General features: G+C 45.5%; 2 pseudogenes; one reads left to right on the plus strand and one right to left on the minus strand.

Annotated features, from left to right (window-relative positions):
* Nucleotides 1-23424: 23424 nt before the first annotated feature.
* LOC103215571 (heat shock cognate 71 kDa protein-like) lies at nt 23425-28281 on the plus strand (annotated as a pseudogene).
* A 5947-nt stretch (nt 28282-34228) lies between these two features.
* LOC103215572 (transgelin-2 pseudogene) lies at nt 34229-35252 on the minus strand (annotated as a pseudogene).
* Between the last annotated feature and the right edge of the window lie 36837 nt (nt 35253-72089).

Here is a 72089-nt window from a genome sequence, read left to right on the forward strand (position 1 = left end):
CTCAGAATTTTGTTTCCTTTCTAGGTATCACCTCAACCCATCCTTTCCTTTCCTCCTGCCCCTTCTTAGTCTTCAGGAATAACTTAGGGCCATGAAGCACTGTAGAGAGAAGAGGCCTGTTTCGGAGGGAGGAGCAGGGATAGGGACACAACAATCGGTGGCATCATCCGGCTTCCTGGGGCTCTGGTGCCTGCGCTGTCAGATCTCGCCAATTCCTGTAACCCCATCCCTGTTGGTTATCCAGACGCTGCCTCCAGGGCCCCCACTGTCTGCCTACTGATGCCATATCCCTGGCCCTAGTTTCACTCAGATCATTGCGAGCTTCTGGTGTCAGCTGTGCTCACTCAGCACTTGGCCTCTTGGTTCACTGCGAGTGTCCGTGATGTCATCCCGGCCTACACTACAGCTTAGGTGTGGACCTCAAAGACTCCGAGCTGCAATCAGGAATCCCACTCTGTTCTCTTCACCATCCCCTCCCCTCTGTGCTCTATCTCATCCTGGAAGCTGCTCTGCAGGTCTGAAGCTCCCCCATTCCTTCCATCTGGCTGCTTGTCCCTGTCTTCCATGTGTCAACTCAACCCCCACTTCTCCAGAAAGCCCTTCCTGATGACTCCAGCCATTGCCGCTTCCCCTGCCTCAGCCCCTCGACAAGTGCCATCTTCATCACGCATGGGGACACTTGACTTAGAATTTTTTTATAATTACATCTTCTTCTATTCTCTAATGGTTTAATATTTGCCTCCATTGTATTTCTTTAAAGATCAAGGGCTACACCACAGCATGATTACATAACCTTGCACAGAAGTTTTATGTCTAGCACAGAACTTACACTCATAGGAAGTGCTCAACAATGAATCCTCATAAAGTTAGTAAATCAAAAATTGACTAGATGCACATGTGACAGTACATCTAGACACACCAGATCTACAGAAGGATAGCTAAGTCTATTATTCAGGAAAAAGCTTTTTTAATTTTTTTATTTGATATGGAGTCTTGCTTTGTTACCAGGCTGGAGTGCAGAGGCACGATCTCAGCTCACTGCAACCTCTGCCTCCCGGGTTCAAGCAATTCTCCTGCCTCAGCCTCCCAAGTAGCTGGGACTACAGGTGCATGCCACCACGCCCAGCTAGTTTTTGTATTTTTAGTAGAGACAGGTTTTCACCATGTTGGCCAGGGTGTTCTCAATCTCTTGACCTTGTGATCCACCTGCCTTGAACTCCCAAATTGCTGGGATTACAGGCGTGAGCCACCGTGCCCAGCAATTTTTTTTAAAATAGGGTCTCGCTCTGTCACTCAGGCTAGAGAGCAGTGGTGTTGTCTTGGCTCACTGCAGCTTTGACTCCCCAGGCTCAAGTGATCCTCCTGCTTCAGCCTCCCTTGTAGCTGGGACTACAGGAACGTGCCAGGACACCTGGCTAATTTTGTTTATTTTTTATAGAAATTGGATCTTGCAATGTTGTCCAGGCTGGTCTCAAACTCCTGGGCTCAAGCAATCCTCCCACTTCAGCCTCCCAAAGTGCTGAGATTAAGCAGGAGCCACCGTATCTGGCCAAAAAAGCATTTTTTATGTGAGTGCCTTCTGTTTTCTAATAACTGAGCTTCCCTGAAGGAGAAAGGCATACAAGATGAGAATAAGCTACAGCCTCTGCTCTCTGAGGTTTATAGTCTACCGGGGGAGCAGAACCGTAAATTAATGATTGTAGTGCAATGTGACAAATGCAATAATTAAAGTAGCTGTGACATACCATAGTGGGGGCAGAAGTCAGAGCTGCTATGATGGCTCATAGAGCAGACTTCACAGAACACTTGATTTGGGTCTTGAAGGATGTGTAGAAGTTTGCCAGTTATAATTAAAAGGCCGAGCGTGGTGGCTCACGCCTGTAATCCCAGCACTTTGGGAGGCTGACGCAGGAAGATCGCTTAAGCCCAGGATTTCAAGACCAGCCTGGGCAACATAGTGAACCCCATCTCTATTATTAAAAAATTTAAATTTAAAAAAAATTTAAAAATAAATTAAAGGGGGGGAAAAAAAGGTTGTTTAGGCTGGGCACGGTGGCTCACACCTGTAATCCCAGCACTTTGGGAGGCTCAGGCAGGCGGATCACCTGAGGTCAGGAGTTTGAAACCAACCTGGCCAACATGGCAAAACCCCACATCTACTAAAATACAAAACTTAGCCAGGCGTGGCAGTGCACGCCTCTTATCCCAGCGACTCGGGAGACTGAGGCAGGAGAATCACTTGAACCTGAGAGGTGGAAATTGCAGTGAGCCGAGATCAAGCCACTGCACTCCAGCCTGGGCAACAGAGAAAGACTCTATCCAAAAAAAAAAAGTTTGTTTACTCTGGAAGTTATCATCATTTACCCCATCTATGGATGCCAGCCCATCTGCCCAGTCATTTTCATGCTGGACCAAGAGCTGGGAGACACCTTGTGCAAGGCTCCCCTAATTCTAGTAGAATGTCCTTGTAGGACCAGTTCCCTGGGATTTGCGTGTGACCTACAATCTTAGTTTCAATGTAACATCATCCAAAGTAATTAAAAATACTTTACCCAAAGATTGACATTAAATTCCCTTCTCTGTACCCAATTAAAAAAAAGAAGAGCCTTATTAGATCTAAAATAAGCCCTGATTAGAAACAGCCTGTTTGAAAATCAATAAACTCTTCTTAATCCCTCCAGTGGAAAAAGAGAGAGGCTCCTCTGTGTCTTCCCTAAAAAGTCAGTATTTATACAAAGCCTCAGGTTGCTGGATTTGGAGACACAGAGGTGGCCTGTCCCTCCCCGAAGCCGCCTGCACCCTCTGAGTTCTGCCTGACTTATTTGGCTGTAACTAATCTCTGCTCTAGGCTTGCTTACATTTTTGGGTTACCCTTTCGCCTGGAATGCATCTCAATGTTCTCATTAGGGCTGTCTTCCCAGCCCTGGCCCTCGCTCTCCTTTTGTTGCTGTTACTTTCTGTCCTGCCATAAGTAATCTTGACTGCTCCCAGCATGCAGCCAAGTCCTGGTGTGTTCCCCATCACTCTGACACTTTCTGCTCCTACGCAGGCCAGGCTGAGGCCCCGGGATGCTTCCCTCTCTCCCTCCCGTCTCCACAGCCAGGCAGCTTGAGTATTTACGGTAGGATTTTTTAAATTAATTTTTTAAATTATAAAATATATTGTATGCTTTTTATAGAAAACTGTAAAGGAAAATATTTAGAAAATCCTTGTAATCCACCACCCAGAGTCAAACAGTTTTTTGGCATAATCCTATTTAAGAATACGTTTTGCTGGGCACAGTGGCTCGTGCCTGTAATCCCAGCACTTTGGGAGGCTGAGGTGGGAGAATCACTTGAGCCCAGGAGTTCAAGACCAGCCTGAGCAACATAGCGAGACCCTGTCTCTAGAAAAAGACAAAACAAAACCAAAAAAAAAAAAAAAAAACGAACAAAAAGAAATGACATTTCATTGTACATTTCATTACAAATGGAATATATCCTTTTCATTGTATATTTCATCGTATGTTTCATTATAAAACTTATATATTCAATTGTGAATGCTGGCCTTGTTTAATATTTCATCATATGTTTCATTACAAAAGTAATGTATCCTTGGATATGATGTAATGTGAATGGCACTTAACTTCTGTGGTCTTTCTCCTCCAAATTCATAACCCAAGTCTAATTATGAGAAAAACAGCAGACAAATCCAAATTGAGGGAAATTCTACAAAATACCTGACCAGTATTCCTCAAAACTGTCAAGGTCATCAAAAACAAGGAAAGTCTGAGAAAATGCCACAGTCACAAGGGGACATGATGACCACTAAACATAATGTGGTATCCTGGATGGGATTCTGGAACAGAGAAAGGACATTAGAAAAACACTTGAGAAACCCCATTTAAGTATGGACATTAGTTAATAATAATGTATCAATGTTGGTTCATTACTTGTGACAAATATAAAATGTTAACAATTGAGGAAACTGGATTACCATATGGGAACTCTATTATCTTTGTAACTTTTCTGTAAATCTAAAACTATTCTTAAGTACAAAGCTTATTTTTAAAAAGTACTATGGCTAGGTGTGGTGACTCATACATGTAACCCCAGCACTCTGGGGGGCTGAGGTGGGAGGACTGCTTGAGGACAGGAGTTTGAGATTAGTCTGGGCAATATAGCGAGACCCTGTCTCTACAAAAAACAACAACATTAGCCAGGTGTGGTGGCTGGTGCCTGTATTCCCCACTACTTGCCAGGCTGAGGTGGGAGGATGGCTTAAGCCCAGGAGGTGGAGGTTGCAGCGAACCATGATCACACCACTGCACTTCAGCCTGGGTGAAAGAACAAGACCCTCTCTCTTAAAAAAAAAAAAAAAAAAAAAAATTAATAAAGCAAAAATCAAAAAGTACTACATTATTACTGGGGGCAAAATTCAAACAATACAAAAGCATATAAAATAAAAGGCAACAGTGCTCTGCTTCTATCTCCTCATGTCTCAGTTGGCACCAGACTTATTTTCTGGGAATGTTTCCCCTTTACGCATAGTTAAGCTCATGTTGCAAAGACAATTTTGAATGCTGGCTTTTTGTTGTTGTTGTTTAATATTACAGCATAAGCATTTTCCCATGTACTTAAGAACTCTTCTTAAAGACAATTTTATAGGTTGCATAATATTCATTGCACTATTTTCTTGTCTAAATTAGCTGTGATCCAGGCCTTATGTTTCCATGAGATTTGCTTTCATTATCCATGTCTAAAAGGGTTTCCCCCTGCAAGGAACTGCTCCTCTGTTTTCTCCAGGGCAACAGGGAAGTCAGCAAAATCTTCATCCGTGCTCTCCTGGGGCCTCCACAAAACTTTAGTCAAGTGTATTTCAGCAGAGTTCAAGTTTAAAGACTTTCTTTTTTTGTTTTACTTCTTCCCTTGTCTTTATTGCTCACAATAAAGGGACTTATCCATTAGGGATACCCAGGTGCTGTCATCGCTGATGGCTAAAAAGTATAATGTTTGAACGTTGATGTACTAGATAGAATAGTGCCCCCAACAACCCCACCTCAAAGCTGTATTCATCCAGAACCTCAGAATGCAACCTTATTTCAAATTAGGGCCTCTGCATGTGTAACTCGGTAAAATGAAGCCACACTAGATTAGGGTGGGCCCTACATTCAGTGACTGGTGTCCTTATAAGAAGGCCATGTGAAGACAGAGACATACACACAAATGGAGATGGAGACGATGGAGACAGAGATCGGAGTGATGCATTTGTCTACAAGCCAAGGAGAGCCAAGGATGGTGGCCACTGCCAGAAACCGGAAGAGAGGCATGGAACAGATTCTACCTTAGAGCTCTGATATGATTTGGCTGTGTCCCCACCCAAATCTCACCTTGAATTATAATAATCCCCATGTGTCAAGGGCAGGGCCAGGTGGAGATAATTGAATAATGGGGGCAGTTTCCCCCATACTCTTCTCTTGGTAGTAAATAAGTCTCATGAAATCTGATGGTTTTATAAAGGGAGGTTCCCCTGCACACGGTCTTTTGTCTACCACCATGTAAGATGTGACTTTGCTCCTCATTCACCTTCCTCCATGATTGTGAGGTCTCCTCAGCCATGCGGAACTGTGAGTCCATTAAACCTCTTTCCTTTATAGATGATTCAGTCTCAGGCATGTCTTTATTAGCAGTGTGAGAACAGAAAAATACAGGCCCCTAAGAAGGAACCAACCCTGCTGACACCTTGACTTTCAACTTCTAGACTCCAGAATTGCAAGAGAATAAATTTCTATTGTTTTAAGCCACTTTCTTTGTGATTTTATTTTTATTTGAAACAGGGTCTCAGCTGGGTGCATTGGCTCACTCCTGTAATCCCAGCACTTTGGGAGGCTGAGGAGGGCGGATCACCTGAGGTTGGGAGTTCAAGACCAGCCTGACCAACAAGGAGAAACCCCCGTCTCTACTAAAAATACAAAATTAGCCGGGCATGGTGGTGCATGCCTGTAATCCCAGCTACTCGGGAGGCTGAGGCGGGAAAATCGCTTGAATCTGGGAGGAGGAGGTTGCGGTGAGCCGAGATTGTGCCATTGCACTCCAGCCTGGACAACAAGAGCGAAACTCTGTCTCAAAAAGAAAAAAAAGAAAGAAACAGGGTCTCACTCTGTCACCCAGGCTGGAATGCAATGGTGTAATTATAGCTCACTGCACCCTCCTGGACTCAAGGGATCCTCCCATCTCTCAGCCTTCCGAGTAGCTGGAACTACAGTAGGCGCTACCATGCCCAACTCTTTGTAAAATTTTTTGTAGAGATGGGATCTCGCTATATCATCCAGGCTGGTCTCAAACTCCTGGCCTCAAGTGATCCTCTCGCCTCTGCCTTCCAAACTACTAGGATTATAGTGGTGAGCCACCACACCCAGCCCCTTTGTGGTATTTCATTACGGCAACCCTTGCAAACTAAATACAATGGGCTGTGGCCTCAGAGGGACCTGGGTCTGAGCACAGCTCTGGCACTTGTGTGGAATAGAAGGGCCGTGGATCTGGCTGCCAGGGTCAGCAGACATCTGAGGGGATTCACAGAGACCACGTGCGAAGCCGCGAGCAAAGGGCCAAGCAGTGTGCAGGTGTAGGGGGTCACGGCCTTCTTGATCTCCCCACCTGCTGGCCATTCCTTTCTGGTCAGACAGAGAAAGGACCACAAAGATCCACTTCCCCCCACTTTTAACTGTATCCATATTCTTTCTAAGAGATTTAAGTTGTTTGCCAGAATATACCTTTAATACAAAAAGCCTCCAGGTTGAAAATATGTTGGCTTTAAAGCTTTGGCTGTGACAAAGCAAATTACTTCAGAGCTTCATTTAGTCCTAAATTATTTATAGTGGATTTGCTTTGGGAATACACGTGTGCGCACACACACGCACACAGCCTTAACAGTGATCGCTATATTTTCCAATTAATGGAAATGCGAAAATGAGCATGTATTACCTTCATAATAAAAACATGTTTAGGCTGGGTGCAGTCGTTCATGCCTGTAATGCCAACATTTTGGGAGGCTAAGACAGGAGAATCGCTTGAGGCCAGGGGTTCGAGAGCAACCTGGGTAATGTAGTGAGACCCTGTCTCTACAAAAAAAATTAAAAATTAGCTGGGTGTAGTGGCAGGGACCTGTAGTCCTTGCTTCTCAGGAGGCTGAGGCAGGAGAATGGCTTCAGCCCAGGAGTTCAAGTCCACAGTGAGCTGTGGTTGTGCCACTGCACTCTAGCCTGGGTGACAGAGTGAAACCCTGTTTCTTAAAAAAAAGAAAAAAATATACTTTATTTTATAGGAAGATGCTGTCTGCCACAAAAACTGATTGTGGATGGAGAGATTCCCTGTAGATGAGAGGCTCCAGTTGGGGAGGAAAATGTAAGTGGGATGTTGGCAATAACTTTTAATGTGTGACACCTGGGAACTTCTCAGGTCCAAGAAGTAATTGTCTTTAAGGTGCTGTGGGGTACCATGAGGTTCTGAGGCAAATGTGTAGAGAGGGTTGAATTCCCCTCGCGAGGTTGGGGTGGGGGTGGTGTGAGACAGCAGAGTCTTGAAAGAGTTTGGTGACTCAGTATGACAATGGGCCAGAACGGCAAAGGAAAATACTTCTCAGTCTTTTCTTAGGCTGCTGTGAATGAGAACCAGGAGGGAAGAGGAGGTCTGTGGGCAGAGGAGAAAGCCTCTGGGGTTCACCACAAGAAGGCGGACCACACCTGCCCATAGCCTCCTTCGGCGTCCTCTGGAGGTCCCAATGTCCCTTTCTGTAATAGTTATCTCTGGTGGCTTAACCTCAAAACTTACTGGCTTAACACAGAAAGACACATTTATTATCTCAGGGTTTCTGCAGGTACGGAATTTGGGATTGAATTAGCAGGATAATTCCAACTTGAGGTCTCTCAGGAGGTTTTGGTCAAGATGTCAGCGAGGGTTGCAATCATGTGAAAAATTGACTGGGACTGGAGGAGCCGTTTCCAAGGTGGATTGCTCACACAGCTGGCAGATGTGCTGGCTGTTGGCAGGAGGCCTCAGTTCCTTGCTAGGTGGATGCCTCCATAGGGTTGGCTTTTCCCAGAGCAAGTATCCCAGACGGAGCAAGGCGGACACTGCAATGTCTTTTATGACCTAGTTTCAGAGTCACACACACACACACAGAGTATCACTTACGCAGTATCTTATTGGTTACGCAGGTTGACTCTATCCAGTGGGAGAGGGGGCTACACACACACACACACACACACACAACACAGACAAAACCAAAAGGTGAGAGGGTGTCCTTGGAGGGTGCCATCTTGGAGGCCGGCTGCCACTCTCCACAGGGCGCCATCTTGGAGGCTGGCTGCCGCATTCTCCATAGAACTAAGCCATGGGTGTACCTTCATCATTGGATCCATGGCTGGGACTGAATGCAGGGAAACCAACTCTGGGGCTGGGAACTTCCAAAACCTGAGCAACAATATATTCTTTCTGAGTCCTCAAAGTGAAGCATTCAAAACATGCCCAGACAAATGCTGAATTAGGGGGAATTCAACATTTCCCCCTAATTCTTTTGTTTGTTTGTTAGAGTCCTGCTCTCACCCAGTCTGGAGTGCAGTGGCGCAATCTTGGCTCATTGCAACCTCCACCTCTCGGGTTCAAGCGATTCTTCTGCCTCAGCCTCCTGAGTAGCTGGGACTAGATGCACCTGCCACCACACCCAGCTAAAGTGTTTTTGTGTTTTGAGATGGAGTTTCACTCTCGTTGCCCAGGCTGGAGTACAATGGTGCAATCTCAGCTCACTGCAACCTCCGCCTCCTGGGTTCAAGTGATTCTCCTGCCTCAGCCTCCCGTTTTCACCATGTTGGCCAGGCTGGTCTGGAACTCCTGACCTCAGGTGATCTGCCCGCCTTGGCCTCCCAAAGTGATGGGATTACAGGTGTGAGCCACTGCACCCGGATGCCCCCAACTCTTTTAAATCATTTTTCCCTTTTGATATAAATTTTACATACCATGAAATGCTCAAATCTTAGGTATACATCTGCCCAGTTTTGAATAATGCTTTACACACCATGACTTAAATCCCTTTAGAAATATGGAAAGTTTCCTCATGCTCCTTCCCTGTCAACTCCCCAGCCCTTGCACCACACACTCACACACTGAGGCAACAGCTGTTCTAGTATCTTCCACTGTAGAGTTTTACATGCTCTAGAATTTCAAATTAATTGATTTTTTGTCTGATTTCTTTTCTTTTTTTTTTTTGAGATGGAATCTCACTCTGTCGCCCAGGCTAGAGTGCAGTGGCATGATCTCGGCTCACTGCAACCTCCGCCTCCCAGGTTCAAGCCATTCTACTGCCTCAGCCTCCCAAGTAGCTGGGATTATAGGCACCTGCCACCATGCCCGGCTAATTTTTGTATGTTTAGTAGAGACAGGGTTTCACCATGTTGGCCAGGCTGGTCTCAAACTCCTGACCTCGTGATCCACCCACCTCAGCCTCCCAAAGTGCTGGGATTACAAGCGTTACAGGCATGAGCCACTGCGCCTGGCTGTCTGATTTCTTTTTTAATTAGCATGTTGATTAATCCATGTTGTCATGCACCAGTAATTTGTTTCCCCTAACTTTTTTTTTTTTTTTGAAATTTTGAGCCTAGAGAAGAACTTAAATATAGTACCGTGAAGCCCCCTGGACCCTTGACCTAGACCTCTACATCGTTAACATTCTGCCATACTGGCTTTCATTCTTTCTGTCTCTCTTCTTTTCTTTTTACTGACCTACTTGAAAGTTGCACATACCAAGACACTTCATCCCTAAACATTTCAGTCCGTGCTCTAAACAACAAAGACACTCCCACATGACCACAATACCAGTATTATGCCTAAGATGTTTGATATTGGTACAATATTATTGTCCAACATAGAATCTGTGTTCAATTTCTCTCCTAATGTCTTGTGTTTTCTTTTGAGATGGAGTCTCGCTTCGTCGCGCAGGCTGGAGTGCAGTGGTGCGATTGGCTCACTGCAACCTCTGTCTCCTAGGTTTACGCAATCCACATACCTCAGCCTCTCTAGTAGCTGGGATTACAGGCACCCACCACTATGCCTGGCTAACTTTTGTATTTTTAGTAGAGATGGGGTTTCAGCATGTTGGCCAGGCTGGTCTTGAACTCCTGACCTCAAGTGATCTGCCTGCCTCGGCCTCCCAAAGTGCTGGGATTACTCTCCTGATGTTCTTTAGAGAAGGGCAGGCACCCGTGGTAGGTAGTGTGGTGGAATCTGGGAATACAGGGTCAACTGCTCTGACCTTGACCTTCCTCTTTTGTCTTTCCCTTATTTCCCCCCCTGCTCCCCACCTCCTTCTTCTCCCTGGGCATCCAGTGTGCACAGTGCCCTAGCTTGGGTAGCCACCCAGCTCTCCTGAACCTGCTCACGCCTCCTGAGCAGCTGATTTCAGCTCTATTTCTAGGAACTTTCCTTCCTTTTTTATCAGTGCCCGACCCCTCTGTGGTGCACCCTGTGCCCTCTCATGCACCCGCCCCTGGGATCATTTGAATGAACTTTGGTAATGAGCAGGAAAGATCTTGTCCAGTCCTGGGGTACCACAGACACTGGAAAATAGTCCTCCTGCCTCATTTTGTGTGTGTGTGTGTGGCTAGGTCTAACTGCTTAAATAACCTCTCTCCTCAGTCTTCTCCCTCAACAATAAAGTACTGGGAAGTTTTTCTGGGCTTAAACACCACTTTCTGCCACACAGACACAGACACACGCACACACCCACAAATGCACTCACATACACACTCACACTCACGCACTACACCAGCAGCCTCACACTCAGATCAATTCTCTCCCATCATAGGGTGAAACAGGCGCTACTGAAACCCACCCAGGTAAATACTATGTTCAGAGGCAGAGCCACAACCCTCTGAGCTCTGTAGTCTCACTGCACCTTGCCCCTGGTAGACCTCCTGGCTAGCCCCAAGCTCCTACTGTCCCATCCAACCTCCCTGATCACTTGGTGGTAGGACAGAAACACACACTTGGCTCCAGAGAGCAAGGACCTCCTATTTGCCACTCTAAATATTTATACTCGGTTCTGCCACACTTCCCTGCATTGGGGTGTTGAGGACATGCAGTAATGACCTTCTCGCTGCGGTTGGGAGGGAGAGGAAGGACGGGTTCAGGTATGGAGTTAACAGAGCCAGTGATGGGCTGAAGGCCTGGCCCATCTGAGGGTTCTAGAGCCCAGGGAGCAGCATCGGACCCCAGCAACTGTAGACTACCTGCCTGCCTAGAAAACAGACGGGGACTGTGCAAAGGAGCTGGGCCTTTTTGTTTTTTGTTTTTTGTTTACGAAATCTTGCTCTGTCGCCCAGGCTGGAGTGCAGTGGCATGATCTCAGCTCACTGCAACCTCCACCTCCTGTGCAAGTGATTCTCCTGCCTCAGCCTCCCGAGCATCTGGGATTCTCCTGCCTCAGCCTCCCGAGTATCTGGGATTACTAAATCAGCTACCGCGCCTGGCTAATTTTTGCATTTTTTTTTTTTTTAGTAGAGACAGGGTCTCACCATGTTGGCCAGGCTGGCCTCGAACTCCTGGCCTCAGGTGATCTGCCTGCCTTGGCCTCCCAAAGTGCTGGGATTACAGGTGTGAGCCACCACGCCCAGTCAGGAGCTGGACATTGAGTCTGAAGACTTCGTTCCAGCCTCTGTTGCTGCCTGGATCTGAAAGCCCGGCCTTGTCCAGCAGCTGGAACCAAGGACCCAGAAAGCTCCAGGTCCCTCTTCAATGCACAGACATGCGTAGTTATGAAAACATCTCAACATGTGGGCGGAAGCCTTTGGCCCCTTCTAGGGGCAGCTGCCTGCTCTTTGTAACTTCATTCACTGTAGGAATTGTGTGCCCCAAAAAATCTCTGTACAAACCATGACCGAAGGGTACCCCTCTTACTTTCAGCAGGGCTGAGTGTATTTATTTTAGACATTGGTTCAACTGGGCTTCTGGATGGCATGACAGCCACAGTGGAAATGCTGGTGTCCTGTTTCATCAACTCAGAGGTGGAGAGGCGGCCAGTTACCAGGGAAGTTACACAGGTTGGCCCTTCTCAGTGGGGGAGGGAGCTACACACAAACAGACAAAACCAGGAAGTGAGAGTGTCTCTTTGGAGGGTGCCAACCCAGAGGCAGGCTACCAGCTCCAGGGTGCCATCTTGGAGGATGGCTGCCACATTCCCCATAGGACTAAGCCATGGATCTATAGCTGGGAGATTTTGTTTTTGAGACAGGGTCTTGCTCTGTCTGCCAAGCTGGAGTGCAGTGGTGCAATCATAGCTCACTCCAGCCTCAAACTCCTGGGCTCAAGTGATCCTCTCACCTCAGCCTCCCAAGTAGCTGGGATTACAGGTGTGAGCCACCATGCCTGGCTAATTTCTTCATTGTTTGTAGAGACAGGGTCTTGCTATGTTGCCCAGGCTATCACCAGGTATTTTAAAAATGAACTCAAGGGACAGGCCTTTGTCATTTAAAGAAGCCAGGAGAAGTGTTATCAGAAAAGGGTGCCAGGGTTGATGGGAGTGAGCCCACCTTGCATTGTTTGCCATCGGTGTCACCCTTCAATGCTTAATCAAGCCCCGCTTCCCCAGGTATGGGCCCTTTCCTAACCTCCATCCCTCATTCAGATCTGTCTTCCCCTCACTTCTTTCTTTCTTTTTTATTTTTTTTTTTTTGAGATGGAGTTTCACTCTTGTTGCCCAGGCTGGAGTGCATGGCACGATCTTGGCTCACTGCACCCTCTGCCTCCTGGTGATATCGGGGATCCTTGCTCCCAGAGCTCCCAAGATGGTGGCCGGACACTTCCAAAATGGCGGCAGCCCACTTCCAAGATGGCGGCAACCCACTTCCAAGATGGTGGCAAGCCTCATGTTCTCTGACTTGGGGTTCTTGGCCTCATGGATTACAAGGAATGGAATCTTGAGCCATGCGGTGTTACAGCTCTATTAGAAGCCGTGGGGTCACAGAAGAGAACCGTGGAACCCAGTGACTAGTGTTCAGCTTGATTAGGAGGAACCCAGGCACTTAGCCGTGCAGGAACAATGGCAAGCCTTTAGCCCGATAGGGAGCAGCAATGGGCGCCTCGCTGGATCAGGAGCACAGGGACGTCCTGCCGGATCCAGAGGGATGGAAGTCAGTGGGGGGTCTGTGATGGTGGCAAACAGCAGTGGTGGATGGAGAGCAAAAGCTCAGCTTGAGCAGTAACAAACACGGACCAGAAGAGAGTGCAGTTGCAAGATGTAATAGAGTGAAAACAAAGCTCCCCTACGAAGGGAGGAGACCCAAAGAGGGAAGCCCTTGCTGGTTCCAATGCCTGGGTTTATATCCCAATCATTGCCCCTCCCACTGTGCTCTCAGGCAGTAGATGATTGGCTATTTCTTTACCTCCTGTTTTTCCTAGTTAGCATTTTAGTGAACTCTCTTTACTACCTGATTGGTCGGGTGTGAGCTAAGTTGCAAGCCCGGTGTTTAAAGGTGGATGCGGTCACCTTCCCCGCTAGGCTTAGGGATTCTTAGTCAGCCTAGGAAATCCAGCTAGTCCTGTCTCTCACTGGGTTCAAGGGATTCTCCTGCCTTGGCCTCCCGAGTAGCTGGGATTACAGGCGCCCACCACCACGCAGGCTAATTTTTGTATTTTTAGTAGAGACGAGGTTTTACCATGTTGGTCAGGCTGGTCTTGAACTCTGGATCTCAGGTGATCCACCTGCCTGGGCCTCCCAAAGTGCTAGGATTACAGGCGTGAGCCACCGCGCCTGGCTTCTTCCCCTCACTTCAACGACTCCCCAGCCCCACCACCAAGGCACTACTTGGGCCGCTTGTTCTAGTGTTTGGTCCTAATGTATTCGGGATTTCAGATGGCTTACAAAAATACTAAATGGATTGGGCAAAATGAGAGAAGAAAAAAATTTAAAGCCAGGTTATGTCTTTGGCACTGAGCAAAACACAGTTTTTTGTTGTTTTTTTTTTTTTTGAGGCAGTCTCGCTCTGTCTCCAGGCTGGAGTGCAGTGGCATGATCTTGGCTCACTGCAACCTCTCCTTCCCGGGTTCAAGCGATTCTCCTGCCTCAGCATCCGGAGTAGCTGAGATTACAGACACGCATCACCACACTCTGCTAATTTTTTGTATTTTAGTAGAGACGGGGTTTTGCCATGTTGCCCAGGCTGGGAAAAGCACAGTCTTCTACAGTTGCTGGAAGAGGACTGGGATTCTCTCCAAGTTTTCGGGAGGCCAAAGCAAAAGGGCAAATGATCATTGCAGCAGCTGCACAGGCCTTAGGAGTGATCACACTGGTGTTTAGGAATAGCACATCTTGTTGTCTTTCAAAAATGAGAACAGAGAGAAATCTCCCCCAGTGGGCCCAGCCAAGGAGCACTGATGCACTATCTCACCTGGGAAGACTGCTCAGCTTTCTTTTTCTTTCTTTTCTTTTTAAAATAGAGATGGGGTCTCATTATGTTGCCCAGGCTGGTGTCAAACTCCTGGGCTCAAGTGATCCTCTCACCTCAGCCTCCCAAAGTGCTGGGATTACAGGCATAAGCCACTGCACCCAGCCCAACTGCTCTGTTTTCATAAGTGTTGCGGGGGCGGAGGGGGGCGTTGTTGGTTGGTTTCTGGGTGGTAGTTCCTTTTGTTGTTTTTAATCAAATTCACAAGTTGACTCAAATAACATGGTCATGGTTATTAACCCCTTTGGCAGAAATGAGAAAAATCAAAAGCTATGCAAATAGATAACGAAGAATCAATTCCAGGAAGAGGAAAAGGTGGGAGAGGTATTTTACAGCTTATCAAGATCAAAGGACAGAGACCATCTCTAAACAAAACCAAACCCTGAAACTCACCATCACAGAACTACGTCAAAAGGTTTCTGCATCCCCACTATGGCACCCATGACCATGACTAGCCCAGAGTATTTCCAAACTATTGCTATTCACCATTATTTTCCTCAGCACCTCCTATTTGTAACTTAACAGTATTTAACAACGGCTTCCTCGATCTCTGGCGGAGACGGATTGAGGCTGCAGTATTTCAATTTGCCAGCAGGTGTCACCCCAGCCAACACGATTCAGAGAAGCCTAAAAAGGTGACGTTCTTTTTCCCTACACCTTTGATGGCACCAAAATGTGTGTGGGCAAGAGCAACGTCCAAATTCCTAACTGGTACATCCCAGGCCCTTCATATTTGGCCCAACTCATGTTTTACTGCCTTAGTTCTTGCCAGTTCAGGCACACATTCAATCAGCAGAGGTTTATTGAACATTCGTTATTTGTAAGGGGCTATCCGGGGGCTGGAAATGAAAAGATGACAGAGATTTCACCTCTGTTCCAGAGAATTGCATGGCTTGCTCTGCCTAGGAAAGGGCTAAGCTGCTATGTTAAAACGTTGGCAGCCAGGCGCGATGGTTCACGCCTGTAATCCTAGCACTGTGGGAGGCTGAGGCAGGCAGATCATGAGGTCAGGAGTTCGAGACCAGCCTGGCCAAGAAACCAGACTGGCCAATATGGTGAAACCCCACCCCAACTAAAAATACAAAAATTAGCTGGGTGTGGTGGCGGACAGCTGTAATACCAGCTACTTGGGAGGCTGAGGCAGGATAATTGCTTGAACCCAGGAGGCAGAGGTTGCAGTGAGCTGAAGATCATGCCATTGCACTCCAGCCTGGGCAATAGAGCTAGAGTCCGACTCAAAAAAAAAAAAAATTGACTAAGCTGCTACAACAAATATGTGTGCATACGTATACACATATATGCTATTAGACATTATGTAGTATATACGTATAGATATACACATTATACATGTGTATATATGTATGTATATTTGTCATAGCAGCTTAGCCAATGCTATGGGTATGGATAATTATATACTTATATTTCATATATATAATTATATATGATATTTTATATTAATTGCATATAATTATATATAAATGATATATATAATTCATATTTATAGCATTGGCTAAGCTGCTATGGCTAAGCTGCTAAATTTTTTTTTTTTTTTTTTTGGAGACTGAATCTCACTCTGTCACCCACACTGGAGTGCAGTGGTGCGATCACAGCTCACTGAAGCCTCGACCTCCCGGGCTCAAATGATCCTTCCACCTCAGCCTCCTGAGTAGCTGGAATTACAGGTGCGGGCCACCACACCCAGCTAATTTTTGTATTTTTCATAGAGATGGCGTCTCACCATGTTGTCCAGGCTAGTCTTGAACTCCTGGGCTCAAGCCATCCACCCTCCTCAACCTCCCAAAGTGCTGGGATTACAGTTGTGAGCCATCGAGGCCAGACTACTAATCTTAATTAGCAGCTATATATTAAATATATATGAAACACATATATTTCATGGCCAATGCTATGGATATGGATAATTATATATATAAAGTATATATTTATATTATATATAATTATATATGAGCTATAATTTGATATCTATATTATGTATAAACAAATGTATACATAATATAGATATAAAATTATGTTTATCTTATGTATAAATTTGTGTATAAATAATTTATAAATTTATACATAATATAGATATAAATTTATTTATACATATATAGATATAAAATTATTAACATTTATATATATAAAATTATCCATATCCATAGCATTGGCTAAGCTGCTAAGCTGCTAATCTTAATTATAAGATATAATTATACATATGAGAGGTACATAAGATACTGGATAAGCTACTCAAGATACAATTAATTTATTTCTTCAGCAAAAGACCAGGGGTGGGTGGTCCAGACTGGTCGGAATACTCAGCTCCATCGGGTCAGTCAGGGCCATGGCTTCCTCCCATCCCCTTGCCTCACAGTTCCTAGGATGTTGTCTTTGGCCGCATGGTCAAAGCCGAGTCATAACCTCATCCATGCTTCACCCTGGAGAAGTGGAAGAGAAAAAGTGGAGGGCGTGCAATTTTGCTTTTAAGCAAGAAACACAGAAGTCACACCTAGCACTTCTATTCACATTCTAGGGCATGGACCTACTCCTATGGCCACAAATAGCTGCAAGGAAGGCTGGGAAATGTAGCCTTTTGCTAGGCAGTGATGAGTCTAGTTAGAAATGTCAGGCAGCCTGGGCAACATCGCAAGACTCCGTCTCTACAAAAATAAAGAAATGGACAAATTAGCTGGACATGTGGTATACGCCTGTAGTCCCAGCTACTCAGGAGGCTGAGGCAAGAGGATTGTTTGAGCCCAAGAGTTTAAAGCTGCAGTGAGCTATGATGGCACTACTACACCCAAGCCTGGGTGACAGAGCAAGACCCTCTCAAATAAAACATAAAATAAAATAAAAACGGGGCAACTAGCAGTCTGGTCAGAAAGCATCTCTCTCACTTTCACACCTCACTTTATTTTTAATTGATTTGTGAAACAACTTTGTATCTTCTAGTGTTGCCATCAATTGCAATTGCATAGTTTAGAAATGCCAGTTCATAGAAATTTCTGGTGAGTAGACGTCCTGTAGCAGTTTACTGTGCACATTTCATGTTAATGAGACATCTATCACTTCCTCCTCAGGGATGACAAGTGTTATCACAATGGCAATTGAGCTGATAAAATTCCAGTAAAATGAAACTTAGAATCAAGTTGTCTACTCAAGAGAATGCAACATTTGAGTAGGCTCTTGAAGCATGCATAGAAGCTAACCAAGCGGAAAAGAAGGAGGAAAATTCCAGAGTGTGAACAGCATGTGCAGAGACCTGTAGTCTTGTGGGAGACAAGGTATGTTCATTGTGGGGAGTGGGTATGTGTGTAGGAAAGGCAGGTGAGAGAGAAAATAGGGTGGAATCAGGTTGCACCAGGCCTTATACATCAAACTAAGGAAGTTGGATTTTACCCTGCAGAGTAGATGCTTTGGGGGTTGCATTAGTCTGTTCTCACACTGCTATAAACATACCACCTGAGACTTGGTAATTTATAAGCAAAAGAGCTTTAATTGACTCACAGTTCCACCTGGCTGGGAAAGCCTCAGGAAACTTAGAGTCAAGGTGGAAGGAGAAGGAGAAGCAAGTACCTTCTTCACAAGGCAGCAGGAGAGACAGCACAGGGGAAACTACCACTTATAAACCATCAAATCTTTTGAGGACTCACTATCGTGAGAATAGCACAGGAGAAACTGCCCCCATGATCCAGTCACCTACCACCAGGTCCCTCCATCGATACATGGGGATTACAAGTCGAGACAAGATTTAGGTGGGGACACAGAGCCAAACCATATCAGGAGGTCCTTCCCAGTCCAAGAGCCATGACCATGTCCAAAAATTCTGTCACTCCATGGGTTGGGGTCCAGGTAGCCATCTGATAGGCGTTTTTGTTGTTTTTGTTGTTTGAGATGGAGTCTCACTCTGTTGCCCAGGCTAGAGTCCAGTGACACCATCTCGGCTCACTGCAACCTCTGTCTTCTGGGTTCAAGCGATTATCCTACCTCAGCCTCTTGGGTAGCTGGGATTACAGCTGCCCACCACCACGCCTGGCTACTGTTTGTATTTTTAGTAGAGAAGGGGGTTTCACCATGTTGGCCAGGCTGCTCTCGAATTCCTAACCTCAGGTGATCGGCCCACCTTAGCCTCCCAAAGTTCTGGGATTACAGGCATGAGCCACCATGCCCAGCCCCCAGTTGATAGTATTTGACCCTCACTGTCTTGTTCATAGTTAGCTGACAGCTCCACGGATGAACACCTCACCCGGGACAGGCAAATCTGATCCTTCCTCTCAGGAATCTGAAAATGGGATTGAAACCACTGCTTATTGCTGACCTGTGTCTAGAACAATAACAAATACCCTGGAAATGGTGGGGCAGCCCTAAGAGCTGTGTAAGTGCAGAATCAGACAAAGCTGTTCTGCAGGGGACAGACAACCGAAGCAGGTGTGCAGAGCAAAGCAGGGATGAGAGTCAGAAAAGGTATATGTGGGTTTCCACCCAGACTCCAATTCCTAGTTCCTTTTCCTCCCTAAGGTTGGGCAGCATTTTCCGCTGCTTGGGTTGCGTAGTACCCCTTTATTGTCCTCTTTTCTTTTTTCCTTCAAATAGCTTGAGTAATAAATTATTTACAGCATAGGCTAAACGGGTGCTGCTGCCCAAAAGACCCCCAAATATAGCTCCAACAGGATAGTTTACCTATTACATCTGTAGGCAGGCAGTCCAGGGAGGCTGGGGGCTCTGAGGCACTGGGACATCCAGGTAAACCAGGCTTTTTCTCTCTCTGTTTCCCAGCAGTCCGTGTCTTAAAGTATTGCTTTTCTCTGCAAGATCAAAGCTAGCTCCCAGCACCACACCTACATACCAGGGAGGAATATGCTCGGGATTTAGAAGGGCAAGACTCAGAAATGGCATACACCACTTCTGCTCACAACTCATTGGCCAAAACTTAATAATAACCCCACCTAGCTGCAAGACAGTCTGGGAATATAGGTCTTAGTTGGACAGCTGAAATCCTATTTTATGGAAGAAGGAGAGAATAGATAATGAAGGAACAATTCACTGTCTACCTGATGGTTTCTGTAAATGGCACCCAAAGAACCCCCATTTGAGCTCCATGTAGCTTTTCTTGACCGCTTCAAGCTGAGCTGATGACTCCCTTTTCTGTACGTGGTTCTCAGCCTGTATCACTGCTCTGTGCTCATGTGTTTGTTGGTTAGTTGGTTGGGTTTCGTTGTTGTTGTTGTTGTTGTTGAGATGGGGTCTTGCTCTGTCATCCAGGCTAGAATGCAGTGGCACAATCACAACTGACTGCAGTCTCAACCTCTGAGGTTCAAACAATCCTCCCACCTCAGCCTCCCAAGTAGCTGGGACTATAGGTATGTGCCACCATGCCCAGCTAATTGAAAAAATTGTTTTTAGTAGAGACGAGGCCTCCCTATGTTGTCAAGCCTGGTCTCTAATTCCTGGGCTCAAGCGATCCTCCTGCCTAGGCCTCCCAAAGTGTCGGCATTACAGGCATGAGCCACCGTGCCTTGCCTCATTCATCTGTTAATTTATCTATATGGGAGAGACAGTTAGTGATCTCTAATTTCTGCTCCTTCCCACTTCCTTGGTAGTTAAGTCCCCCTCCCCCACGTGTTATGTTTGGCACATTGCTAAATGGAATAAAGCTGACATTTGCCAGGCTCCCTTACTGCAAGGTGTGGTAATATGATTCGGTTCTGGGCTGGATGCAGTGGCTCACACCTGTAATCCCAGCACTTTGGGAGGCCAAGGCTGGAGGATCACTTGAGCCCAGGAATCTGAGATCAGCCAGGGCAACATAGCAAAACCTTGCCTCTGCAAAAATTATGAAATAGCTGGGTGTGGTGGCACAGCCTGTAGTCCCAGCTGCTCAGGAGGCTGGAGTGGGAGGATCCTTGAGCCTGGGAAGTCGAGGCTTTAGTCAGCCATGATTGTGCCACTGCACTCCAGCCTGGGTGACAGAATGAGACTCCATTCAGAAAAAAATAATAAAGTTCTGGCCAGTGAGATGACAGCTTCCAGGAAACCCTATAAAAGATAGCTGGCATGCACCCATTGCCAATTCTTTCTCTCTTCCACATTTCTCTTGGTTGGAATAGCAGTGTAATGGCTGGAGCTATGGCAGCTGCCTAAGACCATGAGATATCCTGGGAGTGGAAGCCATACATGTTAAAGCAATAAGACAGAAGCCTTGGTTCACAACATACTAGCTCTGGGATACTACATACATTATTTCTGAGAGAGAAAGAAACTGTTTTATTTTGGAGGGATCTCCTTTACTCCTAGCCAAACCTAATCCTTATCCTACAACCTGTGTCCTTGAAATTTTCCAATGGACTACCAGCCCTGAAGAGCAAGGACTGATTCTTGTTCATCTGTGCACGTCTAGTGCCCTTTCTTCAGATTATATCCATGGATACGAGGCAAATTTCACTTTGACCCTAGTCAGGTTGGTTCCTTCCCACAAATAGTCCACTAGTCCTTCAGGGTAACACTATTAGGCTTTGCCAGTCCACTCACTTTCTTTCTTTTCTTTCTTTTTTTTTTTTTTTTTGAGACGGAGTTTCGCTCTTGTTGCCTAGGCTGGAGTGCAATGGCGCAATCTCGGCTCACCACAACCCTCCCGGGTTCAAACGATTCTCCTGCCTCAGCCTCCTGAGTAGTAATCCCGAGTAGCTGGGATTACAAGCATGTGCCACCACACCCGGCTAATTTTGTATTTTTAGTAGAGGCGAGGTTTCTCCATGTTGGTCAGGCTGGTCTCAAACTCCCAAACTCAGGTGATCCTCCTGCCTCGGCCTCCCAAAGTGATGGGATTACATGTATGAGCCACCATGCCCAGCCTGACTCACTTTCTTACTCATGCAAGCATAGTTTCCAGCCCACTCTATTCTGCTCAGATCCTCTCACTCTCAGGCTGACCTAGCTGCTAAGATTCAGAAAAATCAAAGTGTTTAAGCCAATAGTTGCCTCTTCCTCCCAACACCAACTGAAAGGCTCACTTTTTCCTCTCCTTGCCTCTTGTTATAGCAGGGGTTGCTGTTTCCCCCATCAAAGGTGAGGCTCTCATTCTTGCCTTGCATCTTGGCCAAGAGTCCTTGGTAGGAACATAGAACTGTCTATCATCCCTTCATTCTCCTGTCTCAATCTCCAGCTCTTTCAGATCTTTTCTACTGATTCCATAATATGCACAAGTCATGTTCAGTAAGAACAAAACAACACACATACACAGCCTTAACACGTCATCTCCACTCGTATCCCCTTTGCAAGTAAACTTCTCCAAAGAATGGTCCATACCCACTGTCCCATGGCCTCATTTCCTGTTCATTCTTCACCCCAATCAGCGTCATCACCCAAGATGCTCCTGTTGCTAATGTCAGCAGACGTGTTTCCATCCTCTTCTTTCCCTCTTAGCAGTGGTGAATCATGTTAGCTGCCATGCCTTGGCTTCCGGTGGACCTGGCCTCTTCCTCATACCTCTGCAGAGCCTTCCTCTTCTGCTCACTTATTCAAATAATGGTTGGCCGGAAAGTACTAGATGCACTCTTTTTTCTCACTCTGTCCTCTTCTCTACCTGACCGCCTCCTGTGACTAATTTTTGTATTTTTAGTAGAGACAGGGTATCTTTTTTCCCCCCCTTTTTAATCTAGAGAAAGGGAATTGTAACACCTGTTTCACGGGGTTGTTGTGAAGATTAAATGACATCTACACAATGTGCCCAACAGAGTTCCCTGTGCATAAAATTGCGTATCATATACTCAGATACTCTTAGTCCCTTCTTCTTCCTGCAACCAACAGGAACCAACCACTGGTGAACCATAAGACAGAGAATTCCTGACCCGGTCCTCAGCCACAGTCTGCCTGTACTTCCTGCTCTCTGGGTTCTTGTGGTATCTACCTGTTGCATGGTGGTCAAGGATGACGTCCTCTTGGTAATCCATGCTGTTTGTCTTACTCCTTTCCCAGTAAAAACAGAAAAGGGGACATAAATAAGAAATAGGACGTCGAGGCCAGGCGCAGTGGTTCACCCTTGTAATCCCAGCACGTTGGGAGGCCAAGGAGAGTGGATCATTTGAGGTCAGGCGTTCAAGACCAGCATGGCAAACATGGTAAAACCCTGTCTCTACTAAAAATACAAAAAGTAGCTGGGCGTAGTGGCAGGTGCCTGTAATCCCAGCAACTTGGGAGTCTGAGGCAGGAGGATCGCTTGAGCCTCCCTAGGAGGCGGAGGTTGCAGTGAGCTGAGGTCACGCCACTGCACTCTCCAATCTGGACAACAGAGTGAGTCCCTGTCTCCAAAAAAAAAAAAAAAAAAAAAGCACATCGAGGGGTGGGGCTGGGCGAATTCTAAGACTATCATCAATTACTTTCAAACAAGGCAATTTGGCTGGGTGCAGTGGCTCACGCCTGTAATCCCAGCACTTTGGAAAGCCAAGGGAGGCGGATCACTTAAGGTCAGGAGTTTGACACCAGCCTGCACAACATGGTAAAACCCCGTCTTTACTAAAAATACAAAAATTATCTGGGCATGATGGTACATGCCTGTAATCCTAGCTACTCAGGAGGCTGAGGTAAGAGAATGACTTGAGCCTGGGGGACGGAGGTTGCAGTGAGGTGAGATCATGCCACTGCACTCCAGCCTGGGCGATAGAGTGAGACTCTGTCTCAAAATAAATAAATAAATAAGCAACTTAATCATTCCATTTTTATGTAATGCCTCCCTAGGCACAATGCCTGAGACTACAGACTGGGACAGACAATGGAAATAAGCAAAGGGTGAAAAACACATTTCCTGATGCCTCCAACCTACCAGCCTAAGGAAGTCTTACTAGACACAGTGGTTCTCAGTCTCATCAGCCCCAACTCCCCTAAATATATGAATATACTTTTATAGTATACAAATGTGATAAATACACTGTGTTTATTAATCATGAGTGATATATAAATTTTATTTTATTTTTTATTGCCAAGTCCAGCCTGGGCAACATAGTAAGACCCTCATCTCTCTAAAATAAATGCTTGAACAAGGGATCTCTCTGTATTTGTTTTTACAGCTGTATATGAATCTACAATTATCTCCAGAAAAATCTAAAAATGAGATGTGGCTGGGTGTGGCAGCTCACATTTTGGGAGGCTGAGGCAGGTGGATCACTTGAGGTCAGAGTTCAAGACCAGCCTATCAACATGGTGAAACCCCATTCCTACTAAAAATACAAAAAATTACCTGGGCGTGGTGGCGGGTGCCTGTAATCCCAGCTACTTAGGAGGCTGAGCCAGAAGAATCACTTGAACCTGGGAGGCGGAAGTTGCAGTGAGCCAAGATAGCGACAGTGCACTCCAGTCTGGGCAACAAGAGTGAAGCTCCGTCTCAAAAAAAGAAAAAAGAAAAAAAGATGCAGCTCATGGAACGTGCCTACAGTTCTTGGGGTTCCTGCAGCTCTTGGGGTTCCTGTGTCTTTTTTCGCTGTCCGAGCTGGACCTACACACCAGCAACCATGTCTAAGGGACCTACAGTTGGTACTGATCTTGGCACCACCTACTCTTGTGTGGGTGTTTTCCAACATGGAAAAGTAGAGGCAGTTGCCAATGATCAGGGAAGCTGTACTACTCCAAGCTATGTTGCCTTTACAGACACCAAATGATTGGCTGATGATACCACAAAGAATCAAGTTGCAGTGAACCCCAGCAACACAGTGTTCAGTGCCAAATGTCTGATTGGATGCAGATCTCATGATGCTGTTGTCCAGTGTGATGTAAAGCATTGGCCCTTCATGGTGGTGAATGAAGCGGGCACACCCAAGGTCCAAGGAGGATACAGGGGAGAGACAAAAAGCTTCTACCCAGAGATGTCCTCTGTGGTTCTGACAAAGATGAAAGACATTGCAGGAGCTGATCTTGGGAAAACAGTTACCAGTGCTATGGTCACAGTGTCAGTTGACTTTAACAACTCCCAGCGTCAGGCTACCAAAGTTGCTGGAACTATTGCTGGTCTCAATGCACTTAGAATTATCGACGAGACAACTGCAGGTGCTATTGCTTGTGGCTTAGACAGAAAAAGGTTGGAGCTGAAATAATTATGCTGATCTTTGACCTGAGAGGTGGCATTTTTGATGTGTCAGTCCTCACTATTGAGAATGGGATCTTTGAAGTCAAATCTATAGCTGGAACAACAGGCACGGTGGCTCATGCCTATAATCCTGGCACTTTGGGAGGCCGAGGTGGGCAGATCACTTGAGGTCAGGAGTTCAAGACCAGCCTGGCCAAAGTGGTGAAACCCCATCTTTACTAAAATACAAAAATTAGCCAGGTGTAGTGGTGTGCACCTGTAATCCCAGCTACTTGGTAGGCTGAGACAGGAGAATCACTTGAACCCAGAAGGCGGAGTTTGCAGTGAGCCAAGGTCATGCCACTGCACTCCAGCCTGGGCAACAGAACAAGACTCCATCTCAAAAAAAAAAAAAAAAAAAAAAAAAAAAAAAAAAAAATTTACACCTGGAGAACTCACTTGGGTGGAGAAGACTTTGACAACCTAATAGTCAACCATCTTATTGCTGAGTTCAAGGGCAAGCATAAGAAGGATGTCAGTGAGGCTGGGCATCATGGCTCCCACCTGTAATCCCAGCACTTTGGGAGGCCGAGGCGGGCAGATCACGAGGTCAGGGGTTTGAGACCAGCCTGACCAACATGGTGAAACCCCATCTCTACTAAAAATACAAAAATTAGCCGGGTGTGGTGGTGTGCGCCTGTAGTCCCAACTACTCTGGAAGTTGAGGCAAGAGAATCGCTTGAACCCAGGAGGCGGAGCTTGCAGTGAACCGAGATCACACCACTGTACTCCAGACTGGGCAACAGAGCAAGACTCTGTCTCAAAAAATAAAAATAAAAATAGAATTTAAAAAATAAATAAATAAGTAAAAAAGAAGGATGTCAGTGAGAACAAAAGAGCTATCTCACACTTTCGTATGGTTTATGAATGTGGTAAGTATAACTCTGTCTTCCAGCACCCAGGCCAGTATCGAGATTGATTCTGTCTATGAAGCAATCGACTTCTATACCTCCATTACCAATGCCTGATTTGAAGAATTGACCTGAAGGACTGACTTGTTCCATGGCACTGTGGACCCCGTAGAGAAAGCCCTTTGAGACACCAAACTCAACAAGTCACAGATTCATGATATTGTCCTGGTTGGTGGTTCTACTCATATCCCTAACCTTCAGAAGCTTCTCCAAGACTTCTTCAATGGAAAAGAACTGAATACGAGCATCAACCCTGATGAAACTGTTGCTTATGGCACAGCTGTCCAGGCAGCCCCCTACCTGGAGGCAAGTCTGAAAATGTTCCAGATTTGCTTCTGTTGGATGTCACTCCTCTTTCCCTTGGTATTGAAACTGCTGACGGAGTCACAACTGTCCTCATTAAGTGTAATGCTACCATTTTTACCAAGCAGACACAGAATTTCACTGCTTACAACCAGCCTGGTGTGCTTATTCAGGTTTATAAAGATGAGCGTTCCATGACCAAGGATTACAACCTGTTTGGCAAGGTTTGGGGCTTTTTAAATTTTTTTTTAATGAAGAAAAGATGTTTATTTTGGCTCGTGGTTCTGCAGGCTGTACAGGAAGCGTGGTGCAAACATCTCATTTATGGCATGAGCCTTAGGGAGCTTACAATCATGGTGGAAGTTGAAGGGGAGCAGTGTATCACATGGCCCTAGAGTGAAGAGGAGGATCCCAGACTCTTTTAAACAACCAGATCTCACATCAACTAACTGAGCAAGAACTCACTCATCGCCAAGGGAATGGTGCTAAGTCATTCATGAGGGATCCACCCTCATGATCAAATCACCTCCCACCAGGTCCCAGCTTCACCTCTGGGAATCAAATTTCAACATGACGTTTAGTGATAGAAAGCATCCAAACCACATCACAAGGTCTCTAGATGGGTTTTTTTACTGGAAATTTCCATTTCTAAGTGTGATATGTAAAAGAAACATAAGAGGAAGAATTTTGAGATGCATTTTCATCTTATTTTATCACAAATTTATTGAGATATTAGTAAATACAATAAACGTCATTCTTTTAAAGTATACAATTTGACATGTTTTGGTATATATGCAGTGATACACAACTATCACTGTTTTCTAATGTTATAATAGTTTGGCTGGGCATGGTGGCTCATACCTGTAATCCCAGCACTTTGGGAGGCTGAGGCCGGCGGATCACTTCAGATCAGGAGTTCAAGACCAGCCTGGTCATCATGGTGAAACCCCGTGTCTACCAAAAATATGAAAATCAACCAGGCGTGGTGGTGGGCACCTGTAGTTCCAGCTACTCAGGAGGCTGAGGCAGGAGAATTGCTTGAACGTGGGAGGCAGAAACAGAGGTTTCAGTGAGCTGAGATCATGCCACTGCACTCCAGCCTGGGCAACAAGAGCAAAACTCTGTCTCAAAAACAAACAAACCACCACCACAAAAATATTATAATAGTTTGATCAACCTGAAAAGAAATCCCATATCCACTAGCCATCATTCTCCATTCACCTATTCCTCCCTCTAGAAAACATCAGTCTACTTTCTGTCTCTAGGCAAGTTTGAACTCACAGGCCTACTTCCTGCACTCCACTGTTCCTCAGATCGAAGTCACTTTTGACACTGATGCCAGTGGCATCCTCAATGTCTCTGCTGTGGACAAGAGTACAGAAAAAGAGAACAGGATTACTGTCACTAATGACAAGAGCCATTTGGACAAGGAAGATACTGAGTTGTGGTCCAGGAAGCTGAGAAGTGCAAAGCTGAAGATAAGAAGCAGAGGGACAAGGTGCCATCCACGAATTCACTTGAGTCCCATGCATTCAACATGAAAGCACTGTTGAAGCATCGTTACTCTTCGAGGCAAGATTAACGATGCAGACAAACAGAAGATTCTTGACAAGTGTAATGACATTATCAACAGAATCAGACTGCAGTGAAGGAAGAATTTGAACATCAGCAGAAAGAGCTGGAGACAGTCTGCAACCCCATCATTACCAAGTTGTACCAGAGTGCAAGAGGCACACCAGGAGGAATGCCTGCGGGATTCCCTGGTGGGGGAGCTCCTCCCTCTGTTGGTGCTTCCTCAGGGCCCACCATTGACAAGGTTAATTAAGCCAACCCAAGAAAAGATGTAGCATCGTTCCACACAGTGAAAACATGGAAGGACTTAAATTTGTAGCAAATTCTATGGCAGCTTTAAGGTTCAGCTGCTATAGTAAATTACTGGGCATTCTCAATACTTAAATATGGAACACGTGCACAAGGGAAGGAAATAACATTGCACTTTAAAAGCACTGTATTGTAAGTGGAAAATGCAATGTCTTAAATAAAACTGTGTTTAAGATTGGAAAAAATGAGATGCAGGTAAATGTTATGTTACCTGTATTTTACCCTAATTTTTAAAAAAATGAGATGCAATTCACACCCATCAGATTGGCAGACATGGAGAAGTTTAATAATACTCAACTTCGCAGGAATGGAGAAAAGAGAAATTCTTAAACATTTGAGGAGCATAAATGAGTAAATTACCATGGAGAACAACTCAGAATTACCTAGTAAGATTGGAAATGCAAATGTTCTATGAGCCAGAAATTCCAGTTCTAATAAACTATTGTGAAACACTCCCACATATGAACAAGGATATTTGCATGAGACATTCTTTGGAATATTGTTAGTGATGGTGCAAAATAGAAAACAAAGTGTTCATCAGTGTTTTCTTTTATTTAAAAATGTTTAATTTAAATTTTTTTAAATTAAAAATATTTCCTGTTATTAAAAAAAGCAAGTAGTGTGTAAATATCGATGTGGAACAGGAAATGTGAATGGCAATGTCTAATTTGATTCCATGGTTTGAGGAACTGTGCACTGCCCAACAGGCACATATACCATTAGTAGGTAATTGTGGTTGTTTAAGAATACAATTACAGCCGGGCGCGGTGGCTCAAGCCTGCAATCCCAGCACTTTGGGAGGCCGAGATGGGCGGATCACGAGGTCAGGAGATCGAGACCATCCTGGCTAACACGGTGAAACCCCGTCTCTACTAAAAAAATACAAAAAACTAGCCGGGCGAGGTGGAGGGCGCCTGTAGTCCCAGCTACTCGGGAGGCTGAGGCAGGAGAATGGCGTAGACCCGGGAGGCGGAGCTTGCAGTGAGCTGAGATCCGGCCACTGCACTCCAGCCTGGGCGACAGAGCGAGACTCCGTCTCAAAAAAATAAAAAAATAAAAAAATAAAAAAAAAATACAATTACAATTTTATTTTTCGTATTTAAAAAGTCACATTTCCATGCTGCCTGCCAAAACTTAACAGATAATGTACTAGGTCATTAACATGTCCTTGTCTATTTCAAAACCTCCAGACAAACAGGCAGCTGAGCCTTGGAGCTTTGGCAATGGGAATTATTGCTTGGCTAGTAACAAACAGTGTTCTCAGGACTCAAAAGATACTAAGGAGGGCACAGCCTTGAGGAGCCAAGGGTGATTGTTGGAAAATACAAATGCAACATTCAAAACACAGGAAGTTAAGAAGTGATTCACATGAACCAAGACCGCACCATTGCACTCTAGCCTGGGCGACAAGAGTGAAAATCCATCTCAAAAAAAAAAAAAAAAGAAGAAGAAGGTGATGCAAGACACTAATGTGTCTATGGAACCCAGAACAGAATCCATCTATGGGGCAATGTAGTAGCCGTAATCCAGTAATCCCAGCCTCCCGGTATTCGTGCCCTTGTGTAGTCCCCTCCCACAGTGAATCAGAGTTGGCTCTATGTGGCCAATAAAATATGGTAGAAATGATAGCATGTGGCTTTGAAGGCTAGATCATAAATGGTATTGCCAATTCCACCTTGGTATCTGGGATTATTTGCTCTGTGGGAATCCATCTACCATATTGTCAGGACACTCAGAGAAACCCAGGGAGAGCCCCATGGAGAAAGGATCTGAGGCCCCCAACCACCAGCCAGCACCAACTTGCCAGCCACGTGAACCACACTGAAAGTGAATCCTCCAGCCCCAGTGAAGCCTGCAGATAACTGCCGTCCCAGCCAACATATGACTCCAACCTGATGAGCGACTCTGAGCCAGAACCACCAACTCAGCTGCTCTTCAATTCCTGACCAATAGAAACTGTGAGATAATAAATAAGTACTCTTACTTTGAAAAAAATTTCTTGAGCTATACACTGAAGATTTGGGTACTTCAGCATATATGTTATACTTCAATAAAAAATTATCAAATTTAATAATTATTTAATGCAGAAAATAAATGTAATGTCATAATTGTTATATAAAAGATAAATAAAATAAAGCTAATTTATGAAAGGTACTTTAATATAAAAATGCTTGACCACTACAACTCCAGAAGACCCAAGAAGTAGCTTAAGGCTCACATCTTAAAAATCATCTTCAGCTGGGTGCAGTGGCTCATGCCTGTAATCCCAGCACTTTGGGAGGCTGAGGCAGGTGGATCACCTGAGGTCAGGAATTCGAGACCAGCCTGGCCAACATGGCAAAATCCCGTCTCTACTAAAAATAACAAAAATTAGCTGGGCGTGATGGTGGTCATCTGTAATCCCAGCGACTCGGGAGGCTGAGGCAGGAGAATCACTTGAACCCAGGAGGGGGAGGTTGCAGTGAGCTGAGATTGCACCATTTTACTCCAGCCTGGGCAATAGGAGTGAAACTCTGTCTCCAAAAAAAAAAAAAAAAAATCATCTTCATATATGTGCTTTATGGTACTAATGCAGGCTGAGACAAGTGTATTGAACTGGTGACTTGACTACTATAAGCAGTGCTGCCATTAGTGACTTGATTTTCTAAAACAGTAAATATGGCAGATTATATTTTCCACAAATGGTCACACAAGCATTTCTGGTGTCACCTGCTCTTCCAGAGCCTTGCCACTCCCCACTTGAAATTGGGTGGACTTGTGTGACTGCCTAAACAAAATAAAAGACTAGGTCAAAAAAGGTCATATGGTGCCAGTAAACTTTCGGTGTCCTTTACGGACCCCAGACATTACACTTACTAGACAAAGACTTTAAATCAGCTGTTAAAAATATGTTCAAAGAACTAATATGTTTAAAGAACTAAAGGAAAGCATAAGAACAACATGCACTGTATGTACATCAATTATGATATAGAAATTATATTTTAAAAAGAACCAGATAGAAATTCTGAAGTTGAAAAGTACAAAACCTGAAATAAAAAATTCATTAGAGGGGTACAACAGCAAACTTGAAGATAGGTCAATTGAGATCATCCAATCTGAGGAATAGAAGGAAAATAAATGAATAAAAATAAACAACAGACTCACAGATCTTTGAGCCACCATCAAGCATATCAGCCTATATATAATGGGAGTCCCAGAAGAGAGGAGAGAGAGAATGGGGCATAATTAATATGTTCAATAATAATGACCTACAACTTCACAAATTTGATGAAAAACATTAATATACACACCCAGAACCTCACCAAACTCCAAGTAAGATAAACTCACATCCTAATCCAACTGTTGAAGACAAAAACAAAGAGAGAATCTTGAAAGCAGCAAGACAGAAGTGCCTTATCACATACAGTAAGGCCTCAATAAGATTAACAGAGAATCTCTCATCAGAAATCAGGGAGACCAGAAGGCACTGGGGTGACATATGGAGTGCCGAAATTAAAAAGTACTGTCAGTCAATAATTCTATATCCAGTAAAGCTATCTTTTAAAGGTAAAGGAGAAATAAAGACATTCACTGGTTAAAAACAGAAAACTGTGGGTCAGGCATGGTGGCTCATGCTTGTAATCTCAACACATCGGAAGGATGAAGCAGGGGGATCACTTGAGCACTAGAGTTTGAAGTTGCAGTGAACTATGATTACACCACTGCACTCCAGTCTGGGTGACTGAGACCCTGAACAAACAAAAGGAAATAGACAGTAATTCTGACCCACACCAAGGAATAAAGCACTAGTAATGGTACCTCCTATATAGGTAAATGTAAAAGACATAAATGATTTTTGTGTGTGTATAAGTCTTTCCTTCTACCTGATTTAAAAGATAACTGAATAAGCAATAATTATAAAACTGTATTGGGCTTATTTTGTATGACTATAATAGCACAAACTAGTGGTGAAGTAATAGAACTATATAGGAACAAAGCTCTTGTATATTATTGAAATTAAGTTGGTATTAATTTAAAGTGGATGGCTATAACTTAAGATGTTAACTGTAATCACAAGGGCAACAGAGAACATAAATAGAAAATATAGTAAGAGAAATGATAAGAGCTGGGTGTGGTGGCAAACACTTATAGTCCCAGCTACTTGGAAGGAAGGCTGAGGTGGAGGATTGTTTGAGCCCAGGAGTTCAAGTTTAACCTGGGCAACATAGCAAGATCCCATCTCTAAAAAAAAGAAAGTTGGGAGGCTGAGGCGGGTGGATCATGAGGTCAGGAGTTTGAGACCAACATGGTGAAACCCCATCTCTACTAAAAATACAAAAATTAGTCAGGCCTGGTGGCACATGCCTGTAATCCTAGCTACTAAGGAGGTTGAGGCAGGAGAATCGCTTGAACCTTGAGGCGGAGGTTGCGGTAAGCCGAGATTGTGACCTTGCACTCCAGCCTGGGCGACAGAGCAAGACTCTGTCAAAAAAAAAAAAAAAAAAAAAAAGAAAGAAAAAATAAATGACAAGAGAATTAAAATGGTACATGAGAAAATATCTAACACAAAAGAGGGCAGTAATAAAGGAATAGAGGAACAATAAAATGCCATAAGACATATAGAAAATAAATAGCAAAATGGCAGATAAAAATCCTACAATAATTACATTAAATATAAATTGATTAAACACTTCAATCAAAGGGAAATATTGAGAGAAGGATAAAAAACACAAGATCAAACTATATGCTGTCTAGGGGAGACTCACTTTATTTTTTATTTTTTGTATTTTTGAGATGGAGTTTCACTCTTGTTGCCCAGGCTGCAGTCTTGCCTCAGCCCCTTGAGTAGCTGGGATTACAGACGCCGCTACCATGCCTGGCTAAGGTTTGTATTTTTTTAGTAGAGACAGGATTTCGCCATGTTGACCAGGCTGGTCTTGTACTCCTGACCTCAGGTAATCCGCCCACCGTGGCCTCCCAAAGTGCTGGGATTACAGGCGTGAGCCACTGCACCTGGCCCGGGGTTCTTTATTCCTCAAGCCCCAGACCATGGTAGGCAGCCCTCCTTCCTCTGTTCTGTCACCCCCACTCCCTAGCCACAGTGAGGGGAATGGAAAATGAGAAGCCAGGAGGGCCTCTGCCAGGGAAGGCTACCCTAGATGTGTGGTGAGCACGGTGCAGCAGCGGCTGGGGTAGCAGCTGCCACAGGCCCCTCCCTATAAATTAAGTCCCTGTAGCCACAGCTGTGGGAGAAGTAAAACCGCCTTTGCAAAATTATAACTGAGACAGTGAAAGAGATCTAACCTAACCGACTCCATACTGGTTCTACCTTTAAGCTGTCCTTGTTCCTTCCTGGGCCAAGGCTGAACTAACTTTGAGAGGAACTTAGTTTATAGCTTAAAACAAAGATGATAACAGCCTTTTCCCAAAACAAACCTCCTTCTTGCCTGGGGATTAGACTGCCTTTATAGGATGAACAAATTAGCCACGAGATTAGAAATTATGGTTTAGGAGTCCTGCAGCTGGAGGCTACAAGATTCTGACCCTCCCTAAACTGCTCCTAAAATCAGTGCTTGAGATATCTTGCAGACCCTGCACTTGATGGAGCAGCTGGCACCACCCAGATCCATAAACTGGCTCATCCGATCTCATGGCCTCCACCTAGGAACTGACTCAGCACAAGATGACAACGTCAACTCCCTATGATTTCATCTCTGACCGGACCGATCAGCACTCACAGCTCACTGGCTTCCCCGCTCCCAGTAAGTTGTCCTTAAAAACTCTGATGCCAGGCCTGGCGCAGTGGCCCACGCCTGTAATCCCAGCACTTTGGGAGGCTGAGGCAGGCAGATCACTTGAGGTCAGGAGTTCGAGACCAACCTGGCCAACATGGTGAAACTCCGTCTCTACTAAAAATACAAAAACTAGCCTAGCATGGTGGTGGGCACCTGTAATTCCAGCTACTTGAGTGACTGAGGCACAAGAATCAAGTGACAATCACTTGAACCTGTGAGGCAGAGGTTACCTGAGACTGAGTTTCCCCGTTGCTACTAAAAATACAAAAATCAGCTGGGCATGATGTCACGCGCCTGTAGTCCCAGCTACTTAGGAGGCTGAGGCAAGAGAATCACTTGAATCCAGGAGGCAGAGGTTGCAGTGACCCGAGATCACGCCACTGCACTCCAGCCTGGGCGACAGAGCGAGACTCCATCTCAAAAACAAAAGGTGCAAAACTTTCAATTTCTTTAGGATTGGGAAGGCCTGGGGAAAAAAAAAAAAAAAAAGATCTAGCTGTGTTGATAGAGATTATTTACAGATGCAAAATTTCCCCCCAAAAGGACAGCTTTGCAGGGCCATATGAAGATATGGCAGAGAAACATGTCTTGGGGTAAAATATTTTGATTTCCTTCCTTGTCTCGTAATATTATTCCAGAGTCAGATTGGAAAGTAAGTCACAATATACAGGGTTAAATAAAACCCATCTGATGAGAATTTGTGCTTTGTAGGGCATGACTCCCCAGATAGGAATTTGGGCAAGATTAAAAAAAAAAAAATCAGAGCTTAGTCCTCAGATCAGAGGATCTAGCGTGACATCCCATAGCCGGTCATGCCAGCCTGAGACACCCCGCAGTTGGTGCCCATCTGTACCCCAATCATGTTCCTGCCCTCTTGTAGCTGGTTGTCTGAGAAGTTCCAAGGATTCTCCTTGGGTTTCTTAGGGAACCATATGGGAGCCCCAGAGAACAGCCCATCATCCTGGGCTACTGGCAGCCCACCTAGGTTCATCAGGATCCACTGCACACAGGGCATGTCCTTGCCTCCCCGGGGGTGCACAGTTTGGAAGATGTTGGTGGTGGTAATGCCGTAGCGCTCAGCTGCTTGCAGGCACTGAGGTAATCTGGTCCATCTGCTTTAAGGCCATAGTGGAGGCCCGGGTCTTCTTTACTGGGGCCTGCCCCTCAGGGTGCAGGGCGTTAATGAGCTCACATAGCTCTGTGCCCTTCTTGAGGAAATTCTGGAAGTTCTCGTGTCCAGGCTGGGGCCAGCCCACATGCTTTTGGCACTGGATGGTGATCCATTGATCTGCTCCAGGTCTGCGTCATACGGATTCTCAATTTTCTGCTGCACCTCCTGGCTCAGGCCACATGCAGGTACCCTGCTGGCCATTCCAATGGGTGGTGGCAGCTGTGGGGAGCATTCATGCAGGCTGGAGTACCATGCACTCAAGGCAGGGGCTGTAGCAGCTAATGATATTATTAATATATTGGTGTATGTCTCCTATTTTGTTTTCTGTTGCTTCTCCCCTGTTTTTGTCTTTATGGGTTTTTTTTTCCTGTCTTCCTGTGGGTTATTTGAACATCTTTCAGATTTCCTTTTTTTTTTTTTATTAGTGTTTTTAAGTATATCTCTTTGATTAGGTTTTAGTGGCTGCTGTAGGTAGTTTATATATTAGGTTGGTGCAAAAGTAATTGCGGTTTTTGCCATCACTTTTTTTTTTTTCATTCTACAAAGCACAACTTTATTTTCAAAAGGAAAGGACACCAAAAATAGGACTGTCCTGTGCGGATGTCCAATAGCCTTAGTGTGGGGACCAAATGCCCCCCGGCCATTGGAAAGACAGATCTTGTAAGTTGCATTCATCCAGTCACTCACCCATTCATTCATTTCTACTGAGACAGGCAAGGATAGAAGTTCCTGCCATCGTGTTCTAATGAAGGACATATTTGCCATTACCTTCAATGGCAAAAACTGCAATTACTTTTGCACAACCTAATACATACTTGATCGTCATTGTATTACATTAATATATATAAAACAGGTTTTTTGTTTTGTTTTGTTTTGTTTTTTTGAGACAGAGCCTGGAGCGTAGTGGTGCAATCTCAGCTCACCGCAACTTCCACCTCCCGGGTTCAAGCGATTCTCCTGCCTCAGCCTTCCGAGTAGCTGGGATTACAGGCATGTGCCACTGCACCTGGCTAATTTGTTTTGTATTTAGTAGAGATGGGGTATCACCATGTTGGTCAGGGTGGTCTGGAACTCCTGAACCAAAACGATCCACCTGCCCCGGCCTCCCAAAGTGCGGGGATTACAGGTGTGAGCCACTGCACCTGGCCAAAACCAGTTTTATTCAGAAACTTTTTTAAAAGAAAAATTCCTTCTTAAAAATAACAACAGAGAGTCAGAACAAATGCTATACTGGATCAGATGCTGGAAAAACAGGAGTTAGGAAAAGTAACCTGGACATTCTTAGCCCTTTGCCTGCCGTTTCTCAGCTCCAAATCTGCCTGTGCATGCTCCTCTCTTTTATGCTGTGTCTGGGACACTGCACTGTTCCTTTAACAGATTTCTTTGCTAGCTGCATTCCTGCAAAGCTCTGTCAATAGTGGGCACTAGAGGAAAATTGGAAGGTAACAGAAAAGAAGAAGGGACTTTCTTCCTTCTAACTTGCTCTTTCAGCCAGTGTTACCCCCAAAACAACACTTCACTTTACAAATAGTTGGCTCCGGCTTCCAGCTACTTTAGGTGCTCCTTGAGAACCAACCTCATTGAGCCCTCTCAGAAATATCAATAGCAGCTGAGTGATGCTTTCTCTTCATAGACGCTCCTCCGAGTTTCTAGGCAGTGGTGACTCCCAACCTCTTCCCTTTAGTTATTCCAGCACTACAAGAATTAGTTGCTCTCTGTAGCCCTCTAGGCTACCTCAGTATTGCTTTCTGCTCTTTCAGCTTTCTGACACCTGAAACAAATCCTCTATATTAAATCCCTGATAAGGTTTGGATCTGTGTCCCTACCCAAATCTCATCTCGAAATCTCAAATTGTAATCCCCACACGTCAAGGAAGGGCCCTGTAATCCCCACGTGTTGGAGAAGGGAAGTGATTAGATGATGCTGTTCTAGCGACAGTGAGTGAGTCCCATGAGATCTGATGGTTTTCAAAAGTGGCAGTTTTTGTCCTGCACTCTCCCTTCTCTATCCTGCCGCCCTGTGAAGAAGGTCCTTGCCTCCCCTTCGCCTTCCGCCATGATAGTAAGTTTCCTGAGGCCTCCCCAGCACTGTGGAACGGTGAGTCAATTAAACCTCTTTCCTTTATAAATTACCCAGTCTCAGGTATTTATTTATAGCAGTGTGAGAACAGGATAATACAATCCCTTCTGTGATTTCTGTTTTTCTAATTGGACCCTGACTGATGACACAGGGGAAGGGAAAGGGCAGGAAACTATATATATCTATATATATAGATACATGAAGTATATAGATATGTGGATTTTATATATAGATGAAGATTTTATATATATATGTGTGTCTTCTGTGTACCAAGTATACAAATAATAAATATCAATAATTTTATGTTACTAGTTACAGCTGTGATTTATTGAGGACCTAGTCTATTACTGTTTGCCTCACTGCTTTCTTCTCATGTTGTAAGTTTCTGCTTGAATTTAATCTCAGAGAGGTTTTCCCTGATTACCTTATCAAAAGCAACTGCTGTTCCCTGTTATTCTCTGCTTCAGCTCATAAACCTTGCCCTTTATAGTACACAAAACAAAGCATAATCGTTTGATTTTTCTGGTCTGTCTTCCCCACTAGAATGTGAGCTCCATGAGAGGGAGGCCCTTGTTGGTCTTGTTCACTGCTGTCTGCCTAAAGCCTAGCATAGTGTTCGGCTCATAGTAGGTATATGTGAGTATTTTTAAAATATTAGTGTGTCCATTATATATTCTTGCTTAACGAGCCATCCCAAAATGTAGTGGCTTGAAACAAAACAGTAATTTCTCATGATTTGGTGGTCTGGCTGCGTGGTTCAACTCACCATAACGTAGAATCAGTGGGAGCCCTGAGCTTGCTTTCCTGGGCTCACTGAAGAAGCTGCGTTCAGCTGGTGGGTTGGCTGGAACTGGAAGGTCCCAGAGGGCCTCACTTGGTGGGGACAGCTGGAAGATTGGGGCCTCTCTCTTTACGTAGGGTAGCCCAAATGTTTTTACATGGCATCTGAGTTCCAAGAGTGTAAGCCTCAATGTGCACAATTTTTTTTTTTTTTCTTTTTTTGAGACAGAGTCTGGCTCTGTCGCCCAGGCTGGAGTGCAGTGGCACGATCTTGGCTCACTACAACCTCTGTCTCCTGGGTTCAAGCGATTCTCCTGCCTCAGCCTCCCAAGTAGCTGGGACTTGAGGCGCCCGCCACCATGCCCAGCTAATTTTTGCATTTTTAGTAGAGACGGGGTTCCACCATGTTGGCCAGGCTGAATGTGCAAATATTTATTGAGCCTCTGCTTGGGTCACAGTTATGTCTCATTAGCCAACAAGTCATATGACCAAGCCCAGAGTCAATATGGGACGAGGCTACCCAAGGGTATGAAAACCAGGAACATCAGTAGGTCTGATTCAATGGGAGCCATCAGTACAACAGTATATAATTTTGTATACATTATTGCTAATACTGACAGCAGCCTGCTACATAGTTGCTATTTCTTTTTTTTTTTTTTTAGACGAAGTCTTGCTCTGTTGCCCAGGTTGGAGTACAGTGACACGATCTCAGCTCACTGCAACCTATAACCTCCTGGGTTCAAGCGATTCTCCTGCTTCAGCCTCCTGAGTAGCTAGAATTACAGGCATGCACCACCACGCCCAGCTAATTTTTGTATTTTTGGTAGAGATAGGGTTTCACCATGTCGGCCTCAACTCGTGGCCTCAAGTGATACCCCCTTCCTTGGCCTCCCAAAGTGCTGGGATTACAGGTGTGAGTCACCACACCCAGCCTATTGTCTTTTTTTTTTTTTTTTTTTTGAGACATATTCTTGCTCTGTCACCCAGGCTGGAGTGCAGTGGCGCGATGTTGGCTCACTGCAAGCTCCACCTCCCAGGTTCACGCCATTCTCCGGCCTCAGCCTCCTGAGTAGCTAGGACTACAGGCACCGACTACCACACCTGGCTTTTTTTTTTTTTTCTTTGTATTTTTAGTAGAGATGGGGTTTCACCGTGTTAGCCAGGATGGTCTCGATCTCCCAACCTTGTGATCTGCCCGCCTCGGCCTCCCAAAGTGCTGGGATTACAGGTGTGAGCCACCGTGCCCAGCATCTGTCATCTCTTTTAACTCAGCAGTCCCCAACATTTTTGGCACCAGGGATCCACTTCATGGAAGACAATTTTTCTATGGACCAGGGGTGGCAAGGATGGTTTCAGGATGATTCAACCGCATTACATTTATTGTGCACTTTGTTTATAATGTTATTACCTTGGAACATAAAATAATTATACAACTCACCATAATGTAGAATCAGTGGGAGCCCTGAGCTTGCTTTCCTGCAACTAGACAGTCCCATCTGGGGATGAGGGGAGACAGTGACAGATCATCAGGCATTAGATTCTCATAAGAGGTGTATAACCTAGATCCCTTCCATGTGCAGTTCACAATAGGGTTCATGTTTCTATGAGAATCTAATGCCACCACTGATCTGACAGGTGGATGGACCTCAAGCCATGATGTGATGGGGAGCAGCTGTAAATACAGATGAAGCTTCTCTTGCTTGCCACTTCCCTCTTGCTGTGTGGCCCAGTTCTTAACAGGCCATGGACCAGCACCAGTCCATGGCCCAGGGGTTGGGGACTCCTGTTTTAACAGATGAAGACGCTAAGATCCACAGAAGTCAAGTAACTTGTCCAAAGGTCATAGCAATTAAGTGGCACAAAAGTCTAATTTTGATTCCAAATTCTGTGACCTCTCACCGTATCACAGTCTTCTGGGAAAACACAGGTAGAAAAAAGATGACAACTCAGGAGAGAACTTCAACCTATGTTTTCATTTGAATGGAAAACACAATAGGTTTTATTTTCTTTTGCATGTAGTGGAGAAGATGAGTGAGCCAGATGATATGGGCTAAAGTGATTTTAAAATACCTCAACTGTCACTTCATTCGCCAAGCTGACTCATGCTGTCACTGGAAGTTCGATGGTTTCTCAGCTGTAGTCACACAATATTTCATACGTAATTCTCAGTCATAGCTCTTACCTGTGTACTATTTGTGGTTCACCGTTTATTATGAGCTCTTCCTTGTCTGGATTCACATTGCTTGTATATTGTCTGAGGCACAGCAGGTTCTCAACAAATGTCTGTTAAATGAATGAATTAGCAGAGGACAAGGAGGCCAAAGATGAAGTTTTTCACTGTTTGCCAGGGACCCTGAGGAGAATCAATAAATAACTAGGGAGTAAAGCATTAAATGGAATGACCAATGAATTGTGTATTTGCTATGGTTTGAATGTCCCTGCCAAAACTCATGTTGAAAATTAATTGCCAGCTGGATGCAGTGGCCCACTCCTGTCATTTCAACACATTGGAGGCTGAGACAGGAGGATTGCTTGAACCCAGGAGTTTGAGATCCGTGTGGGTAATATAGCAAGACCTGTCTCTATTTTTTTAAAAGAGAAAATTAATTGCCATTATAACAGTATTTAGAGGTGACACCTTTACAGGGTGATTAGATCATGAATGGATTAATGGTGTTAGCATGGGAGTGGGTAAGTTATCTCAGGAGTAGACTTCTGATAAAAAGATAAGTTTGGCCCCTATTCTCCATCTTACGTGCTCAATTTTGCCTTCTGCTTTTCACCATGGGATGGCCCTCACCAGATGCCAGTGCCATGCTTTTGGACTTTCCAGTCTCCAGAAACATGAGCCAGATAAATTTTTGTTCTTTGTAAACCACCCAGTCTGTGGTATTCTGTTACAGCAGCAGAAAATGGACCAAGTATTATTTGAAGAACAAGTAGTTCATGGAAGCAGACATTTTGGTTAAACAAATAGGTGATGCCAGATATGGTGGCTTATACCTGTAATCCCAGCATTTGGGAGGTCAAAGCAAAAAGACCACTTGAGGCCAGAAGTTTAAGCCCAGCCTAGGCAACATATTGAGATCCTGTATCTACAACTACAACAACAACAAAAGTCAAAACTTCTTAACAAAACTAGCTTAAAATTGACTTGTGCTTTTAATATCTTTGTCAATTTTTAATTTAGAAAATTTCTATTTCAACCAATTCTGCTTGTTTTTTTGTTTTGTTGGTTTTTTTCTTCTTTTTTTAATCAACAATTTTGAAAGTCCACAGGGAAGTTTCACACCGCATAGCCTTTTTTCCACTTGCTTGGTCTACCCCTTTCAGCACTGATGTCAAGAATTTAAATTTTTTCTACAATTGGAAGGAAATTTCCTTGAAGAAACTTTGTTGAAAACCACTGGAGTTGACAGGTTTTGTCGCCGGAGATATTGAACTACAGAGCGTTCTGACTCTGGTGATACTGTGCACAGTGGCAGATAGGAAAGAAGCAAACATTAAATTTAAAAATTAACTTTAAAAATGTAACAGAAATTCCCAGCACTTTGGGAGGCCGAGGTGTGCAGATCGTTTGAGCTCAGGAATTTGAGACCAGCCTGGGCAACATGGCAAAACCCTGTCTTTACAAAAAATAATAGTAAAAAAAAACAAACAAAAATTTAACGGAAATTTACACACTGAATGCGGAATCTCCAGCTATTTGTAAATGGTATATTTAGGAAATGTTGATGTTTTCTATGTTAAAAAATATGAACCTTCATCAGAAAGGGCAGATTTTTTTTTGATTATTTCTAAAAACACAGATTTAAAGTGGGAATTTAACATCCATATAAAATATAGAAAGAAGAGAGGTGTATTTCAAACCATTTCTTACCTTTTAAAAAATTTTTTTGAGACAGGGTCTTGCTCCGTTGCCCAGGCTGGAGTGCAGTGGTGTGATCTCAGCTAACTACAGCCTTGAGCTCCCGACCTCAAGACATCCTCCCACCTCAGCCTCCTAGGTAAATGGGACTACAGGCACAGGCTACCATGCCTAATTTTTGTATTTTTCCTAGAGACAGGGTTTCACCATGTTGCCCAGGCTGATCTTGAACTCCTGGGCTCAAGCGATCCATCTACCTTGGCCTCCCAAAGTGCTAGGATTATAGGCATGAGCTGCTGCACCCAGCTAAACTATTTCTTGTTAATTCAGTGTTACAGAAACCACAGGCAATACTATAAAGTCCATGCCACGTGTGCTAATTCACAAGTGGACAGCATCATTCCCTTAGTTTCCCCAGCTGCTGTTTAAAGTAAAGCTGGTAAGGGCTCCCTACAGTCTTCCAGTCACCAGGGCAGTTTGTGGCTGGCAGGAGACTTTAGGAGCCAGTCCTTGTTCCAGATTTTACTGGCCCTCTTCCAGATGGTCTGCAGCTCACATGGACTTCGTTCCTGGGAAACCTGTAGGTAGGTAGACAAGCCAGCTGATACAGGCAGGCCTGAATGGGAGCAAATTCAGAAAGGCTGGGCCAGAGCTCCAGGAAGCTAGTACAGATTTCAGATTAGTTCCAGACCATGCCTGAGCCCCCAGGAAATGTCCTGATGGTACAGTTTCTGGCAACAGTCAGTAGGCCTGTAGGAAAAGGGCAGATGCTTTTTGTATTAATAGCTGACATGCAACACAGTTTAAAAGAGCCTCTGCCTGCTTCATCTCAGCTGAGCAAGGCAGGTACAGTTGACCCTAAGTTAGTGGGGAGCAAACTAGGACTTCATGAAGGCCACACCAGAGCCAGATGGCTAAAATATGGCTAGAACCCAGGTCTCTAAATTAAATATTCAAGCAGGCACACAGGGCTTTGCTAGGGCCCAATCCACCAGCCTATGCGGCCAGGTGATCCGTGGAACCACCTGATCAGCCAGACCTTTAGCCTGTTGCTGGCTCTGTAAACTCTGTCTTGGATCCGCGCCTCACCTCGCTCCCAGCTGCAGTGAAAGGCTCATCACTGCATACTGGCAATACCTGATGAGGTGAACTGTGGCAGAACCCAGTATAAAGATTTCTAATGTTAAGATCAAGCATGGTGGTTCATGCCTGTAATCCCAGCACTTTAGGAGGCCGAGGTGGGCGGATCACCTGAGGTCAGGAGTTCAAGACTAGCCTGGCCAACATGGTAAAACCCTATCTCTACTAAAAACACCAAAATTAGCCGGGCATGGTGGCACACACCTGTAATCCCAGCTACTTGGGAGGCCGAGGCATGAGAATCGCTTGAAGGTAAAGATTGCAGTGAGCCAAGATCATACCACTGCACACCTGCCTGGACTACAGAGTAAGACTCTGACTCAAAAATAAAACGAAACAAACAAACAAAAATTATAGTATTAAATAATAAGACACTTGCTAAATGCAAAGTGTAGATTCCTGTCTGGCATATCGGGAAGACTCTGATCGGCTGTAAGGCTGGGAGGACCCAGTGGCTCTATCTGGATATATGCCCACATCCTTAGGGAGGAGCTTCAATGACTCTTGACCTCCCTGGCCTGTCTTTAAGGCAGTGATTCTCAATCAGGAGCAATGTTATCCTTAGGGGACATTTGCCAATGTCTGGAGACATTTCTAGTTGTTAGAACTGGAAGAAGGGTGCTATTGGCATCTAGTGGGTAGAAGCCAGGGATGCTGATATATGTCCTACAGCGCACAGGATAGCCCCCTACAAATGTCAGGAGTGCCAACGGTGAGAAACCTGCTTAAAGTAACAAGGCTGGGCTTCAGAAAAAAACCCTGCATTGCCCATCTGTCCCCGGCAGAGGAACTTGCTCAAGACTTCAGTGCTAGTAAAGTCCAAGTCTGTGACCAGAAATCCCAATGAGGCTACTCTAAAAATCCCACTGCTCCTTCTTCTTCTGTTTTTTTTTTTTTTTTTTTTTTTTTTAGATGGAGTCTCACTGTTGTTGCCCAGGCTGGAGTGCAGTGGCACAATCTTGGCTCATTGCAACCTCTGCCTCCCGGATTCAAGCAATTCTCCTGCTTCAGCCTCTCGAGTAGCTGGGATTACAGACATCCGCCACAGCGCCCAGCTAATTTTTTGTATTTTTAGTAGAGACAGGGGTTTCACCATGTTAGCCAGGCTGGTCTTGAACTCCTGACCTCAGGCAATCTGACTGCCTCGATCTCCCAAAGTGCTGGTATTACAGGCATGAGCCACCGCACCTGGCCAGGTCCCACTCCTTCTAAGGCAACGTCCTTGGCAATGTCCTCTCCCATCCTCTCAATTTCTTCTCATGTAAAATGGGCATCATGATACCTACCAATTAGTATGACTATGAAGATTAAGTGTGATAAGGTGATATGGTTTGGCTGTGTCCTCACCCAAATCTCATCTTGAACTCCCACGTGTTGTAGGAGGGACCTGGTGGGAGGTAATTGAGTCATGGGGGTAGGTCTTTCCCGTGCTGTTCTCGCGAAAGCAAATAAGTATCACGAGATCTGATGGTATTATAAGGGGGAGTTTCCCTGCCCAACTTCTTTGCTGCTGCCATCCACGTAAGATGTGACTTGCTTCTCCTTGCCTTCTGCCATGGTTTTGAGGCCTCCCCAGCCATGTGGAACTGTAAGTCATTAAACCTCTTGCTTTTGTAAATTGCCCAGTCTTGGGTATGTCTTTATTAGCAGCGTGAAAACAGACTGATACATAAGGCATGTGAGAATGCTTTGTGAACTGATTAACTACTGAACTAATATTAGTGATTATGACAAATATCAAGGCCATGGGTAACTGAATAGCATGGAGGAGGCAGTACCAGAGCTTGTAAGCTCTGCAGAGGGTTGGAGTGTCAGCTCAACCCAGCTAACATACATGCGTCGGATGCTGGAGATGGAAGAAAGAAAAGTTGTGATCTTCATCTGCAAGGTGAGGGAGATGGGGTGGTTCTTAAACCTTCTATAGCCGAATGCTAAGAGCGTGGCTCTGGAGGCAAGTTGCCTGTGTTCACATCCTGTTTCTGCCAGGTACTATTTGCGTGACCCTGGGTGAGGTGTGTAACCTCCCTGTGCCTCCTTTCCTCATCTGTAAATGAGGATCGTGGTGTCATCCACCTCACAGTGCTGTTGCTTTCAGGTAACAGTGCCTGACACATAGGAAGTGCAAAACAAATGTTAGCTGTGATTGCTCTTGCTAAGATCCCATGCTTCCCACAGTGCTTTCAGACTCTATCTTCAACATACCCCGCCTCCCATGAACATTTGTATGAAAATCTATTTTTTTGAGGCAAAGTCTCAACTCTGTCACCCAGGCTGGAGTACAGCGGAGCCATCTTGGCTCACTACAGCCTCCGCCTCCTGGGTTCAAGCAATTCTCCTGCCTCAGCGCCCCCGAGTAGCTGGGATTACAGGTGTGCACTACCATGCCTGACTAATTTTTGTACTTTTAGTAGAGATGGGGTTTTACCGTGTTGGCCAGGCTGGTGTCAAACTCCTGGCCTCAAGTGATCTGCCTGCCTCAGCCTCCCAAAGTCCTGGGATTACAGACGTGAGCCACTGCGCTCAGCCAAAATCTACTTTTTGTAGTATATGCTGCAGATTCCCTGATGTTGGGGTCAGGACCATTTTTGTTATCATTGCCTATCCACTGCCTAACATGAGGTGCTCAGATTTGGTGAATTAATAAATGAAAGGAGGAATAAGCCCCCTGCTCCCCAGAATTATACCATCCAACCAAGGCCTGTCAATAAGTAGTTGCAAAATAACACCTGCAACAAATAAAACATTTACGTTTATTGATTCAATAAGTATTTGCAAAGTAACACCTGCAACATAAAACATTTACCTTTATTGATTCAATGAGTATTTACCAATCATCTACTATAGACCGGGCATCATTATAGGTACTGGAGATAAATTAATGAGTCAAACAGTTAAGTCTCTGCCTGCCTCACATTCTAGTGAGGAAAAACAGACAGCAAATAGCTAGAAGTCCTATCAGGTGCTGACATGTACCAGGGGGAGGAATGTGTCAGGGCAAGAAGGGTGGAGAGTGGTGGGGGTAATTTTTCATGTAGGATGTCTGGGAAGGACTCTCTGACACAGTGATATTTGAGCAGGGACCAGAAGGGAATGAGGAAGGGAACCATTCAGATATCTTAGGGAAAATAATTGCAGGCTGAGAGATCAGCAAAAGCAAAGCCTTAGAGAGGGAACAGACTTGGTATTTTCCTGCAGAGGAAGCCAACATGGCTAGACAGAAGAGAAAATAGAAAAGGAAGTAGAGAGAGGTGGATTCACTGCAACGTTTCAGGACACCTCACTTGCACGGTGCCCTCCAAGTCCTGAGAGAGCCCTAGCAGTGCGCTCATGTGGTCATACATTTTGCAAACTTTGCAGAAATAAGATATTTCAAGTGCAAATGATTGGGACTGCTGTCTCCTTCCACTACCACTTCCCCTCTGTTGCACATCCCCTGAGTTGGATGGTGTTGGTCATTTGGCATTTGACATTTTCTGGATCCAACTAAGAGGAAGTTGAGTTGGGAGTGTGATGGTTAATTTTAAATGTCAACCTAGCTAAACTGAGGAATACCTCAAGAACTGGTAAAGCATTTGATATGGTTTGGCTCTGTGTTTCCACCCAAATCTCATCTTGTAGCTCCCATAATTCCCACGTGTTGTAGGATGGAGCTGGTGGGAGATGATTGAATCATGGGGGCAGGTGTTTCCTGTGCTGTTCTCATGATAGTGAACGGGTCTCATGAGATCTGATGGTTTTGAAGATGGGAGTTTCTCTGCACAATCTATTTGCTGCGATCCACATAAGATGTGACTTGCTCCTCCTTGCCTTCCACCATGATTGTGAGGCCTCCCCAGACACGTGGAACTGTAAGTCATTAAACCTCTTTCGTAAATTGCCCAGTTTGGGGTATGTCTTTATCAGTGGCGTGAAAACAGACTAATACTCCATTATGTGGGTGTGTGTCTTTGAGGGTGTTTCCAGAGGAGTTTGGCGTTAGCCTGAGTGGACTCAGTGGAGAAGATCCACCCTCAATGTGGGCAGATGCCATCCAATTGGCTAGAGGCTTGGACAGAACAAAAACAGAGGAAGGGAAAATTGGTTGCTCTCTTTCCTGGAGCTGGGATACACTCCCTTGCCCCTGCCCTTGGACCTCAGGCTTTCTGGCTTCAGGACTTACAGTGGCCCCTTGGGTTCTGAGGTTCTGAGGACTTGCACTGAGCCATGCTACCAGCATTCCAAGATCTCCAGCTTGCAGACACCTGTCATGGGACTTATCAGCCTCTATAATCATGTCAGCAAATTCCCCTAATAAATCCCTCTTATTTATCTACACTGCATATCTGCCCTATTGGTTCTGTGTCTCTGGAGAACCCCGATGAATACAGGGAGATTTTTCATCTGTTCTGGTTTATTTTCTTGCTCTAATAAATATTCAAGTTCATACATTATTTTGGATGATGCCTCTTAAAAAGCTCTCCATTTTATAAGCTTCGGGCTCCACAAAACCTGGATCTGATGCTGAAGGTAGAAGTAGAGATGAAGACAAGGAGGTGGCTGGGCTTCTCCTCTGAGTAGGACAGGGAGCAGTAGAGTGTTTTGGGCAGAGATGTGACGTGACGTGACGTGACACATTTTAAAGGGTTGCTCTGGCTGGGTGTGGTGGTTCATGCCTGCAATTTTAGCACTTTGAAAGACCAAGGCAGGAGGATTGCTTGAGGCCAGGAGTTAGAGGCCAACCTGGGCAATATAGCAAGATCCCTTCTCTACAAAAATTAAAATTAAATAAAAGATCACTCTCTCTGCCCTGTTAAGGCTGCATCATCTTTGTGAGGGGTTCATGGCACACCAGGATGCGGTGACATGGAAAATACAGACATCTGCATTTGAGTTGAGTCACAGGAGTTTTTTTAGAGGGTGCAAACAGCTTCATTTCTGGATGGAGAGAAACTTGCCACAGGCATGGGACAGATACACAGAGTGAGGGGTGATGAGGGATGTGAGCTGGAGAGGTCAGCTGGTCCATGTCATGGTAGATAGGTGCTGCCTGCAATACATCTCTTGTTTTCATGGTCCTTACTGGCTTTTTTTTTTTTTGAGACAGAGTCTCCCTCTGTCCCCCAGGCTGGAGTGCAGTGGCACAATCTCGGCTCACTGCAAACTCCGCCTCCTGGGTTCAAGCGATTCTCCTGTCTCAGCCTCCCGAGTAGGTGGGATTACAGGCATGTCCCACCACACCCAGCTAATTTTTGTATTTTTAATAAAGATGAGGTTTCACCATGTTGGCCAGGCTGGTCTCAAACTCCTGACCTAGGTGATCTGCCTACCTCAGCCTCCCAAAGTGCTGGGATTACAGGCATGAGCCATCGTGCCTGGCCCCTTACTGACTTTTAATAGACAGACACCATATTGAAGCAGGGAGGGAATGACTTCCACCCGCATCTCCTTACACTGTCTTAATTGGCCCGCATAGCTTCGTTCTTGGTCACGAGAGAGGGATACTGAGGGCATCTGGGTGACACCAATGCAGCATATTGGTGCCGTGGGAAACTAGACCTCCTTGCACCTTAAACTATGGCTCCAGACTCAGGGTACTGTGTGTCTAGTCCCTCTTCCTCTCAGGCACACTGGTCAGGAGCAGAGAGCTGGTAACGGATCTCCCTGTTTCCCCAAAGGCAGGTGAGCTTATTCTTGGGGGAATCCACTCTCTGTCTCAGCATTTCCCACCATTGTCTCATACTTGCGGCATCTCAGGTCTTCATGTAAATAGATCCTGGGTGATCCTGGGTGATCTCACATTGTGGCTCTGCAGCCACACCTGGACATGTCAGAATTCCCAGTGGATTCCCTGGTGAGGCTCTCACTTTGAAATCCTTACGATTCTATGTAAATAGGTCTATGTGCTATATGGGGAATTATAAACATTCACAGAAGTGTTTGTATATATAGATGACATGCTACATCTCATTGAGCTAAAGTTATAAAAACACGTTTTTGAGGGCCAGGCATGGTGGCTCATGCCTGTAATCCTGGCACTTTGGGAGGCTGAGGCAGGTGGATCACCTGAGGTCAGGAGTTCGAGACCAGCCTGGCCAACATGACGAAACCCCACATCTACTAAAAATACAAAAGTTAGCTGGGTGTGGTGGTGCACACCTGTGATCCCAGCTACTTGGGAGGCTGAGGCAGGGGAATTGCTTGAACCCAGGAGATGGGGGTTGCAGTTAGCCAAGATTGCACCATTGTACTCCAGCCTGGGTGACAGAATGAGACTCTGTCTCAAAAAAAAAAAAAAAAAAAAAAAAAAAAAAAGAAAAACAAAAAGCACGTTTTTGAGTCTCTATATTAGAGTTTCTGTTCAAGCCCATGTTCACAAAATTAGCTTGTGGGAAAGAACCACATTCTTGTAGAGAACAACATTCTTGGTAGACACAACAGGGTGACTTAATTGTACAATTTAAAATAACTAAGAGTGTAATTGGATTGTTTGTAACACAAAGGATAAATGCTTGAGGGAATGGATACCTCATTCTGTCTGATGTGATTATTTCACATGCACGCTGTATGAAAACATCTCATGTACGCCATAAGTATATACACCTATGTACCCACAAAAATATAAGAAAATGTTTAAAAAACATTCTTGATAAAGAAGTTCTACCTTAGTGTAGACTTGAAGAGCTCATTTCTATGTTATTTCTGTTACTCTAATTTTAGATTAATTGGGGCAAAAAAAAGGAATTTTCCATTGGGGTTTTGGCCTTCCACTTGGAAGTCCATTGTCTGACAATAATTCCTTTCTCTTCCTCTTATTGTTTGTGAGTTTTTTTCTACTATATTTCAACACACTCAAATATTCAGTATCCAGAATTCATGTGTGTAAAGAGCTTTATGGTTTATAAAACACTTTTTGCATATAGCAATTCATGTAAATGTCACAATAACTGTGTGTGGAAAGCATTGTCCCTGTTTAATAGTGAGATAGCTTGATGTCTGTCCCCTTCAAATCTCATGTTGAAATGTGATCCCCAGTGTTGGAGGTGGGGCCTGGTGGGAGGTGTTGGGATCATGGGGGAAGATCCCTCATGAATGTCTTGGGGCTGTCCTTGCAGTGATGAGTGAGTGCTCACTCTATCAGTTCACGTGAGAGCTGGTTGCTTAAAAGATCCTGGCACCAGGCTGTGTGCAGTGGCTCATGCCTATAGTCCTAGCACTTTGAGAGGCTGAGGTGGGCAGATCATCTGAGGTTGGGAGTTTGAGACCAGCCTGGCCAACATAGTGAAACCCCATCTCTACTAAAAATACAAAATTAGCCAGATGTGGTGGCACATGCCTGTGGTCCCAACTACTTGGGAGGCTGAGACAAGAAAATTGTTTGAACCTGGGAGATGGAGGTTTCAGTGAGCTGAGATCACACTGTTGCACTCCAGCCTGGCAGCAAGAGTGAAACTCCATCTCAAGGAAAAAATAAAAATAAAAAAAAGAGCTTGGCACCTTCTCCTTTCTCTCTTGCTCCCTATGCTTGCTCCCCCTTCACCTTTCACCATGAGTACAGACACCTGAGGCCCCCACCAGAAGCACATGCTGGCACCATGCTTGTACAGCCCGCAGAACCGTGAGCCAAATAAACCTCTTTTCTTCATACGTTACCCAACCTCAGTTATTCCCCTTTAGAGCAATGCAAAATGGACTAACACAAATAGATGACATATTTGCAGGTCAGAGAGTTTGCACAGTTTTCCGAGGGCACACACATAGTAAATGGCAGAAGTAGGACTTGAACCCTACCTTAATAAGCCAGGCCCAGTGTGCCAATATGGGGCCATTGGCAACTCAGTAAACTTTTGTGTGAGAGTGTTCAGTTGGAAGGTTAATTTTTGTTTGCCATAGAAAGAGAGACTGAGACTGACAATGGAAGTCATTGTTACTATTGCTATCAAATATAATATTATCAGCAGCCCAAGAATGTCCACTTTTTAATAGAGCTAGGCTATTTTTTCAAAACCAAAATTTGTGTTTTGAATGAAGAAGCACAATAATAAAAATCAGAGGACAGGCATGGTGGATCAAGCCTGTAATCCCAGCACTTTGGGAGGCTGAGATGAGCAGATCATTTGAGGTCAGGAGTTCAAGACCAGCTGGGCCAACATGGTGAAACCCTGCCACTGCTAAAAATACAAAAAAAAAAAAAAAATAATAATAATGAGCTGGGCATGGTGGCACGCACCTGTAATCCCAGCTACTTGGGAGGCTAAGGCATGAGAATCACTTGAACCCAGGAGGCGGAAGTTGCAGTAAGCTGAGATCATGCCACTGTACTCCAGCCTGGGTGACAGAGTAAGACCCTGTCTCAAATAAATAAATAAAATCCGGCAGGGCGAGGTGGCTCACACCTGTAATCCTAGTACTTTGGGAGGCCAAAGTGGGTGGATCATTTGAGCCCAGGAGTTTGAGGCCAGCCTGGGTAACCCCGTTTCTACAAAAAATTTAAAAATTGGCCAGATGTGGTGGCACACACCTGTGATCTCTGCTACTCAGAAGGCTGAGGTGGGAGAATTTCCTGAACCCCAGAAGGTCAAGGCTGCAGTGAGCTGTGATTACACCACTGCGTTCCAGCCTAGGGAGCAGAGTGACACCCTGTTTCCCCCAAAATCAAATGTTAACCAGTTTTTATCAAGAAAAATAGATCTTCCTATTGGCTTATCAAAGTTCTTTAGAGACAAGTAATACAGGTGAACCCGGGCTCACATAAACAGAAAGGAAGAAATAAAATCAGATCCTGGCAAGGAAACAAGGGGCAGGAATGCGGATAGAAACGGGTAGAATATTTTTTCTCTCTAGCTCATCTCTTTGCTTTTCTCTGAAGCGTGTGCTTCATTCTTTTGTCTTTCTCAGTTTAGCCACTTTCTCTGCTTCTCTGGCCACCTCACTGTTTCCAGAGGTTGAGGCACCAGCCCAGAAAAACTGAGCAGCTTCCCAGTCCCAATTCTCAATTTCCCAGGGGAGAGGACCTGAGGCCACCTTGGAGCAGGTGTTCACCTCTGGTCCAGTCAGCAATAGGCAAGAGCAGAGAGTACCCTGTAATATCAGCATGGCTGCCAGGGCCCTAACCCAGTGCAGCTGGTGGCAGTTCCCAGAGAATGAGGAACTGTGAGTTTTGCCCACACCTGAAAAAGTGTTGACCATAACTGAGCAGCGGAAGAATTGTTATAAAGTTTGGAATTAGCCAGTAGGCAATAGTTTTGTTAGGGTATAATTTTCACAGCTGCTTTTCAAGAGTTCAGAAACTCTTAAATATAAAATGGAATATCATGTGTCTGCTTATATGTGTAAATCTGGGAACATCTTTACAGACCACCTAATCCAACCCTCCTTTATTTAAACCAGTGATGAAACTGGAACTCGGTGGGCAAAGTGACATGCCCAAGGTCACACAGCAAATTAGCTGAAAAGATGAACAGATGAAATTGTTTCTTTCTCTCTTTTCTTCTGAGATAGCATCTCACTCTGTTGTGCAGGCTGAGTGCGGTGGTGTGATTTTGGCTCACTGCAGCCTTAATCTTCCGGGCTTAAGCTAGTCTTCTGCCTTAGCCTCCCAAGTGGCTGGGACTATAGGCACATGTCAGCACACTCACCTAATTTTAAAAAATGTTTTGTGAGCTGGGCGTGGTGGCTCACGCCTGCAATCCCAGCACTTTGGGAGGCCAAGGCGGGTGGATCACCTGAGGTTAGGAATTCGAGACCAGCCTGGACAACATGGCGAAACCCCAACTCTAATAAAAATACAAAAAAAAAAAAACTAGCTGGGCATGGTGGCACACGCCTATAATCCCAGCTGCTTGGGAGGCTGAGGTAGAAGAAAACTTGAACCCGAGAGGTGGAGATTGCAGTGAGCCAAGATTGCACAGTTGCACTCCAGCCTGGGTGACAGAGCAAGACTCTGTCTCAAAAAAAAAAAAAAAAAAAAGTTTTGTGAAGATGGGGTCTCACTATGTTGCCCAGGCTGGCCTTGAACTCCTGGACACAAGTGATCCTCTGCCTTGGCCTCCCAAAGTGCTGGGATTACAGGCATGAGCCACCACACCCAGCCAAACAATGAAATTAGAACATGTATCTGACTATGTTCTTTTTACCGTACCAAGTTTCTCCATGTAATCTGGAAGTATCAATCAGCACTGAGTCCAAGAAGCAGAACTGCTAAGTGTGATGCAGATAGAACAAGGTATTTCTTGTAGGGATTCAACTCGAGACAGCTATAAAGCAGTCTCAGTCTGGCTGTTTCTCCTGTGCCTGGTGCCAAGCTCAAAGTCACAGGGCAGGGGATGGGAAGGAAAGGGGAACACAAATTGGGAGAAAGGCAGGCAGCTGGACCTCTGTCTGTGTCTCACTAGCATCCACGTCAGCCCCTTCCCATCTCAGAGCCTCCAACTCCGGGCCCACAGACTATCTGCAGGAGAAGTTGCTGTCTTGCCCGGAGCCATAGTTGTACCAGGCCCAGGATTCAGAAAAGCTGAAGGAAGTGATCCCGTGGGAACTGGGGCTTTAGGCCAGATTGCTTCCCACACCAACAATGGACCCATGGCGTCTGCTAAAACCTGACCTACCTGGACTTTCTGAGACAAAAACACAGGTGCTGCTGAGCTTCCATGATCCAAATCTCATGCAAATTCCTCCTGTGGCCAACCCTAACCAGAAACGTATAAGAAAGGGAATGACAGGAGCCTAGTTCAGCCCAGCTGAGTTGGCACCACAAAGCCACCCCCAACAAAACTGATGCTGTATGGGTGGTGGCGGTGCTACCTTCCCTTCCCAGTGCTGGGACTGCGGCTGCTCCTTGCCTACCCCTTCCCGGAGTCCAGCCACCTCTTCCCAACTCCCTTGTTCCTGCTCACACCAGCACAGCGGCTGTCGGCAAGTAAATCTGTGACTTAAGTCAGTGTCCAACTGGGAAATGAGGTGCCCAACGACAGCCTCTGTGGGCACCCTCATTTCCTAGAAGCTATTCTCTGAGAAGCACCCTATCTTCACTGGGGTTCATGAAAGGGAAGCATTTCTTTCCTTGGTGGATGGGGAGAGATTCTCCCCTCATTATGAGCCCAGAGCCCCACCCCAGTGTTCTCTAATAGAATCCACAGTGAGGAGGGTGATGGTAGCAGAGCCCGTTCTTCCACTTCTTGGTAAGCTGTGAGGAATGCTTCTAGTTCCCAGTTATTAGCAACTTCTCATGGTATCAGCAACTCTTGTCCTCAGCTTTCAGCCTCAGCCACAATTCCAGTCTGATGGGAAAAATCCTATTTCACATCTTGTTTCATAGTTCTCCCTTGGAACTTCCCAGCCCCTATAACTCCTGTGGTTAGGAACCATAATTAGGGGTATGCTTTTTTTTTTTCTTTTTCTTTTTTGTTTTTTTTTTTTGAGACAGAGTCTCACTCTGTCACCCAGGCTGGAGTGCAGTGGCACGATCTCAGCTCACTGCAGCCTCCGCCTCCCAGGTTCAAGCGATTCTTTTGCCTTAGCCTCCCAAGTAGCTGGGATTACAGGCACACACCACCATGCCCAGCTAATTTTGTATTTTTAGTAGAGACAGGGTTTCACCATGTTGGCCAGGCTGGTCTTGAACTCCTGGCCTCAAGTGATCCACCCACCTTGGCCTCCCAAAGTGCTGGGATTAAAGACGTGAGCCACCGCACCCAGAAGTGAAGTGTTTTTTATCTGAGAAGGTGATGTACAGGAAAACAGCTGAGTTGACTGTGAAACCCAGCTTTCCCCCCAACTTGTGTCATCTCAAAGCAGTGGGCATAAATAGAAAAACTGGATGTCTAAGGCAGGTACACGTACAGGATGTAAAGAAGGGAACAGAGCAGCGAGAGACTTTTGCTGAAATGACTGGACTCAATGCGAGCATCCCGGTTACTTGATGGCAGAGACAGAACCATGGATAGGCAGACAGAAACAATTATCTTTGAGCCCCCATGTGGACCAGGCACCTACTGCTTTCCTCTGATTATGGAGAAAGAAAAGCAGAAAGCTTTCTAATTAGGTGTTTATCAGAACAACCTATGATTCCCTAGGAAAGGGAATCTCTAGCCAAGCGCTCTGGAGATGGTTTGTCTATGTCTGGGGCTGGGGTTCAAGGCTATGGCAAGCTATGATGGCACCACTGCACTCCAGCCTGGGTGACAGAGCAAGACTCTGTCTCTCTACAATAATTTTTTTTTTTTTTTTTTGAGATGGAGTTTCACTCTTTATGCCCAGGCTGGAGTGCAATGGCACGATCTCAGCTCACCGCAACCTCCGCCTCCCAAGTTCAAGCGATTCTCCTGCCTCAACCTCCTGAGTAGCTGGGATTACAGGCATGCGCCACCCACCTGGCTAATTTTGTAGTTTTAGTAGAGACGGGGTTTCTCCATGTTGGTCAGACTGGTCTCGATCTCCTGACCTCAGTTCTGCCTGCCTCGGCTCCCAAAGTTCTGGGATTATAAGTGTGAGCCACCACGCCCAGCCTAAAATATATATATATATATATATTTTTTTTTTTTTTAAGGAAGCTGATTTCTTTTTCTCTCTGCCTTCTTTGGTCTCACCTTCATCCTAAACTGACTTCCCACATACAGATAAAAATAGTTCTATAGTAGCTCCACACTTCATATCTATTCACTACACCATCTAGAACAGTGCCCTCCAGAGAAACACAATGTAAGCTGTCTTCGTCCATCTTGTGGCGGCTATAACACAGTACTACAGACTGGGAAATTGATAAAGAGCAGAAATTTATTTTCTGACAGTTCTGTAGGCTGGGAGGTCTCAGAACAAGGCGCTGCTAGGTTCCGTTGTATAGTGAAGATGGCCTTCTCCAAAGGGGAGGAACACGGAGTCCTCATCGGGCAGAGGCAGAACAGAGCAACCTAACGAGCTAACTAAACCCTCCTCTTAAAGGAGGGTGAAGCTTCTTTTAAAAGGGCCTTAATCCCACAAATAAGGAGACTTTCTGGCCTAATCACTTTTTTTTTTTTTCTTTTTTGAGACAGAGTCTCGCTGTTGCCCAGGCTGGAGTATAGTGGTACAATCTCGGCTCACTGCAACCTCCGCCTCCTGGGTTCAAGCAGTTCTCCTGCTTCAGCCTCCGCAGTAGCTGGGCTTACAGGCATGTGCCACCACACCTGGCTAATTGTTTTGTATTTTTTCAGTAGAGGCACAGTTTTGCCATGTTGGCCAGGCTGGTCTTGAACTCCTGACCTCAAGTGATCCGCCCTCCTCAGCCTTCCAAGTGCTGGGATTACAGGTGGGAGCCACAGTGCCCGACCCCTGATCACTTCTTAAAGAGCCCAACTCTTTTTTTTTTTTTTTTTTTTTGAGATGGAGTCTCGCTCTGTCACCCAGGCTGGAGTGCAGTGGCCGGATCTCAGCTCACTGCAAGCTCCGCCTCCCGGGTTCACGCCACTCTCCTGCCTCAGCCTCCCGAGTACCTGGGACTACAGGCGCCCGCCACCTCGCCCGGCTAGTTTTTTGTATTTTTTTAGTAGAGACAGGCTTTCACCGTGTTAGCCAGGATGGAGAGCCCAACTCTTAACACTATCACATTGGTAACACCTTAGTTTTGGAGGGGGCACATTCAAACCATAGCATAAGCCCTGTGTGTGATGTTAAATTTTCTAATAGTCACATTCTTGAAAAGTAAGAAGATGTAGTCCCAGTTACTGAAGAGGCTGAGGCAGGAGAATCGCTTGAGCCCAGGAGGCAGAGGTTGCAGTGAGCCGGGATCGTGCCACGGCGCTCCAGCCTGGGTGAGAGAGATTCTGTCTCAGGAAAAAAAAAAAAAAAGTAAGAAGGTAAAATTAATCCTAAAAATACCTTTTATTTAACCCAATGTATATAAAATATTATTTCAATGTATAATCAATATAAAAATTAATGAGATATTTTACATTCCTTTTCTTTTGTACCAAGTCTTCAAAATTCAGTGTGGGCCAGGCACAGTGGCTCACACCTATAATCCCAGCAATTTGGGAGGCCGAGGCAGGAGGATTGCTTTAGCGCAGGAGTTGGAGACTACAGAGTGAGACTGCATCTCTACAGCAAATAATACAATAAATTAGAAAGGCATGGTGGTGCATGCCTGTAGTTCCAGCTACTCAGGAGGTTGAGGCAGGAGATTCACTTGAGCCTGAGAAACTGAGGATGCAGTGAGCTGTGATCATGCCATTATACTCCAGCCTAGCTGGCAGAGCAAAGCACTGTCCCCTCCCCCTCCAAAAAATTCAGTATGTGTTTTATGCGTGCAGGTCATCTTGATTCACGCTGCTCACATTTTGTTTTTTTTTTTTTTTTTTGAGATGGAGTCTCACTCTGTCACCCAGGTTGGAGTGTAGTGGCATGATCTCGGCCCACTACAATCTTTGCCTCCCAGATTCAAGCGATTCTCCTGCCTCAGTCTCCGAAGTAACTGGGATTACAAGTGCCCACCACTAAGCCTGGTTCATTTCTGTATTATTATTATTTTTTTAGTAGAGACGAGGTTTCACCATGTTGACCAGGCTGATCTCGAACTCCTGACCTCAGGTGATGTGCCCACCTCAGCCTCCCAAAGTGCTGAGATTACAGGGGTGAGCTACCATGCCTGGCCCACAGTGCCCACATTTTAAGTGCTCAATAGCCTCATGTGGCTGTTTGCTACTGTCCTGGACAGCTCAGGTCTAGAGAAAGAAGGAACGTGGTTCTGTCCCCACACTCTCAGCTAGAGTTCACATTCACTCTGATTGGAGCGGGTTAGGCTACGTGCCCGTGACTATGCCAGCGAATCTTTACCGGGCTCCGGCTCTATGTCTGTGACTTTACACCAGTGACCTTAGCCGCAGGTATGGATTGTGCCAATCAGCTAAAGTTGGGTATCACTTTGGTATGCAGAATTATGTCTCCTTCCAAAGATACTCATGTCCCAATTTCTAGAATCCATGAACACATTTGGCTGCATGACAGAGGACAAGGAAAGTTACAGATTGAATTAAACTTGCTCATCAGCTGATCTTGAGATGAGGAGATTATCCTGGATCATCTTGGTGAGCCCACAGTCTTCATAAGGGTCCTTAGAAGTGGGAGGCAGAAGAGAAAGAACCAGAGGGATGGCAGAGTGTGTGAGACACGGCTGCACGCTACTGGCTTTGGAGACAGAGAAAGGGGCCCCGAGCCAAGGAATGCAGACGACCTCTAGAGGATGCAAAAGTCCAGGAAGAGGATTCTCCCCCAGAGCCTCCAGAGGAAACACAGCCCAGCTGGCTCCGTGACTTTAGCGCAGAGAGACCTGTGTTGGCCTTTTAACCTCCAGAACTGCAAGATAATAACTGTGTGTTGTTTGAAGTCACTAAATTTGTGGTGATTTGTTACAGCAGCCTTAGGAAACTAAATCAATGACCCATTCCTGGGGTGCATGTATTCCATGGATAATGAATAGAAATCCCCATTCTTAATTGAAAGATTTTTTATGGTAAAAGTGGTTTTTAGTTCCAAGAGCTTGGTTTTAAGTGTCAAAAGGAAATCATTAAGGAATCATAAAATTAAGGTCATAAACAGGCTGAAGAGAGAATAGATACCCTATACCCGGGGAGGCCAGATAATGGTTTTCTAGGCTAGGGGAAGAGAGCTAGGCAACAAAGGAGTAAGATGCTGCCTATCTCTTAATGGGGTCCTTGCACCCTGCTATACTTTCATGCTCAAAACCTGGGAAGTGAGAACAATAGAATCTCATGTATATTCAGCGGAATCTGAAAGTAGAGGAGTCTTTTGCTCCCCCCAACCTCTTTTTTTTGAGACAAAGTCTGGCTCTGTCACCCAGACTGGAGTGCAGTGGTGCATTCATAGCTCACTGCAACCTTAACCTCCTGGGCTCAAGTGGTCCTGGATCACAGCTGTAAAACACACTGCAGTCCCTGACACACCACATCCTGGTCTTTGTGTTGCATAAAATAATAGAATGGTAAGTGATATGGTTTTGCTCTGTGGCCCCACCCAAATCTCATTTTGAATTGTAATCCCCAGGTGTTTTGAGAGAGACCAGGTGGAAAGTGATTGGATTATGAGGGCGGTTTCCCCCATGCTGTTCTCGTGATAGTGAGTGAATTCTCATGAGATCCGAAGGTTTTATAAATGGTAGTTTCTTCTGTGCTGACAAATGCACTTCTCTCTCCTACTGCCTTGTGAAGAAGGTCTGCTTCCCCTTTGCCTTCTGCCATGATTGTAAGTTTCCTGAGGCCACCCCAGTCATGTGGAACTGGAGTCAATTAAACTTCTTTCCTTTATACATTACCCAGTCTTGGGTAGTACCTTCATTTTGTTTTTTTATTTTTTTGAGACAGAGTCTCACTCTGTTGCCCAGGCTGGAGTGTAGTGGCACAATCTTGGCTCACTGCAACCTCTGCCTCCCAGGTTTAAGCGATTCTCCTACCTCAGCCTCACAAGTAGCTGGGATAACAGGTGACTGCCACCACACCTGGCTAATTTTTGTATTTGTAGTAGAGACAGAGTTTCACCATGTTGGCCAGGCTGGTCTCGAACTTCTGATCTCAAGTGATCCGCCCACCTCGGCCTCCCAAAGTGCTGGGATTACAGGCATGAGCCAGCATACTTGGCCTCAGGTAGTATCTTTAGAGCAGTGTCAGAACTGACTAATACAGTAAGGGATTGAGAAAACCTGAGAGGTCGTGTAGTCCAAACCCCTCCTTTTACATGGAGGTAAGGAGGTTCAGGTGTGAAGCATCTGCTGAATGTGACACTAATGATGGATGAGGGAGTGTAGACACAGAGCTTGGTAATCCAAATGCCTATAGAGGGGTGCCTTCTGGCTGCCTTGCCAACAGAACACTCAGGTTAATATGAGTCAATACTTATCAATGAAAACCCTGTAACGTATTTATATTACGTTCCCTGTCTAGATCCAGTCAAATGGATCTTTTCTTCTAGTGCAGTCTTGCAGGGACACAGGGTCACCTTCTAAACATTAATTCTCACATCTCAGAGGAGTGTCAGGGTATCATTTGTTTCTTTTCAGGAGGTGTCCTTGAAGACCAACCTGAGATCTTTCATAAACATCTTGGTTTCTGACAAAATGTCAGCACAGCTTCCTAACTCTCTTCCCTACCATTTCTGGTCTCTTCTGACTTAACAATAGCTCCAGATCTTGGGCCATATTATCTGTAGTCTTCCAGTACTGGAGTCTTGTAGACCTTATAATACTTCCTAGTTCAGAGCCTCATGAAATCTAGCATTTTTTCCCCTCTGTGTTCACAATGGACTTTTGTTCTCTTGGTTTCTCACATGGAGCTGGGGGAGGGGGGCACTCTGCTGCCTCTTCCCCAGACTCTGCAGTGGAACTGACAACCCCTGGGCCATCGTTGGATCCTCAGAGTTTTGACCCTAGGAAGCCTCATGGAAGCTATTAAAGTAAGTTTACGAGAGAAAAAGTTTATGTATATGTTCATGTACATGTCATACATACATATGCACATACAGAGAGAATAGAGACCCAGTAAAATGTAAAATGTTCTCATCTTAGGGGGACTGAAAAATATGTGAGTGTGCATGTGTGTGTATACATGTATATATAGATCAAGACGTAGAATATTTCCAGCCTCCCAAACTGCTTCCTTTTGCCCCACCCCCACCCCCACCCCCCAGTCAATGCCCTCATTCAGGAGCTCCTGCCTGGAGCTCTATCACTGACATTTGTTTGGCCTGTCCTTGGAGCTCATCTGAACGAAACCCTACAGCATATGCACTTCTGTGTGGCTTCTTTGCCTCCACATCATTTCCATGAGCTTCATTCATGTTGTTAGATTATAGTTTACAGTTTACCACTTTCTCCCAGGAGTTAAAAAATTGCAAAAAACTCCAAGTAATTAAAGATGTGATTTTTTTGATAATCAGGATATTCGGTATTTATATTTACCACATTTGGTCCTAAATATGCATAATTGCCTTAAGGATATGACCAGAAGAAAAATCGCAAACACAGACATCTTACTAATTAGCAGGCAAGTAAGACAAGGTTCAATCTCACTAGTAATCCAGGAAGTACAAGCTGAAAGAAAATGCCATTTAAGTATTTTAAGTAATTAAAATTATTTTTTGTTTGTTTGAGACAGGGTTTCACTCTGTCACCCAGGCTGGGGTGCAGTGGCATGATCTCAGCTCACTGCAACCTCCGGCTCCTGGGTTCAAGCAATTCTCTTGCCTCAGCCTCCTGAGTAGCTGGGATTACAGGCATGTGCCACCACGTCTGGCTAATTTTCATTATTTTTAGTAGAGATAGGATTTTGCCATGTTGGCCAGGCTGGTCTCGAACTCCTGACCTCAAGTGATCCACCCGCCTCAGCCTCCCAAAGTGCTGGTATTTCAGGCGTGAGCCACCATGCCTGGCCTAAAATTATTTTTTACATGAAAATATTTGATGCTAGCAAAAGTTCAATAAAATGGGAACTTTCAAATTCTTAAGGAATGAAATTCAAGAGCCTTTAAAAATCTTCATTCCCCTTTAACATTTCCCTGATTGTGACTCTAAAGTAAGGAAATAATTTTAAAGATAGAAAAGAGCTTTTGAACAAAGATGCTCATCCAGTATTCTAAATAGTAAGAAAAGTAAGAAACCACCTAAATATCCAGCACTTGGGGGAATAATTATAAAAGGTGCAGTAAGTTCACCAGTACAATATTATATTGTCTTAAAAGACTGGCAATGATCACATCTAATTAGTTGGAGGGCAAAGACTGAGAAAGTTGTAGAAAGTTAGCAAGTTGGCTGGACATAATGGCTCATGCTTTTAATCCCAAAAGAGGCCACTTTGGGAGGCCAAAATGGGAGGATTGCTTGAGCCCAGGGGTTTGAGGCTGCAGTGAGCTATGATCACACCACAGCACTCCGGCCTGGATGACAGAGCAAAACCTTGTCTTGAAAGAAAGAAAGAAAAAGAAAAGAATGCAAGTCTCCCTTCAAACCTGCTGAGTAGGATTCACTGTTTTGTTACACATACTATTACAAAGCTGGAATTCAGAGATTTATCATCCAACAATGGTTTTATTAAACTATTTTTTAATTTAAAAATGAAAAGTTTGTACTTTGGTAGAAGAATACATGTAAATTTATCTCAGTTCCTAGCATATTTCCTGATCAAAGTAGGTGATAATAATTATTGTAGTTATGACTAATATTCATTATTCAGGCACAAGCCATCGCACCTGGCTATTTATTTAGAGACGTGGTCTCGATATGTTGCCCAGGCTGGTCTCGAACTCCTGGACTCAGCCTCCCGAGTAGCTGGGATTACAGCTGCATGCTATCGTGTTGCTTTATTTTAATGCTGAGTGCTGACTACATGGGGAAAGGCTTTAAGTGCTTTGCATGATCTCATTTTGCAAATCCCACCCATACACTGCATTTCAGTCCATTTTTCTCCCAGGCATTGCACCTGTGAGTTGGGTACAATGCCACTGTGAAATGGTGATGTCTGAGTTATAGTTTAGGGATGCTAGCAGCTGAGTTCCAGGTTTTGATGCAATGAAGAGAAGAAAACTGCACACAGAAACCAGGGAAGTGGGTTTCCACCGTCCAGCCCGGTTTACCCATGGGACAGGCGCTATAGGAGCCCAGATTCCCAGACACCTGTGGAAAGGGGCCATGCTGCACTGGGGCTCCTATCTGGCATGGACCCTGCCATCTGAACATCAGCTAAGAAGTGCCCGCTGCATATGGCAGGCTGAGCCCCCTAAGAGTACAGTCACAAGGACAGGAATTACAGGAAGGCCAGGTCTATCTGTTTGTGTGGTTTCTCTGCACAACAGATCAGCGAGCGTGGAAACTCTAAAGCCCTGGGAGGTAAAGGGTGTGCAAATTCTTCCACTGGAATTGCCCATTTACAAGTTCTTCCCCGCAGCCCCCCACACAGACAAACCTGCGGCTTCAAGACCTGTGGATTCACCCAGGTTTGCCCCCTTTCAAACCAAACCAGGACAAAGAATTCTGTCTACTTGGTCCTACTTCTTTTTTTTTTTTTTTTTAAATACATTTCACAAAGCTGGTTCTCTGCTTAAAGCTACTGGGTTCATCACAAAAAAGACCAACTTTAATGAGTCCTGCTTCTTGGGAAAGACCCTGGCAGTGATTTCTGCTGTCCTCTCAAGGGTGTGGTGGATCTCGTTCAACTTATTCAGCAAAGTGCTGGGCCTCTGAATGGCACAGGCTTTAGAAAAACCCAGCTGAGGGAGGCTGAGGCAGGAGAATCGCTGGAACCTGGTAGGTGGAGGTTGTAGTGAGCCGAGATCGCACCACTGTACTCCAGCCTGGGCGACAGAGCGAGACGCCATCTCAAAAAAAAAAAAAAAAAGGAAAACCCAGCTGAGAACTCTATGTAGAAATCTGAAATAAGAGGCATTGACCTCTTTTTAATTCTTTTTAAAATAGTTTCGAAGCTAAATACTCCTAGAATTGTAAAGAAAAAGGGTTCCTAGTGCATTCCTCTTCACTTCTAATTCTCCTCCTTTTTGTTTTTTTTTTCCTGCTATTTGCTCCTTTAAAAAAAAAAACTCTTCTATTTTTCTTTTTCTTTTTCTTTTTCTTTTATTCCCCTTCCAATTTCATATTGACAATATGGCAGCATTCAAGAACACAGCTCTGCGGTCAGGCAGTATGTCAGTTAGCCATTGCCACAAGAATCCTGCATAAAAAGCCACCCCCAAACTCAGTGTCTTTTTTCTTCTCCTTTGAGTCAGAATCTCACTCGGTGGCCCAGGCTGGAGTGCAGTGGTGCGATCTCAGCTCACTGCAACCTCTGCCTCCCGCCTCCTGGGCTCAAGTGATTCTGGTGCCACAGCTTCCTGAGTAGCTGGGATTACAGGCACCCTTCACCACACCCAGCTAATTTTTGTATTTTTAGTAGAGACAGAGTTTCTCCATGTTGGCCAGGCTGGTCTCAAATTCCTGACCTCAAGTGATCTACCTGCCTTGGCCTCCCAAAGTGCTGGGATTACAGGCATGAGTCACCATGCCCGGCCTTACTCCTTATTTTTAAAATACAAGCATATCCAGTTGTCTGAATATTTCAAGCTCTCTCAGTATTTCAGTTTTCAATATCTTTCTCGTATGGAAGATGAAGACCTAGAGTGTTTCATCTGCACCAGCTCCCACCAACACTCCTCCTCTCACAGATTTTGATTAAATCAGTATGTAGGGTTTCCATTATTCTAACCGTCAGTTTCATTCAGGGTTGGCAGAACCAGCGAGAGAGAACTCCTCTGTGTCTTGTTCCGTGCTTTTTGCCCTTTTGCATCACTTTGCTTTGTTTAACTGATTTTGGGGGCATAACCATCTTCCATTTTCTCTGTAAGTCAATCCCGTCCCCTCCAAAGCCCCGACTGTGCCCATTCTGCAGAGTCTGTGAGCTGATCAAAGAGAAGCTTGAGTCATCCCCTTCCCAAGGGTACTTGCATAATTTTATTAGGAAACACTTAATGATGAAAAAAAAGAAAAAAAAGTTCAGGACTGAAGAAAGGGAGTTTGTAAAGCAGAATTCCAGGCAGCTGAGTGAGAAGTTTGGGGGCTGGGATACTCGGGGGGCCTCCCTTACATTCTATCTGCTTTGCCCATATTTGAAGGGAGTCCTCAAGCCATGAAGGGGTTAAGAGCCAGCCAGTGGGAAGAACTAGGAGGGGAGGCAGAGGGGAAGGACAAAGGAATCCAGGGCCTCTGAAGGCAGGCTAGCTGGCTGGAACTGGCCCATCCCTCCCATGACTTGCTAAATATAACTGTTAAGTCATCTGCAACCCCACGGGGTCATTCTAACAGAGGAGCTGGGCAGGGGAATCAGCGGTGGTTTGCAGTTCCAGGTCAGAGGTGTCTTGGAGAAAGCACCACTGGTACATTCTCTCCCCGCGATTTGTTCCTCTGAGCTCAGTGTTAACCTTTGTGTGTGGTGCGAACCCTGAGCACTGCATGCCCATCTATGCCCCTCCCCATGACAAAGCCAGGCTGTCCCTGGCCAACTCCGATGGCGTCCCTGCATTGCACTCAGTTCTCTATCTGAGGAACATTCCCCACTGAAGCAGGACAGACCCATGCAGAGCGCTGATGGACAGGGGTCTCTGCTGACAGCGCACAGGACCAGCCCCAAGCTCAGGGGTGCCTGCTGGACTCTCTGCCTGGAGTGGGATTCCGAGGGAAGAGGTCATTCTGGAGAACTGGGGCTGCTGTCCCCACCTTGTTTGTTTCTGGATGCAACCACAGGTCTGTGTCACCGTGTCCTCTCGCTGACATGTGTTGGCTCAGAGCAATGTTCAGTGAAGGAGCTGAGCACAGATTTTGTCAACTAGAAACTCATGTTCTCTGTTAAAAAAAAAAAAAAAGAGAGAGAGAGAGAAAGGAAGTCTATTGGGGAAAGGGCAAAGAGACAGAGAGAGATGAATTCAGAGGAACCTGTCATATTTCACAGTAAGAAGAAATTCTTGGCAGGGCGCCGTGGTTCACGCCTGTGATCCTAGCACTTTGGGAGGCCAAGGCGGGCAGATCACCTGAAGTCAGGAGTTCAAGACCAGCCTGGTCAACATGGCAAAACCCCATCTCTACTAAAAATACGAAAAATTAGCCAGGCGTGTAATCCCAGCTACTTGGGAGGCTGAGGCAGGAGAATCACTTGAACCCGGGGGGTGGAGGTTGCAGTGAGCCGCGATTGTGCCACTGCACTCCAGCCTGGGCAACAGAGCGAGACTGTCTCAAAAAAAAAAAAAAAAGAAATTCTTGATTTTTGGAAATGGCTTTTTCTTTAAGATAGAAGTTTTTGTATTCTCAAATGAGATCTTAATAAAATAGTATTCCTCTTTTATGCAGACACATGGCTTCTGTTTATAAAAGAAAGCAGACATTGTCTCTGGCCGTGCATGTTAGGGGGAGGACTGTTCACACACGCACACACACTCATGAGTGCAGCACTAGGCACTTTGCAAACATGTGCCTATTCAGGGCAGACCTGGGCTAGGACATTAATTTGCTTCCCTAAAGTGTTTCCCTGTTTTGTCTGAGGCCTCCAATCACTGGTCACTAGTAAAGGTGTTCTAAAGGGTCGGTCCCACTCTTTTGCCATATTAGTGGCCTTACCGGACAGGGGTCTATGAAATGTCTCCAAGTAGTGGCAGCCAGCCCAGAGGTTTCTTTTTGACTCTCACCTCCTCTTAGTAACTCCCCAGAAGCAGCAGGAGAAATGCACGTTTCTTCTCACCTTTGTTGGAAGTCTGCTGTAGGCTTCCATAGCTCTCAACAGCAAGGTTTCTCAAACTCCAACGTACACCTTGTTTAAAACGCAGATTCTGATTCAGGAGGGCTGGCTGGGGCCTGGGAGTCAGCTTTTTCTGTCTGTTTGTTTTGTTTTGTTTTGTTGTTGAGATGGCGTCTCACTCTGTTGCCCAGGCTGGAGGGCAATGACGCAATCTCAGCTCACTGCAACCTCTGCCTCCTGGGTTCAAGCCATTCTCCTGCCTCAGCCTCCCGAGTAGCCGGGACCAGCTCCTGGTCTGGGAGTCAGCATTTCTAATCAGCTCCCAGAGGATGCCAGGGCTTGGTGCAAACAACACTTTGAAAAGCAGGCCAGGCGTGGTGGCTCATGCCTGTAATCCCAGCACTTTGGGAGGCCGAGGTGGGTGGATCACCTGAGGTCAGGAGTTCCATACCAGCCTGGTCAACATGGTGAAACCCTGTCTCTACTAAAAATACAAAAAAAAAAAAAAAAAAAAAAAAAAAATTAGCTGGGCATTGTGGCATGCCTGTAATCCCAGCTACTTGGGAGGCTGAGGCAGGAGAATCGCTTGAACCTGGGAGGTGGAGGTAGCAGTGAGCCGCGATTGTGCAACTACACTCCAGCCTGGGTTACAAAGCAAGACCTTGTCTCAAAAAACAACAACAACAACAACAAAAAAACAAGAAAAAAAGAAAAGGGAAGAAAAGCAAGGCCCGGAGGACCTCGTTATAGAAGCGCTGCATGTCCAGAGCACACCTGCGGACTTTGTCCAGCTTTGTGAAGCTCCCCTTCCTCCCCATGGACTCAAGCTCTCCTGGCTGCTCTGGTACTCCTGGTCTATGTTTTTTGGTTTTTTTCTTTTTTGGTGAGATGGAGTCTTGCTCTTCCCCCAGGCTGGAGTGCAGTGGCATGATCTCGGCTCACTGCAACCTCCTCCCGCTTGGTTCAAGCGATTCTCATGTCTCAGCCTCCCAAGTAGCTGGGACTACATGTGTGCGCCACCATGCCTGGCAAATTTTTTGTATTTTTAGTAAAGGTGGGGTTTCACCATGTTGCCGAGGCTGGTCTAGAACTCCTGAGCTCAGGCAATCCACCTACCTCGGTCTCCCAAAGTGCTGGGATTACAGGCATGAGCCCCCACGCCTGGCCCTCCTGGTCTCTGTTCTGTTCTTGGGCAGACCCAAGGACTGAGTGACCCCACACATACTGCCTTCCTCCTGCTTCCCATGGAAACTTATTGATCTGTAATAGTAATATTGCCCACCTGCTAAATTCTGCGCCGGCCACTGTGCTGACGTGAATCATCACAGATGGGGTGTGTGGCCGCCATAATGCAATCCAAGGAAGGACACCGAGTTTCCAGGAAGTGAGCTGATGACTCTAATTATGGCACCCTGCTTGTGCCTCATTAGGAGCACAGGTGGCAAATGCCCAGAGATCTGAAGAGTGGGCACCTTTGTGGACTCTGGGCGCAGTTCTGGAACCTGTACCTAGTTCTGTTCTATGTAAGACTCCAGCCTCACCAAACAGGATTCCTTGCATCCGGGCACTGGAGCTGGGGTGCCAGGGCCCCCAAAGTGCTGCCACGTGAGGTTGCGAATGAGCTTAGCAGGGTTACCATACACCCTGAAGGCAAGGGAAAAACAAAAGAGGTGACAATCTTCAGATGTTGAGGCTTTGGGAAAGACATGCCCCAGTGGAAAACGGGCTTATCTCAGAACACCACCCTCAGATAACCTTTGCCTCCACTTTCAACTCACAGTAGGTCCTGGCATCCCTTTGTCTTTTTCCCTGTTCCAGAAGATGGAGTAAGAGAGTTAGGGAAGGGATTTATTTACTCTGGAGTCTTTAATACTCAACCGTCCACTGCAGTGATGGAAAAAGGGGACATAGGCCCTCTACACCCAAACACCAAAGGTCAAAAAGTCAGGTGAGTCTTCGTGACCTCACATGAGCACACACAGGTATGTGCACATATATGCATAAGCACACACACACGCGCGCACACACACACACACACACGATTTGCCAAAGGATGCAAGATGGGAGGGGAGATACTATACTTGGAAACAAGGTTTTATTATTATTATTATTATTATTATTATTACTATTATTTTGGAGACAGAGTCTTGCTCTGTCACGCAGGCTGGAGTGCAGTGGCACCAACTCGGCTCACTGCAATCTCTGCCTCCTGAGTTCAAGCAATTCTCCTGCCTCAGCCTCCCGAGCAGCTGGGACTACAGGTGTGCGCCACCATGCCCAGCTCATTTTTTGTATTTTAGTAGAGATGGGGTTTCACCATGTTGCCCAGGCTGGTCTTGAACTCCTGAGCTCAGGCAATCTGCCTGTGTTGGCCTCCTAAAGTGTTCATGAACCATCGCGCCTGGACTGTTTTATTATTTTTTTAATTAAAAAACAATTTTTGAGACAGGATCCTGCTGTCACCCAGGCTGCAGTGCAGTGACACTATCAGCTCACTGTGGTCTTGAATTCCTGGGCTCAAGTGATCCTCTTGCCTCAGCCTCCCAAATAACTGAGACTACAGGCAAGCACCAGCACACCTGGCTAATTTGGTATTTTTTTTGTAGAGACAGGGTTTTGCCATGTTGCCCGGGCTGGTCTCAAACTCCTAAGCAATCCTCCCAAAGTATTAGGATTACAGGCATGAGTCAACTCAGCTGCCCAGAAACAATCTGTTAAAGAGAATTTGGGGAGAAGCTATCATCATATATCTGTGTCCTCATCACTTGTGTGAGTCCTGACCCACCGCTCACTTCATTAGACTTACCGTGGAAAATGATCAATTGCACTCATTTTTGTCTGTATTCTTGCTTCTCTCAGCTCAGTCTGAGCTCTCCTTGGGGTATCCTGGGAAGTAAACCATCCCTGTTCCTTTCTGTAACACTTCATTTTAATCAAAATCTACTTTATCTGCTGGACAATAGCTCCCTCCTCCCCTGGCATGACATTCCTCTCACTCTCCACCTTCCTAGGGGCCTCTCCTTGTTCTGAGTCCTCGTCCCTTTTTCCGACTATTTATTTCATCAACTCTCAGCAGCCTCCATGGATGTCCACACCATTCTGTTCACTCTCCTTTCCCAATCCTTCCTGCTCAACATGCTCTAGGATCTTCTTCAGAGGTCTTGGTCTTTCCCCTCTCCATTCTAGAAACATCCATACATTTCGTTTCCTTGCAGTTCTTCAGCCTCCACAGGTCTAGAGACCTTTATCTCCACTCATTCCACATCATCAAGACACAAACAGATGACCAGGCAGAGCTGCTCCAGCCCCACGCTCTAAATTCCTGAAATTCTCCTCTGCCCTGCACCATCTCACACTGTCTTCCTCTTGCTTAACCAGAGATCTCATCACTCCCCTCTCACTATTTCCTCTATGTCTCCAGTCTTTATTTGTGCGCTCACCCAGCCTAGAGACTTCCGCCTCTGAGCCATCCCACCCTTCCCTGGTGAGTCCCAACCTCCACCCCAGCTTCCCTCATTTCTGTAAGGCTCTCCCTCCTGCCTCCCTGCTTCATCTTTCACACTTTCTCCTTCCCAAACCTTATGTGGACCCCACTCTGGGTAACCTGCCCCTTCCACTTTGTCTCCTCTGCTGGGAGCTCACCGACAGAGGGTCCTTCCTGGTCGCTGGGTTTACTTCCAGTTCTTATTTAATTATTTCATTTTATTTTTGAAACAGAGTCTTGCTCTGTCACCCAGGCTGGAGTGCAGTGGTGCGATCTTGGCTTACTGCAAACTCTGCCTCTGGGGTTCAAGCAATTCTCCTGCCTCAACTTGAGTAACTGGGACAACAGGTGCCCGCCACTGCACCCCGCTAATTTTGTGTTTTTAGTAGAGACGGGGTTTCACCATGTTGGCCAGGCTGGTCTCGAGCTACTGACCTCAAGTGATCTGCCCGCCTTGGCCTCGCAAAGTGCTGGGATTACAGGCATGAGCCACTGTGCCTGTACTATTTTAACTTCCATGAAGGTTTCAATAACTCATAGTAGTGCTTAGGCATCTCTGGCTCCTTCACATTGCTCTGAGTTCCCAGCCCATTTCTGCCCTCTTCTCCTCAGATACCCGTCTTTACTGAAAATATTGTGATTATCTGAAGTAAGGGTTTGCCTCATTTTCTATCTCCCTGCCAGCCTTCTCTTGGTTAGAATATTTATTTTCAGCCTGGAACACCGTCATAACCTCCTGACCACATGACCTCTTTCTCTCCTCGCTCCAGTGCACTGTTGGATTTATTATCTCAAAGACCACATTCCTCCCTTGCTTAAAAATCTTCAGGTAGGCCAGACATGATGGCTCACACCTCTAGTCCCAGTGCTCTGGGAGGCCAAGGGGAAGATCACGCAAGGCCAGGAGTTCAACACCAGATGGACAACATAGTGAGACCCCATCTCTGCCCCTCCCCAAAATAATTTTTTTTTTTTTTTAATTAGCTGGGCATGGTGGTGCATCCCTGTAGTCCCAGCTGCTTGGGAGGCTGAGGCAAGAGGATCACTTGTGCCCAGGGGTTTAAGGCTGCAGTGAGCTATGATTGCACCACTGCACTCCAGCCTGGGCAGCAGAGCGAGATTCTGTCAAGGAAGGAAGGAAAGGAAGGAAGGAAATCTTCAGATGTCTCCTGGCCACCAAACAAAATCTAAATGCCTTGACCTGCCAGCATGTCTGTTTTCCCCACATACCCCATTTTGTCTGCCACTAAATCTTTGCTTGTATTATTTTCTCTAGCTCCAGGGACTTCTCTCCCAATTGCCACATGATCAAATCTTATCTTACCTCAGAGGCAAGCGCAAAACCCATGTTGGACAAGAAGTTGTCCCTAAACCCTCTTGCTAGAAGGGACTGCTCCCACTTTCGCTTTCTTACAGGTCTTGAATGCTCTTGCAGCATTTATAACCTTGCACCTTATCCTCCAGTTAACGCACAGGACAGTAAGTTCCTTAAGAGCAGGGCCCATTCTATACATCTGTACAGACCCCATAGCAGCAGCACAGTATATGAGCCACAATGCTAGTCTATTCAGGATGTTTCTATTTTTATTTTTAATTAATTCATTAACTTTTTTTTTTCTTTTCTGAAACAGGGTCTTACTCTGTTACACAGGCTGGAATGCAACGGCACAATCATAGCTCACTGCCACCTTGACCTCCTGGGCCCAAGAGATCCTCCCACCTTAGCCTCCCAAGTACTGGGGACTACAGGCACATGCCACCACACCTGGCCATTTTTTTTTTTCTGTAAAGTTGAGGGCTCCCTATGTTATGCAGGCTGGTCTTGAACTCCTGGCCTCAAGTGATCTTTTCACCTTGGCTTCCCAGAGAGCTGGGATTATAGGCGTCAGCTACCATGGCCAGCCCAGGGTGCTTTTCTAACAAAGGCAAAAAATAAAAAAGAGTACATTAGATAAACACACACAGTTGCTCACACACAGCAGTAGGAAGTACAGGGACTGCTGGGCCTCAGAGAAGCCTGGAGCCAGAGGCTGAAATTCAACAGGACGCATGTTCCTGCTCTATCACTATTTCTTTCTGCGTATGGAGTCATTCTGCTGCAGCCAGGATCCCCCCATGTAGCTTGAGGACCCCAAGGTCACATATACCAGGTTTCCAGCCCCAAAGAATATGGACTGTGTTCTCTTAGTTCCTCTTTTAAAATCTTAGAGAAAAAAAAATAAATACAATAAAAATCTTAGAGAAGTGCTCTAATGGGTCCGGTGTGGGTCAGATGTCTGCCTCTAGACCCATCAGCTATGGCCAGGGGATTGGGTGACTCAGTCTATGCACAGCCCACTCCTGAGTTCTGGGGTCACTTTTAGAAAGGGGGAATCTTCTGCTGGGCACGGTGGCTCACACCTGTAATCCCACCGTATTGGGAAGCCGAGACAGGTGGATCACTTGAGGTCAGGAGTTCAAGACCAGCCTGGCCGACATCGTGAAACCCCGTCTCTACTAAACATACAAAAAAATTATCTGGGCATGGTGGTGGGAACCCATAGCATCAGCTACTCAGAAGGTTGGGGCAGAAGAATCGCTTGAACCTGGGAGGCAGAGGTTGCACTGAGCTGAGATCGTCCCATTACACTCCAGCCTGGGCTACAGAGCAAGACTCTGTATCAGAAAGAAAAAAAAAAGAAAAAAGGGAATCTTCATGAGCACCCCAGGAATTCTAACACACTTGTACCCAATAAATGTAAAATAAATATGTGTCATTAATGTTTGCATTATCATTAATTATGTAGTTGTGCTATAAGAAGTCAGTTACTAGTGGGCACCTGTAGTCTCAGCTACTCGGGTGGCTGAGGCAGGAGAATGGTGTGAACCCGGGAGGTGGAGCTGGCAGTG

Source organism: Chlorocebus sabaeus, chromosome 8 (assembly GCF_047675955.1).
Source record: "Chlorocebus sabaeus isolate Y175 chromosome 8, mChlSab1.0.hap1, whole genome shotgun sequence".
NCBI classification, from domain to species: domain Eukaryota; kingdom Metazoa; phylum Chordata; class Mammalia; order Primates; family Cercopithecidae; genus Chlorocebus; species Chlorocebus sabaeus.